This window comes from Hordeum vulgare, chromosome 3H (assembly GCF_904849725.1).
Source record: "Hordeum vulgare subsp. vulgare chromosome 3H, MorexV3_pseudomolecules_assembly, whole genome shotgun sequence".
Taxonomy (NCBI): domain Eukaryota; kingdom Viridiplantae; phylum Streptophyta; class Magnoliopsida; order Poales; family Poaceae; genus Hordeum; species Hordeum vulgare.
Genome location: NC_058520.1, coordinates 367,231,349 through 367,303,437, shown reverse-complemented (window position 1 = coordinate 367,303,437; position 72,089 = coordinate 367,231,349). Strand labels below are relative to the sequence as shown.

The following is a 72,089-nucleotide window of genomic DNA, read 5'->3' as shown; positions in this document are numbered from 1 at the left end:
AATATTAGAAACGCCACAGAGCTCCCACTCACTTTCTTGTAAATACAAGATTCTCCAACCACTTGTATAAACCCAAATGCTTTGATCACCTCATCAAAGTGTTTGTTCCAACTCCGAGATGCTTGCACCAGTCCATAAATGGATCGCTGGAGCTTGCACACCTCGTTAGCATTCTTAGGATCGACAAAACCTTCGGGTTGTATCATATACAACTCTTCCTTAAGGAAACCGTTAAGGAACGCCGTTTTGACATCCATCTGCCAGATTTCATAATCGAAAAATGCAGCTATTGCTAACATGATTCTGACGGACTTAAGCATCGCTACGGGTGAGATTGTCTCATCGTAGTCAACTCCTTGAACTTGTGAAAAACCCTTTGCCACAAGTCGAGCTTTATAAACGGTCACATTGCCGTCAGCGTCCGTCTTCCTCTTAAAGATCCATTTGTTCTGAATAGCCTTGCGGCCCTCAGGTAGTACCTCCAAATTCCACACTTTGTTCTCATACATGGATCCTATCTTGGACTTCATGGCTTCTAGCCATTTGTTGGAATCTGGGCGCACCATTGCTTCTTCATAATTTGCAGGTTCATTGTTGTCTAACAACATGATTGATAAGACGGGATTACCGTACCACTCTGGAGCAGCACGTGGTCTCGTCGACCTGCGTGGTTCGACAGAAACTTGAACTGGAGTTTCATGATCATCATCATTAACTTCCTCCTCAACCGGCGTTGCAACGACAGAGGTTTCCCCTTGCCCTGCGCCACCATCCAGAGGGATGAGAGGTTCGACAACCTCGTCAAGTTCTATCTTCCTCCCACTCAATTCTCTCGAGAGAAACTCCTTCTCGAGAAAAGCTCCGTTTTTAGCAACAAACACTTTGCCCTCGGATTTGAGATAGAAGGTGTACCCAACTGTCTCTTTTGGGTAACCTATGAAGACGCACTTTTCCGCTTTGGGTTCCAGCTTTTCAGGCTGAAGCTTTTTGACATAAGCATCACATCCCCAAACTTTAAGAAAGGACAACTTTGGCCTTTTGCCATACCACAGTTCGTATGGTGTCGTCTCAACGGATTTTGATGGTGCCCTATTTAAAGTGAATACAGTTGTTTCTAATGCATAACCCCAAAACGATAACGGCAAATCAGTAAGAGACATCATAGATCGCACCATCTCTAATAGAGTACGATTACGACGTTCGGACACACCATTACGCTGTGGTGTTCCAGGCGGTGTTAACTGTGAAACAATTCCACATTGTCTTAAGTGAGTACCAAACTCGAAACTCAGATATTCACCCCCACAATCAGACCGTAGGAACTTGATCTTCTTGTTATGATGGTTTTCCACTTCACTCTGAAATTGTTTGAACTTTTCAAATGTTTCGGACTTGTGTTTCATCAAGTAGACATAACCATATCTGATCAAATCGTCAGTGAAGGTGAGAAAATAATGATACCCGCCGCGTGCCTCCACGCTCATCGGACCACACACATCGGTATGTATGATTTCCAACAAGTCACTTGCACGCTCCATTTTTCCGGAGAACGGAGTCTTAGTCATCTTGCCCATGAGGCATGGTTCGCACGTGTCAAGTGAATCAAAGTCAAGTGGCTCCAAAAGTCCATCAGCATGGAGTTTCTTCATGCGCTTTACACCAATATGACCTAAGCAGCAGTGCCACAAAAATATGGCACTATCATTGTTAACTCTAACTCTTTTGGTCTCAATGTTATATATATGCGTATCGCTATCAAGATTCAATATGAACAATTCTCTCACATTAGGTGCATGACCATAAAAGATGTTACTCATAGAAATAGAACAACCATTATTCTCTGACTTAAAAGAGTAACCGTCTCGCAATAAACAAGATCCAGATATAATGTTCATGCTCAACGCAGGCACTAAATAACAATTATTCAAGTTCATAATTAATCCTGATGGTAACTGAAGTGAAACTGTGCCGACGGCGATTGCATCAACCTTGGAACCATTTCCTACGCGCATCGTCACTTCATCTTTCGCCAGCCTTCGTCTATTCCGCAGTTCCTGTTTCGAGTTGCAAATATGAGCAACAGAACAGGTATCGAATACCCAGGCACTACTACGAGAGCCGGTTAAGTACACATCAATAACATGTATATCAAATATACCTGATTTTTCTTTGGCCGCCTTCTTATCTGCCAGATACTTGGGGCAGTTGCGCTTCCAATGACCCATACCCTTGCAATAGTAACACTCCGTTTCAGGCTTAGGTCCAGCTTTGGGTTTCTTCGTCGGATTGGCAACAGGCTTGCCGCTCTTCTTTGAATTACCCTTCTTGCCTTTGTCGTTTCTCTTGAAACTAGTGGTCTTATTCACCATCAACACTTGATGCTCTAGACGGAGTTCAGACTCTGCGACTTTCAGCATCGCAAATAACTCGCCGGGAGACTTGTGCATCCCTTGCATGTTGTAGTTCAACACAAAGCCTTTATAGCTTGGCAGCAGTGATTGAAGGATTCTGTCAGTGATAGCTTCTTGCGGGAGTTCAATCCCCAGCTCAGCTAGACGGTTTGAGTACCCAGACATTTTGAGCACATGTTCACTGACAGACGAGTTTTCCTCCATCTTGCAAGCATAGAATTTATCGGAGGTCTCATACCTCTCGATCCGGGCGTTCTTCTAAAAGATAAACTTCAACTCCTGGAACATCTCAAATGCTCCATGACGCTCAAAGCGACATTGAAGTCCCGGTTCTAAGCCATACAAGACTGCACATTGAACTATTGAGTAGTCCTCCTTACATGCTAACCAAGCGTTCTTAACATCCTGATCAGCCGTAGCGGGGGGTTCATCTCCTAGCATAGCATTAAGGACATAATCCTTCTTCCCAGTTTGTAAGATTAGCTTAAGATTACGAGCCTAGTCTACAAAGTTGCTTCCATCATCTTTCAACTTAGCTTTCTCTAGGAACGTATTAAAATTCAGGATGACTGTAGCGTGAGCCATGATCTACAACACAAATATATTCAAAGTGGACTTAGACTATGTTCAAGATAATTAGAGTTTAACTTAATCAAATTATTCGCTAAACTCCCACTCAAAAAGTACATCTCTCTAGTCATTTGAGTGGTTCATGATCCACTTACACTAGCTCAAGTCCGATCATCACGTGAGTTGAGTATAGTTTCAGTGGTAAGCATCCCTATGCTAATCATATCATCTATATGATTCATGATCGACCTTTCGGTCTCATGTGTTCAGAGGCCATGTCTGCACATGCTAGGCTCGTCAAGCTTAACCCGAGTGTTCCGCGTGCGCAACTGTTTTGCACCCGTTGTATGTGAACGTTGAGTCTATCACACCCGATCATCACGTGGTGTCTCGAAACGACGAACTGTAGCAACGGTGCACAGTCGGGGAGAACACAATTTCGTCTTGAAATTTTAGTGAGAGATCACCTCATAATGCTACCGTCGTTCTAAGAAAAATAAGGTGCATAAAAGGATTAACATCACATGCAATTCATAAGTGACATGATATGGCCATCATCACGTGCTTCTTGATCTCCATCACCAAAGCACCGGCACGATCTTCTTGTCACCGGCGCCACACCATGATCTCCATCAACGTGTTGCCATCGGGGTTGTCGTGCTACTCATGCTATTACTACTAAAGCTACATCCTAGCAAAATAGTAAACGCATCTGCAAGCACAAACGTTAGTATAAAGACAACCCTATGGCTCCTGCCGGTTGTCGTACCATCGACGTGCAAGTCGATATTTACTATTACAACATGATCATCTCATACATCCAATATATCACATCACATCGTTGGCCATATCACATCACAAGCATACCCTGCAAAAACAAGTTAGACGCCCTCTAATTTGTTGTTGCATGTTTTACGTGGTGACCATGGGTATCTAGTAGGATCGCATCTTACTTACGCAAACACCACAACGGAGATATATGAGTTGCTATTTAACCTCATCCAAGGACCTCCTCGGTCAAATCCGATTCAACTAAAGTTGGAGAAACTGGCACTTGCCAGTCATCTTTGAGCAACGGGGTTACTCGTAACGATGAAACCAGTCTCTCGTAAGCGTACGAGTAATGTCGGTCCAAGCCGCTTCAATCCAACAATACCGCGGAATCAAGAAAAGACTAAGGAGGGCAGCAAAACGCACATCACCGCCCACAAAAACTTTTGTGTTCTACTCGAGAAGACATCTACGCATGAACCTAGCTCATGATGCCACTGTTGCGGAACGTCGCATGGGAAACAAAAAATTTCCTACGCGCACGAAGACCTATCATGGTGATGTCCATCTATGAGAGGGGATGAGTGATCTACGTACCCTTGTAGATCGTACAGCAGAAGCGTTAGTGAACGCGGTTGATGTAGTGGAACGTCCTCACGTCCCTCGATCCGCCCCGCGAACAATCCCGCGATCAGTCCCACGATCTAGTACCGAACGGACGGCACCTCCGCGTTCAGCACACGTACAGCTCGACGATGATCTCGGCCTTATTGATCCAGCAAGAGAGACGGAGAGGTAGAAGAGTTCTCTGGCAGCGTGACGGCGCTCCGGAGGTTGGTGATGACCTTGTCTCAGCAGGGCTCCGCCCGAGCTCCGCAGAAACGCGATCTAGAGGAAAAACCGTGGAGGTATGTGGTCGGGCTGCCGTGGAAAAGTCGTCTCAAATCAGCCCTAAAACCTCCGTATATATAGGTGGGAGGGAGGGGACCTTGCCTTGGGGCTCAAGGATCCCCAAGGGAGTCGGCCGAGTCCAAGGGGGAAGACTCCCCCCCCCCAAACCGAGTTGGACTTGGTTTGGTAGGTGGGAGTCCTTCCTTCCCTTCCCACCTCCTCTCTTTTTCTTTTCTCTTTGATTTTCTTTCCTAGGCGCATAGGGCCCTTTTGGGCTGTCCCACCAGCCCACTAAGGGCTGGTGTGCCACCCTCAAGGCCTATGGGCTTCCCCGGGGTGGGTTGCCCCCCCCCCCCCGGTGAACTCCCGGAACCCATTCGTCATTCCCGGTAACTCGGAAAACCTTCCGGTAATCAAATGAGGTCATCCAATATATCAATCTTCGTTTCCGGACCATTCCGGAAACCCTCGTGACGTCCGTGATCTCATCCTGGACTCCGAACAACATTCGGTAACCAACCATATAACTCAAATACGCATAAAACAACGTCAAACCTTAAGTGTGCAGAACCTGCGGGTTCGAGAACTATGTAGACATGACCCGAGAGACTCCTCGGTCAATATCCAATAGCGGGACCTGGATGCCCATATTGCATCCTACATATTCTACGAAGATCTTATCGTTTGAATCTCACTGCCAAGGATTCATATAATCCCGTATGTCATTCCCTTTGTCCTTCGGTATGTTACTTGCCCGAGATTCGATCGTCAGTATCCGCATACCTATTTCAATCTCGTTTACCGGCAAGTCTCTTTACTCGTTCCGTAATACAAGATCCCGCAACTTACACTAAGTCACATTGCTTGCAAGGCTTGTGTGTGATGTTGTATTACCGAGTGGGCCCCGAGATACCTCTCCGTCACACGGAGTGACAAATCCCAGTCTTGATCCATACTAACTCAACTAACACCTTCGGAGATACCTGTAGAGCATCTTTATAGTCACCCAGTTACGTTGCGACCTTTGGTACACACAAAGCATTCCTCCGGTGTTAGTGAGTTATATGATCTCATGGTCATAGGAATAAATACTTGACACGCTGAAAACAGTAGCAACAAAATGACACGATCAACATGCTACGTCTATTAGTTTGGGTCTAGTCCAGCACGTGATTCTCCTAATGACGTGATCCAGTTATCAAGCAACAACACTTTGTTCATAATCAGAAGACACTGACTATCTTTGATCAACTGGCTAGCCAACTAGAGGCTTGCTAGGGACGGTGTTTTGTCTATGTATCCACACATGTAAGTGAGTCTTCATTCAATACAATTATAGCATGGATAATAAACGATTATCTTGATACAGGAATTATAATAATAACTATATGTATTATTGCCTCTAGGGCATAATTCCAACACCAAGTTCCTCAAATGGTCTCAGACTGCGATCACCTTTGACCAGTCGGATCATCCAGCACATGTACCCACCCCAGGAAGACAACCGCTGGTCGTCGACCCGGTGGTAGAAGGGGTCCGACTGCGCAAAGTCCTCATGGACGGCGGCAGGGGTTTGAACATCATGTACGCCGACACTCTCAAGGGGATGGGCATTCCGATGTCCAAACTCAGCGAGAGCAGCATGCAGTTCCATGGAGTCGTCCCTGGACGGAAGGCCAAGTCACTCGGCCAGATCGCGTTGCACGTCGTTTTCGGCTCCGACAAGAACTTTCGCAAGGAAAAGCTCACGTTTGAGGTGGTGGATTTCCAGAGCGCTTACCACGCAATTCTGGGCCGCCCAGCGTATATGAGTTTCATGGCCCGCCCATGTTATGTATACTTGAAGCTGAAGATGCCAGGCCCGAAAGGCGTGATCACCATCACGGGCAATCGACAGCGAGCCGAAGAGTGCCTGCAGCAGGGATCAAGAATCGCCGACCAGCAGATGGCCGTCCTCGAGCTCGACGAGTACAAGAAAACAGTCGACCCCGCTGACCTGATGCGCTCAAAGAAGCCAGCTTTTGAACCCGCATTCCAGTCGGCGGGAGAGACGAAGAAAGTCAGCATTCACCCGACGGACGACAATGCTGCCCCGACGAACATCTCCACCACCCTCGATCCTAAATAGGAAGCCGAGCTCACCCAATTCCTCCGTGAGAACTGGGATATCTTCGCATGGAAACCCTCTGACATGCCAGGTGTACCCAGGGAGTTGGCTGAGCACCGACTGCATGTGGACCCCGTCGCTCGGCCCGTCCGAGAGCGCTTGCGCCGGTCCGCCGAACACAAGAGGAAAGCAATCGGGGAGGAGGTGGCAAAGCTGCTAGCAGCCAACTTCATTCGCGAGGTTCACCACTCCGAGTGGCTCGCCAATGTTGTCATGGTGCCCAAGAAGGAGAAGTCGCTCCGAATGTGCATCGACTTCAAGCATCTCAATAAGGTTTGCCCGAAGGACCATTTTCCGCTCCCCCGCATAGATCAAATTGTTGATTCGACTGCGGGGTGTCAGCGTTTGTCATTTCTTGATGCCTACTCGGGCTATCATCAGATCCGTCTTTATGGCCCCGATGAATTAAATACAGCCTTTATCACCCTATTTGGGTGCTTCTGCTACATCACTATGCCATTTGGTTTGAAGAATGCAGGAGCTACCTTTATGCGCATAATCCAAAAATGCCTTCTCGACCAGATTGGTCGGAATGTGGAGGCATATATGGATGATATCGTAGTCAAGTCACGCAAAGGTTCCGACCTGCTGACTGACTTGGCAGAAACATTCGCCAACCTTCGTAGGTACGATATCAAGCTCAACCCCGCCAAATGTTCATTCGGCGTTCCCAGCGGAAAGTTACTCGGTTTCTTCGTTTTCGAACGAGGGATCGATGTCAACCCCGAAAAGATCGGGACCATCGTTCGAATGGAGAGGCCGGTCAGAATACACGATGTTCAACGGCTCACAGGTTGCCTAGCGGCTTTGAGCAGGTTCATCAGTCGACTCGGCGAGAAAGCACTTCCTCTGTACCGACTCATGAAGAAATCAGATACTTTCGAGTGGACAGACGAAGCCCAAGTCACATTCGACGACCTCAAAGTCCTACTTTCCACCCAGCCGGTTCTTACTGCTCCGCTCACTAAAGAGCCCCTTCTTCTGTATATCGCGGCTACAAATCAAGTCGTCAGTACTGTTCTTACAGTCGAACGAGAAGAAGAAGGCAAAGCATACAAAGTTCAGCGGCCAGTGTACTACGTCTCCGAGGTCCTGACTCCTTCCAAGCAGAGGTATCCCCACTATCAAAAACTTATCTACGGGATTTACATGACTGCGAAGAAGGTGGCTCATTATTTCCAAGACCATTCGATGTCTGTCGTTTCTGATGCTCCGTTGTCGGAAATTCTCCACAATCGAGACGCGTCAGGCCGAGTGGCGAAGTGGGCAATGGAGATGCTGTACTGCGATATCAAGTTTGAGGCCAAGAAAGCTATTAAGTCTCAAGCTCTGGCTGACTTCATAGAAGAATGGGTAGAACAACAACAACAGACCCACATCTACTCGGCCCATTGGACAATGTTCTTTGATGGGTCCAAGATGTTGAATGGCTCCGGCGCTGGCGTTGTGATCATATCGCCAAAGGGCGACAAACTCAAGTACGTGCTGCAGATACACTTCGATTCCTCCAACAACGAGGCAGAGTATGAAGCTCTCCTCTACGGATTGCGCATGGCCATCTCACTCGGCGTCCGTCGCCTGATGGTCTACGGCGATTCAGATTTGGTGGTCAATCAAGTGATGAAAGAGTGGGATGTCAGGAACCCCACCATGACCACATATTGCAATGCAGTGAGGAAGCTTGAGAAGAAGTTCAAAGGTCTAGAACTTCATCACATTCCGAGACTGAAGAACCAAGCACCTGATGAGTTGGCAAAACTCGGATCCACTCGGAGACCAGTCTCGAGTGACGGCTGCCTCGAGCACCTTCACCTCCCTTCAGTCAAAGAAGATCCTTTTACAGAAGAACCAGTACAACCAAAGAGTTCAATAGATCCGACTGAAGTCGATGTACCTGCCGTGGTTGATCTGGTCATGGAGATTCTTGCTGTCATCCCCGATTGGACTGTGTCGATCATTGCATATATCCTGAGACAGGAACTACCAGAAGACGAAGTCCAGGCCACGCAGATAGTCCGTAGGTCGAAGTCATTCACTGTCATTGATGGCCAATTGTACAAGGAGAGCGTTTCAGGCGTTCTCCAACGATGCATCTCCCCACAAGAGGGGCAGCTGATCCTGGAAGATATTCACTCGGGGACCTGCGGTCATCACGCCTCTTCGAGAGCAATCGTCGCCAAGGCATTCAGGGCTGGTTTTTTCTGGTTGCAGGCAAACGAGATGGCTAAAGATATGGTCGACCGATGTGAGGGCTGTCAGTTCTACTCCAACAAGTCCCACAAGCCGACATCTGCGTTGAAGACAATCCCTCTTGTGTGGCCGTTTGCAGTTTGGGGATTAGATACAGTCGGACCATTCAAGACAGGCCAAGGGGGATACACACATCTGTTGGTGGCAGTCGACAAGTTCACGAAATGGTCGAAGCCAAGCCCATCAAGAAACTCGACGCCTCAACAGCCGTCAAGTTTATCAGGGACATCATCTCCAGATTCGGTGTACCTCACAGCATAATCACGAACAACGGGACAAACTTTGACTCGGACAGATTCAAAGGTTTCTGTGCAAGCCAAGGTATCCGAGTGGATTTCGCTTCCGTAGCACATCCTCAATCCAATGGACAAGCAGAGCGGGCGACTGGGCTTATTCTTCAAGGTTTGAAGCCCCGACTCCTGCGAGAGGTGGGACACGCCGCTGGCGCATGGGTCACGGAGTTACCTTCAGTACTTTGGGGTCTCCGCACAACCCCGAACAGATCTACAGGGCGATCACCGTTCTTCCTCGTTTATGGAGCAGAAGCGGTCCTTCCGAGTGACTTGCTTCACAATGTGCCACGAGTCGAACTCTTCTCCGAAGCTGAATCAAAACAAGCAAGGCAAGATGGAGTGCACCTTTTGGAGGAGGAGCGCGAGATGGCACTGACTCGCTCAACCATTTATCAACAAAATCTGCGGCGTTTTCATGCACGCCACGTCAGGAGTCGCACGTTCCAAGCAGGCGACCTGGTGCTCCGAGTGGATCAGCAAAGACCTCACAAGTTGGCTCCGGCCTGGGAAGGACCTTTCATCATCTGCAAGGTGCTGAATAACGGAGCATACAGACTCTACAACATCGAGAGGGAGACAGACGAGCCGCGTGCACGGAACAGAGACCTCCTGAAGCGCTTCTACACGTGATCGTCGACTGAAGCAGTGTAAAGAACAAGTAGTGATGAAATAATATAAAGCAGATTCAGTTTTTGCAGATTCAGAATTCTTCCGCGGTCGCAGACTCCGGTCACAAAAAAAAAACTTAGTTGCGATCCAGAATCGCCTAAGTTCTAACTTCCTCCGAGTGTGCACTAAACGTCGCACTCGGGGACTTAGCTGTGATCAAGAATCACCTAAGTAATACATTTCTCCGAGTGTGCACTAAACGTCGCACTCGGGGACTTAGCTGCGATCCAGAATCTCCTAAGTTCTAACTTCCTCCGACTGTGCACTAAACGTCGCACTCGGAGACTTAGCTGTGATCAAGAATCACCTAAGTAATACATTTCTCCGAGTGTGCACTAAACGTCGCACTCGGGGACTTAGCTGTGATCAAGAATCAACTAAGTAATAAATTTCTCCGAGTACGCACTAAATGTCGCACTCGGGGACTTAGCTGTGATTAAGAATCACCTAAGTAATACATTTCTCCGAGTGTGCACTAAACGACGCACTCGGGGACTTAGCTGTGATCAAGAATCACCTAAGTAATAACTTTCTCCGAGTGTGCACCAAACGTCGCACTCGGAGACTTAGCTGTGATCAAGAATCACCTAAGTAATAAATTTCTCCGAGTACGCACTAAACGTCGCACTCGGGGATTTAGCTGTGATCAAGAATCACCTAAGTAATACATTTCTCCGAGTGTGCACTAAACGACGCACTCGGGGACTTAGCTGTGATCAAGAATCACCTAAGTAATAACTTTCTCCGAGTGTGCACCAAACGTCGCACTCGGAGACTTAGCTGTGATCAAGAATCACCTAAGTAATAAATTTCTCCGAGTATGCACTAAACGTCGCACTCGGGGACTTAGCTGTGATCAAGAATCACCTAAGTATTAACTTTCTCCGAGTGTGCACTTAACGTCACACTCGGGGGCTTAGTTGCGATCCAGAATCGCCTAAGTATTAACTTTCTCCGAGTGTGCACTTAACGTCACACTCGGAGACTTAGCTGTGATCAAGAATCACCTAAGTAATAACTTTCTCCGAATGTGCACTAAACGTCACACTTGGGGACTTAGCTGTGATCAAGAATCACCTAAGTAATAAATTTCTCCGAATGTGCACTAACCGTCACACTCGGGGACTTAGCTGTGATCAAGAATCACCTAAATAATAACCTTCTACGAGTGTGCACTAAACGTCGCACTCGGAGACTTAGCTGCGATCGATAATCGCCTAAGTATTAACTTTCTCCGAGTGTGCACTTAACGTCACACTCGGGGGCTTAGCTGCGATCCTGAATCGCCTAAGTATTAACTTTCTCCGAGTGTGCACTTAACGTCATACTCGGGGACTTAGATGCGATCCCGAATCGCCTAAGTATTAACTTTCTCCGAGTGTGCGCTTAACGTCACACTCGGGGACTTAGCTGCGATCACGAATTGCCTAAGTATTAACTTTCTTCGAGTGTGCACTTAACGCCACACTCGTGGACTTAGATGCGATGCAAAATCACCTAAGCACCCACATGCCTTCGACGATCCTACCGATCCACTCGGTGATCATACAGATCCAATCGGCAATTCTACGGACCCTCAGTGAGGCTCATGCAGATTTCAAGACAACTGACATGTTCCGAATGTTTGCCTTTGGCTTCACCAAGAAATGTCAAACAAAAACTCGAGTCAAAATTGCAACACAAGAGCAAAGGATTCGATTCAAGGTTCAAACAATGATAGTGGCTCGGTGTGGATCAAGCTTACCCACACCGAAACAAGAATGTGACGGCCAACAGCAGTGGCCAAAGTTTCTTACAAGTCAACACTCGGCATACCGAGGATAAAGTTTTCTTACGCGTCGTCTGGATTGGTGCCAGGACTGGAGGGCTCCACGAAGGTGTCCAGGTCGATTCCGTCGGCGATGCGGGTGGCACTTTCAAGGAAGGTTTCCATGAAGTCTTCGAATCGAAGTTTCTTCGTGTTGGCCACCTTCAATGTCTTCAGCTTCTCCTCGCGCACCTCCTTGCAATGGACTCGGACCAGGGACAGAGCAACATCTGCACCACAACGAGCTGCAGATTTCTTCCACGACTGCACTCGGTTCAGAATATCCTCCAGTCGAGCCATCAGGTTCTCCATCTCCTGCCGCGACTCATCTTCTGGCCAAAGCTCCTTATCGATTCGGCCGACGACTTCTCTCAGTCGACCGATGAAAGGGCCAACTTTGCCCACGCGGATGTGCGCCTGGAGCAGATCCCGATTGGCGTCCTCGCCGAGTGGCACGTTATCGCGAATCGACCGCTCCACGTCAGTTGCTTCAACTTCAGCATCAATGCAAAAATCTGCAACAGAAGGAGAAGCAAACAATAAACGCCGAGTGTGACGCACATAGGACAAGCACTCGGCAAAACACAGGACTTACCAGCCAGACGCGTCATCATCTGCCGAGCCCAATCGTTGACGTATTTCTCCTGAGTTATGCATCGTTTGTTCAGCACGTCCATCTGCCCCATCAGAGCACTCCTCTGTTTCCCCATCTTCTCAACTTCCTCAGTCAGCATTTTGTTCGCTTCACGAGCCTGCTCCAGCGACTTCTCTCTTTCCGCCAGAACCTCCTTCATACCAACCATTGCAAGCAGGGCCGCATCCAGCGCACCAGCAAATTGCACCTTTTCTGCCATGAGAGTCTCATATGCTGTCCCCATCTCGCAAGTTTTCTGCCAGTCAGCGCCAAGCGACGATCAGAAAATTCAACAATAAAAGTATAAGTTCTTCAGACCCCTGCCGACGCAAGCAGTCGACAGCGGTCTCGGGGACTACACCCAGTGGGTTCACTAAGAGTGACCCCACTGGCATGCAACTCAAGCAGGCCCGCCCTATTGAGATGCATGTTACCACCTACGCCTACGAGGCCAATACTACCCGACCTGAGTACAAATTACTCTCGGGGACTCTTACAGTAAGTGCACTCCGAGTGCCACAACTGCTCGCAGTCGGTCATATTATTTACAAGACCTGACCAAAGCAAAGACAATATGTATAAAGACAACTGCCGGTGCAAGCACTCGACAGAAGTCTCGGGGACTACACCCACTGGGTTCACTCAGAGTGAGCCCATTGCAAACAACAGATGCTATCCAAAAACACCCAGTGGGTTACAAGAGCAAAGTAAATACTTACTAGCCCACTTACTCGGATCTCATCCCGCAGCTCCAAGCTCCGCTGGTACAAGGATGCGACGGAGTCGTAGGCCCTCTTGGCTTCTCCAGCCATCAGCTTCGCCTGCACCATGGCTCCCTTGGCCGCTCCCACCTGCTCCTCCGGGAGACGCTGGATGTTGAACTCGACATTCGACGAGCCTGGCATCGTCGGAAGTTCCTGAGGCATCCCAAGGTCCGCTCTAGTCGGCTCTTCAACCACCAGCACCGGTTCAGTCGGCGGCAGCGCCTCAGTCGGCGGCACGTCGGCGGCGAGAGCAGCAACAGGCGGAGCAGCCTCAAGAACAGGCTCCGCAGCTTGTTCAGCTCTCCCCTGATCACCCTCGTCCACGCAAATCGCCCCTGATAGACCGAATGACGCAAGATCTCAGAAAAAGAAAGAGGCAGGACCTATGATAGAATTCGAGACGCGATAGTATAAAACACTCGGAGTCACTACAGCGCACCTGGATGGGACGAGACGACGTTGTCCGTGTCCATGGGGTCATCCTCCTGGCGCGCCGGAGAGGTGGCAGAAGTAGCGACTCTGTCGAGTGAAATCCATTCGACCAATAAACAGGAGTCCACTCGGATATCAGAAGAAATTAGAAGATCGATACACTTACGTGGAGGTGACGGGGACAGCAACCCTCATCCGCGACAGATCCTTCCGTGGCTTGGGCCCACTCGGTTTGGCCGCCTTGGAAGACTGGCCCGCAGGCTCAGCGGCAGCATCCCTGGCCCTCTTGGTGCTCCGAGCACTCGGGACCACCGGGGCAGTGGGCGGAGCACTCGAAGATGCTGGAGGGACCGAGGGAACGACAGGCTCGTGTCGGCGCTTGGTCCGATGCTCTAATTGCGGAGGCGGCGAGTCCTGCTCTTCGTCTTCCTCCTCTTCCTCGCTAGTCTCTTCCTCCGATTCCCCGCTGTCGGAGACATACTCAGCGCTCTCCACGCTGCCTTCCTGGCTGCCTTCCTCCTCCTCCTCGGCCGGGTTCCCGTTCGAGACGGGAGAAAACCAGTTGGTCCACTTCTGCGTGAAATACAGTCGGCGACATCAAGCGACAAGCAGAGATTCAAGAAAGCGATAAAACTAAAACAGATACGTGCACTCGACACATGGTACTCACCTGATTCGGAGGAGGATTGTCCGCACTGAAAGCCCTCACTCGCCGAGACCCTCTGGGGTTCTCGCAGGCGCGTGTGATCTGGAGCACCCACGACGCCACCTTCTCCTCGATCACGCTCAAGACGTTAGTCCGAGTGGAGTCCTCGGTCCCCGAGTAGTGCCACATGGCGTGGTCGCGAGCCTGCAGTGGTTGTATGCGCCAACCAAGGAAAGTCTCCAGCAAATCCATGCCGGTGACTCCCCTCCTGACGACGTCTATGAGTGCGTCGACCAAGGGCTGGATGTCGAGCTTCTCCGCCTTCGTGAGCGCGAGCTGCTTAGGTGGAGCGGGACGATCAAGGCTAAAAGGGGGCAACCCTGAAGAGGCGTTCGTACAGGCAACGTCTTGGCAGTAGAACCACATCGACTGCCAGTTCCTGACCAACTCGCTCAGCTGAAGAGCAGGATAACTACTCCGACTCTTTTTCTGGAAACCTAAACCTCCGCAGAGTTGGAGAAGATGCGTTTTATCATCTGACTGGCTGAGTCGTTTGATAGTCTGAGATCTAGCAGAGAATATATGTTTGAACAACCCCCAATGGGGGGGGCAGCCGATGAAACACTCGCACATAACGATGAAAGCAGAGAGATGGGCAATAGCATTCGGAGGAAAGTGGTGAAGCTGTGCCCCGAAGTGGTTCATGATGCCCTTAAAGAAAGGATGCGGGGGCAGGGAGCAACCTCGGTAGACATGGCTGAGCAGCAAGACGCGCTCCCCCTCCCGGGGTGCCGGCTCGACCTCGTTCTCAGCCGGCAGCCTCCAAGACTTGTAGACGATCATACCGTCCTCCACCAGCTGCAGCAGATTCCCCTCCGTCACCGTAGAGGGGAGGAAGTCGCCTTGAATCCACCCCGCCGGCAACGGCCACTGCCGCTGCTGAGCAGGAGCCGCCGCCTTCCCCTTCTTCTTCCTCGCCTCCATCTTGCTGGTTTGACCCTTGGTCATGGCGGAAGTTGCGAGTTCGCGGAGAGAGAGGAGGAGTGGGGAGGTAGGGTGCGCTGGAGGAGGCGAGGAGGACGAAGCAACGACAAAAGATCCGGCGGGCGTAACGAAAAACCCTTGCCGCCGGGATTTAAGTAAGGTTCCGACTGGGTCACTGGCAGGTGGCCCCGAAACCTTATCGAGGCGTCAGACGCTAATCGAGCATGCTGGCGTCATCCCCGCTGAGCGCGCGGAAACCGAAATTTGAAGATCCCGGAAAATCCGCTGCTGTCAGTTGACGGGTCGCGTCAAGAGATACCCTGAATACACTCGGTTTCCGACAGTTTGTTCCACGGAGATTTCCACTCGGATTGTTGGTCAGAAAAGATAAAATGGATCGAGGCAAGCAACACCCAAGCCAAGTCCGCTCCAGTCGGATCCAAACTTCAAACATCGCTTCGTCGTTCCAACCCCAATCCATTCGGGGACTAATGATGGGGTTATAGTCCTAGGGTAGGGTCATAAGCCTGCCCTGTAGGTCCTACCCAAGGACTACACCTCACAAAGGACAAGGCCCTTAGTCAGCTCCGACTGAATTAAGGAGTCCCCATCATCTAGTCGGTAACAGGTCCTCGATCATCCATTCGGAGACTAGCATTCGGAGGATATCAGGCTAACCGACTGGATACCACTCGGTACATCGTAACCCCCGTGGAGGGAAACGGTCGTACATTTCCAGGTGCATTTATTAGCATTTAGGGCGTACGTTACCTGTAACGTACGCATTCAATCGCCACTACTCCACCCCTGTACCGGAACCGTTGTGGAGGGCAGCACACTCTATATAAGCCACCCTCCCCCGCTGGTAGAGGGGTTAGCAACTCATTGTATTCCATATTTCCACTCGACAACAAGCTCCCTGAGCACTGAGACGTAGGGCTATTACCTCCACCGTAGAGGGGCCTGAACTCATACAACCTCGTCGTAGCTAAGGCTCTGCCCATCCTTTTCGTACCCTACACATCTACTGTCAGGCTTATACCCACGACAACGGTTATTGGTTTGAATCCATGATAGCGTAATGATTTTACTAATAACACATCATTTTCTCAATTTTAAATTCATATTGCTATCACTTACACGTTACTGGACAAGTCGTTCAGACTTCTGACTCGACTGGACTCTGCGGCTTCCTTCCAGCCCATAGTCCATCCTAACATAGCCAGTGAAAGAGCTATTTGTTTCATACATAATGTCCATAGCTGGTGTCACCTCAGCCTGAACAACCCAACCGAGCCAAAAGAAATCTGAGACGGACTCTTCTTCATGCTTGAGGAAGTATTTCTGGAAAAAATCATGTTCTTCTCTTCAGTAGAAGATGTTTCAAGTTTCTGTTGTACAAAACGACTCCTGAATTGATCCGAAATTCAGAAAGAGAACCATATCAGTATCCAACATAAACACATCAATTACACTCTAAATTCAGGAAGTAATAATACTTGAACTCGACCACATGACATCCAGCAGCTCAAAAGATCAGGTCTTATTGGTCTTGAAACAAACATGGTTACCCCGCACATTGGTGTTCTCCTCGTGCATTTTTCATGAAGGGGACAAGGGATCATGAGAGTAATTAATTCTCACTGTTATTAGGATTTCAGATGGTACCGAGCAGAGTTACCTCCAAATCCTGACTATCAACGTCGTCGACACACTGGCATGTGCTGACTATGCCATGGCAATTCAGAACCTGGCCTAATGGCTTAAAATCTCTATTGTTCTTCAATATGTACATCTCAAATCAACTCCGGATCAACAAAACCATGGAAACATCAATAAGTTCTAAACTATGTTAGTGTGGAAATAACTAAGGAAAATTAATGGCCTAATTCAGATCTTTCTAAATTACAATACAACTATCTGATGTATGAACACAGATTCTAAGAAAATAAAGCACTAATTCTAGGCACACGCATGATACCTTTGCATGCTCAGATAGACTGGTTGCACTGGGGATAATTAAGCTCTCAATGCTAGAAAGTGATGCTTATATATTGCTGGAGTGATGCTCTGTTTCAAGTTAGTTGTGTTGTGGTCTTGAGATGAACAAGCAGTTTGAACAGTACACAGGCCAACATCTTCGAATACATCAAGCATTTCGATCTCATCCAATTCTGCAAGCCAATCACTCTCATCCAGACCATTTTGAAAAGATCCACTATAATGTTCTACTTCCTCAAGAAAACATTATCTCCGAGCTTCCTTTACACGCAGAGCAGCTTCAAGGGCAGATGCAGTCAACTTATCAGGCTGGCAATCATCAAGTATCATTTCTGCGATAACCATAGCCTCAGAGGCAGCAATAGATAGCTCAACCGCATCATTAGCATCTGCCTTACGGAGCTTCTGAACATCAGATTTTCCACCCGATGGTTGATGTTTTCTTGCACCAAGTGGTTTAGTGACATCCTTGCTAGCCACTCTACAGACTACTTGTTGTGTATCATCCTTAAGGCCTTTAGCCTCCTGCACAGCTTCGATCTCTTGTGCTTGACCATCAACACAAGAGTCCTTTAATGGTCCTTTGCATGTACCAGAATTTAGAATATGTTGTCTAACATTGTCTTGAACTGAGGAGATATCCTTGCTAGCCACTCTACCGACTTCTAGTTGCTTATCATCCTTAATGCTTTTAGCGTCTTGTACAGCTTTGATCTCTTGTACTTGACCATTAACATAAGAGCCCTTCAACGGTCCTTTGCATGCACCAGAGTTTAGAATCTGGGGTCTAACATTGGCTTGAACTGAGGAGAGTTGTGCTGCACTTTCTGAAGAAAGGTGCAGAGAGAAAGGCAGCACCTGGAGGGAAAAAATTGAACCCATGTTATAACAGCACACGACAAGAAGAAGATTTATGTTTGTGCAGCAGAGGAAAGAGCCAATTATTTTGACTGTTACAAGCCTATGTTTGCTACTATACTAACTTGTTCACTTATAATGCAATCCATCAAGGTGATTGAAAATTAAAACACATGCACAAAGTTTAGAACCCCATTAAAACCACAAGCACATTTGACATGAAGAAGCACACAATAGGCAAGATGAAAATGGCATGCTGAACCTACAATTTTATTCTTTCCCCATTCAATGAAAGATTACAAACAAATGGAACAAAAGTAAGTACATTGTACAAGTGTTCATCCCTGGAACAAACAATGTAACTCAGGGCAAAGAAGAAATCCACAGAATCATCATAATTGTTATGCAGGACTGAATCATTAAAGGATACAGGTACATGTGCTGCCATCTTCTGATTTATTTGACCCAAGAGGGTCACAATAGCCTAAGTTGTGACCAAGCTTCAGTGATAAGCATCAAGAATCTTAGCCTACCTCTCTGTATGTCGGGGTACTTGCAGCAGGCATATCCTCGTCTCCTGACAAATGCAGACGGAACCCGCTGTAACCACCAGCGTTTACGGTGGCATTCCGACAACTCTGTTGCTCCTCTGCAGGGTCCAGAATGAACACACAGTCCTGCAGTTGAGTGAAGAGAGCACAAGCACATCAGATCAGGAACAGATTGGTACACACATGCACATCAGATGCATTCAGACCCAGTTCAATCTTATGCTATTTCCTACCAATGACCAATCACTGTTTTGGGTCATTGTCAAATGTCAATAAGATGGGCTTGCTATCCGCAAAATAATCAAACCAGGGTTTCCCCCCTTCCTGTAACGTGCTCAGCGGAAACAGAAAGGCTATCGCAAGTGCTGACAAACCAAAGGGGCGAATATTTCGTTCAAAAAACCCAAAGGGGCGAATAAAATGATAAACCCAGAGCCTGCGTACAAGGTTAGCACCAATCGACGCGCAAATCAGGCAAGGAAAGCGCACCTCACAAGGCGGCGACGACACGCCGGCGCTGTCTATTCGGTGCTCGCCGGCCGTCGGCTGCCGATGCGGCTGAAGCCATTGCGGGAGCCACGCATTATCCTGAAGAAGTCGAAGGAACACAAGAGGGCGTCAGAAGAGGGCGCATCCCCACAGTTCACATCTCCCCCCTCCCGCCCAACCGAGAGAGAGAGAGAGAAGAGAGAGATAGAGAGAGAGAGAACGGCGGTTACCTCGGAGAAGTGCGGGGCCGACGGCGTGCTGCGAGGTCTCGAGCATGGAGCGGCTGGCCGCCATGGAGGAGCTCTGCTACGTCTCCGACGACGGCGACTCCATGCTCTGCTTCGACACCCTCTCCGAGACGGTCGAGCCCATCGCCTCCTCGCCCGCCGCCGGCGAGAAGCCCACTCCTGAAGACCGCAATGGATAAGCCGGGGAACGGAACGAAAGGCTTTTTTTTCTAACTTAAAAATGTACTGTGGATTAATTATCAAAAAAGCGAGGGGTGTTTTTGCAAAATTACCGCGACGTACAGCAGAAGCGCTGCGCGCTTTATTATTAGGGGAGATAGTTTTAACATCATAGAATTTTCTCTTTGTGCATTTGGGTCGGTCATACAAAAGCAATAATTTACCCTCGCTCACTTTGCGCGATCATAATTTGGCTTGATCTTCCATGTGATCTCCTCCTTGTTTTGTTGTTAGCGAATAACACTTGGTCTCCAACTCATCCTAGCGAGAGACACGCCATCATCGTGAGCAGCTCATTCTGAGTGCGATAGTGATCGTTATGTGTTCTAAGAATATCGATGTAAATTATTTTATTATGTTTGAGTGCTTGGTACTTCCAATGAACTTTTATAATAGATCGGTATTATTTTCCCGAAACAAAATCATTGTAAATGCCTTTGTATCTAAAAACATTTGACTTTTTAGGGGTATAACATTCAATTTTTTTAAGGGCCCCATTTTCTAATCTTGCCTTGGACCCACAAAATTTCAGGACCGGACCTGTACATCGACTACTACTCACAAGTGACCAGACGTCCTCAAAATGGGATGGGAGTGGTAACTCATATAAGGTCAATTGCTTCATCTTGTCAACATTTGCATATTCTTCTTGTGTTTGCATTCTTATGCTCATACATATGTTCTCGTGTGCATACATATGTTGTTTGCTAGATGGCAGTGGCGGCCACTTTGTATCACGAAGCAAAGAATAAATCATTTGTTTTTAGCCATTGTTGGATCATATTGAATATATTGCCAAAGTGGAAACAACTTGTGGCCGATCTCAAGGCCGGCAAGAAGAGGAATGATGGCTCAAGCTCCCATCGATCAATTGGGTTGGACGATGAAGAGGATGATATTGTCGCCGAGAATGAAAGAGCCACCGTGCCAAAGGATAACCGATAATTCATGGAAAACAAGTGGGAGAAGGCAAGGGCCTCCCGTGATGCCGTGATGTCGCGGCTACAAAAATGTTCTCCACACGGATGAGCATTTTTCTGGTGAGGGAGAACACAAAAGAGAAGAAGTACACGCTCATGTTGAATGCGCTAAAGGAGGATGGATTACGACCAAAAGAGGACGGAGAAGAAGCTGAAAATTAAGAGAGAGAATATCAAGTTGAAGAAGGAAGAGGCGGCGATCAAATGGAAGCTTGAGAAGGCTAAGGCATTTGGAGAGATGGAGCTTGAAAAGGAAAGGTTGCAACTCGCACGAGACTCGAAGGATGCCAAGATCATGTTGGCAGACGACACCCTCTCGGATGGGCATGCAAAGAAACGAATTGCGGAGAAAAAGAGGAAAATCAACGGTCATAGGGAGTATAAGGCGACAGTAGAACATGCGGCAACGATGCAGGCCTCAGAGCAAGCGGAATGTATGGCGTCCGGTAAACAAGCGAGACATCCTATATGCTCGGACATTGATTTCATTTTAACATGTCCAGAATATTAAACTATGATTTGTTTTTGCTTTGTTTCGAACTATTGAATTGTCTGATTTGTTTTGCTTTGTTTTGAACTGTTGAATTCAGACAATTTTTAACGTATGATTTGAACGCGTATAAGAGGTCGGATTTGCTAAGTCGGCCTATAAACGTTCCAAGTTGTTCACCCAAAAACACACGCAGACATCCAAACAACACACAGTAAAGTGACCAGCCATCGATGCGCTGCATGCTACCAATCAAGAAAGTTTGTTTCTACTCATCCAGTCACAGATGCAGAAGGCCCCAAATTGATGCAGTGGGGACGCAAAGCAGCAACAAGCACGCAACACCAAAGAATCTATCTGTACTATTAAAAGTACGAGAGGACAGATCCAACTAGCAATCTCAGCCGTCTAATCACATGATCAATGGTCTAAGTATCTTGTTAACAAAATTGCCTTCGTTAATTGCCTTCGTTAACGAAACACACGTCGTCGCCGCGCAACTGCTCCCGCACCAGCCTCTCATTCCCCACTAGCACCCGCACTCCCCATCTCACTAGCACCCGCCGCCCCACCCGTTGTTCCAACGTTGCCCAGCATCGCCGCCAGCCAGACCAGCCGCCGGCCCCTGCGCCCGCCCCGCGCATCCATCCCCGACGTCGCCGGCCCCTGCGCTCGCCCCGCGCATCCATCCCCGCCGCCGCTGGGCCCTGCGCCCGCCTCGCGCATCCATCCCCGCCGCCGCCGGCCCCTGCGCCCGCCCCGCGCGTCCATCCCCGCCACCGCGCTTGCTTGCACTATTTTCCTCTCTATGTCGTGCGACGCACGCCGCCAGCGCAACCTCCATCACCGCTCACTCTCGAACCTCGCTTGTCCGCCTATCCTGTGAAGCACGACGCTCGTCGCCGGCCCGCTCGTCCGCCTCCCTCGCGCGACAATATTGGCGGCCGCCCGACAGTCTCTCATCTAGCGCTCGGCGCCTGTCCCTGGCCCGTCCCCCACACAGACGGGGGTGACTCCTCCGTCCTCCACAGGGTCAGAAACAAAGAATCCACCAGGCCGTGACAACGTAGAAGCTCCTCCCTTAGCAGATGTGTTCTTCCTCTACACCACCTGTGGAACAGTTCATGCACCCCGTTGCCATCGATTCGATGGTCTACAGGTAAGTATTGCTTCCTTAAGTCACTTTCGGTCCGTCATACAACGAGGTTCTTGTTTCCTCTAATTAGCATGTGTGGGCACTACTACTGCTACTTGTGCAGATCCACAATGTTGAGTTTGCAAAACTTGCAGATGTTTGATGTAAGATGCCCGACCGTACTAGATGGAAGAAAGCTCAATGAAATGAAAAGGGGGCAAAGGAATAACCAAGGAGGCGAGGGGGTCACAAGCTTGAAGCCAACGGGAGGTTATGGCGTCACCTTAAATTTGTAACTCCAGTAACTAAGTGCATTTCCTTTTTTAGGTCGAACATGTGATCCTTCTTATTACTGAAACCAAGTATCCACTAAGACTGATTGTTCTCTTATTGTGGTCTGACAAGACTTAAATATTGGTATGCCCCGAAGAGTGTCTTATCTCATGAGTTTTTATATCTGCAGAGTGTGCACATGAGTTTCTTCCCTTTCTTTACTTATTAATAAAAATGAAGTACAATGCATGTTATCGTTAATAAATTAATAACACTAAGAAGGAATTCAGAATAATGACATACTAATAACAACAAGTTGGAATTCTGAATAAAAATAGTGCATGAGAAATATAGCATGCACCTTAACATAGAAATATCCTTTTCAATTGCTCAGATGTTAATACTGCAAATGTTGTTTTTCTGTTCTCTTAAGAATGGCTTTAGATAGAGAGCTGCGCCCATGTTGTATGCCAAGATTAGTCCTTCGATTTGTCATTTTTGACTCAGCACATGTTCTCTATAGAATATTTTTAAAGGTCTATAGAATTTGATCTGCAAGCTTTCGATCCTAATTGATACATCGTTATAAGAGCTATTTCTTGTTTGTAAGATGAATATTGTCTATATCGAGAGAAGCAAGGGTGGATAATAGTGGCAGTTGTTAGATCTGTAACTAGTTAGTTCTTCAACACAGGTAATTACTTGAACCGAATATGGTGGACGGTTTCTTACAAATATTGACCTTTTAAATCTGTAACCAGTTGTCAAGTGACCACTTATTTCAAGTTTCTGTTATGTCTCCATTTTTAGGATTCCTTGAAGTTCTACTGTTAAATGGTTATTTTGAGTGTCCGCTATCATTTCAATGAAGTAACACGAGAAGTCAAAAATTATTGCATGTTTTATCCATATATGAAAAGAAATGATTCTTAAGTAAATTTCGAAATTGTTATGCATAAACAAATAATCTGTCACTATAAAAAAAATAGTGTTATGCTTCATGAATCTCTGAAAAGACAGTTTTGAGTTATAGATTTCTATTTGACGATCCCTTTGCCTTCTTTTAGTAAAAACAATAGGCCCCGCAGTCGCTGCTCACCCCCCGCGGAGGATGAGCGTGGACCGCAGAGGCGACGAGGTGGCCGAGATATCCGTGGCGCCGTCATCATTCATCCGGACTCGGCAGGAGAAGGTCCACCCATCTGTGGCGCCGTTGCTGTGGTCCCAAACTAATTCCGATATCTGAAGGTCATCGCTGCATTCAGATTTGAGAGAAGTTGGGCTTGAATCATCAAATATAATTCTTGGCATTGTGACGTAAGATACGTTCTTCTACCCACGGTCTTTATTTTTTCGACTGAAATGCCAGGGTCTTTATCGTTTGACTGAATTAATATTCTGCTAAATTTGTATGTAGGCATTCCTTTCAAAAGGGCCATCCATCCGCTCCTCAAGCATTCCATAACTTGCAGGATACTGAGGGTTGAGTTGACTACCTGGCTCATCATGGATGATCTTTGCATTACCTATACACACCCTCAGATATTGAGGTTGTAGAAATTAGTGATGCAGATAATTGTCATCAATTAGGAAAAACAGGTCCCAGTCGTATTATGCCCAAAGCTATCGAGAATGCCAATTTTAGAAATATATTATGCACCTTTATTGAATTTTTTTTACAGGCAGCTATATTCAGAGTTGTAGCAATCCGAGTAATTCATATTGGAAATATTAATATTGCCAAGGAAACATAAGATGATTCATCTATTGGACTTTGTGATGGGAGGCCGTGATTAAGAATGATAACTTCAGGTTTCACCTTAAGTCTGCGGAAAGAGCTATTGGACTGAGTACATTTTCGTCAGCATCATGCTTCTAATTTTATGTATGTCCACAAATCAAAATGCCAACTACTATAGTTTCTCTTGTAGTTGTGTGACTGGAATAATAGTTCAGACTTCAGAGAAGGGTTGAGCCTAACTTGCTGAGATGGCATGTCCTGCGAAGATATACACATGCAGCCATATGAGGATGATGATGTTGAATTGGCTTGCTTAGCTTATGTTATCAGGACCACATCTTCTACAATACCGTTTCATCATATATCTGCCAAGCAAAAAGTGACACCATCAGACAACCAAGGGAGATGTGCAATTTTCATGCAGATGTAAGGTATAAATTTATCTTGTACTTCCTCCGTCTCAAAATTCTTGTCTTATGTTTGTCTAGAAATGAATGTATCTAAATACTGAAACTTGACTGGATACATTCAGTTTTAGGCAAATTTAAGACAAGAATTTTAGGACCGTCTGGCAATTTACATGCAGATGTAAGCTAAAAATTTTATCTTGTAAGATTGTTTAGATCATTACTTTAATGTTCTAAACGCTCATATATTTCTTTTGAGGGAGTATATAACAGTCTGGTACCATATGATAATTAACTAATTTACAACATAGATGTAAAAATCATTTGTTGCTGCTTCTCATAAAACATAGGGCTTCAAACTTCCAAATAGATAATCAGATGCATATCTCTACTGTTTTTCTTTCACACAACATGCAACACATTTTTTGTGATTTTAGTTGCTCGACTGGGCAGCAATGGAGGACCTAACCGTGCCATCTAAAATGTACAATCCGGACGCACCGCCGAAGATGAACAGAACTGGCGCCACCGACAACCAAGAGCTAACGCTGCCGCCGCCGGAGACCAAAAAATCACGCGTCAGCCGCCTACTACGAAGAATGGGTGTACTTGCCATTTCTTTTGGCGGGCAAATGACCTTTATGTACAGGCAAGAGTTCAGGTTGTTGCTGGCCATAGGTAGTACGAAAATGTACAGTAGCATGCTTTATAATTTTCTTGTATTAGACAATGTATTGTTCCCTGCAGTATTGAGTTCTTAGTGATGGAGTGATATCAACAGACTAAGATATGTGGTGATTTTATCTATCTGCACTGCAGCTATCAATAGATTTATGTTTTTTGTCTTGCTCTAAGAAGATGCATGATACTATGGTATTTTCCTAAACGAGGTACATTTGCTAATTCTTCCATAAGATATTTTCTAAGTGGTACTGTCAGTGTCAGCATTCATGACTTGATTTGGCACATTGTACATGTAAATTATAATCTCGATAGTTCTTGAAATTTCAAGAAGGGGTGATGGATGTTGTGGTATTGTGCTGTAAGGATGTGGTGTAGAAGGATTCAGGCTTCATGAATTAAATATGCATTAGATTGGCAATAAAGAGGCAAAAGTTGTGTCTATTTTTTATACGACTTGTACTTCCGAGAGCATTTTCAGTCGTTAAGCCCCCCAAGGGCGTAAAATAGCGCCGTCTGGGGACACGCCGTTGGGGGCTCAGGTTCTCACTCACGTCCTCAAAAGTCGCCCCAAATGTTTTTTGAAAAAAATAAACTCGACCAAAACCGAGTCGTCGCCCGTCGCTACCGTCCTACATCGCCGCCTTCTACATGCCGAGGAGCTTGTAGAAGTTGGTGTAGCCGTTGCCGACCGCTCCACCGCCGTCCTTGCTGCACCTCTGTCCTGGGTTGCCCTGACAAATGGGGTTGGACGGCCCCGGCGCCTCTTCGTCGCTCTCGTCGAGAATGATGACATCGCCCTGCTTGCGGCCGCGGTGACGACCGACGATCTCCTCCAGGGTGCGGCGCTGGCGCTCCATTTCCTCGCAGACGTAGTCGTCCCGCGCCCATTTCAGGGCGGTCTCGTCGTCTGCGGCCATGGCGAGGTGCTCCTGCTTGACGGGTAGGAGCCTCGGCTCCGTCTTCGGCCTGACGAGGCGGGAGGAAGAGCCGGGCTCATTGATGACGATGACGGTGTTGCATGTACGCCACCCCAGTAGCGTCTCCTATGGCTCCGGCTTGACGGCGAGCAAGGCCGACGATCCGGAGGAGTGGGAGCGGGAGCCGCCAGACGACGAGTACGTCACCGTCTCCATCCTCCTCGGCGTCGAGGAGCTGCCGCGACGGCGGGAGAAGTTTGGTGGCGGTTGATAGTCGTACCTGGGCGTGTTGCCGCCCTCGATGTGCTCGAGTACGGCCTCCAAAGGTGGGGTCGGGAATGCCTCACCATTGGCACCGTCCCTCCGAGTTATGGCGGCCGCGGGGGCTCGACCCCGTTCGTGGCGGCGAGCTGGTCGTCATGATGGCGTTCAAAGTACGCCGTCCACAACGCGTTGTTGTCGTGGGCATACCGCGGGAGGTTGCGCGAGCTCTCCCGCGGGCCGGAGAGGATGCGCGCGATCTCCGCACGCCGGTCAGCTTCGGTGGGCGGTGGTGGCACCGGGACGCCGCCGATGCTCAACCTCCAGGACCCGACACCCTCATGTTCGGCGCCGCCGGGTAGTCCACCTCGTAGAGGAGGCGGGCCTCGTCCTCGCGGAGGTGCCGGCGGCCGCAGCGTCGCCACAGTAGCGTTCAACCATCTTTTTGGGGGGAGGAGAGGGAGAGAAGGGGCCGGTGGCAAAGAAGAAGAGGAGAGAGCGTCGGTGGGAGAGGTGTGTAGCCATTGACGAGGGGAGGTCGCCTTATATAACCACGGGCGGGTGGGCACGCGGAGCGGCGGTGTGTGAACGCGTGGCAGAAACCGACGATACATGCGTCGTTGGGACGCGTGTCACCGCGCGCCTTCACAGCACCGCCCGTGAGGAATCAATGGAAGGCTGACCGGTGGCGCAGCCTTCGCATTGATTCCCGTGGGAAACAGGGCGACGAGAACGACGACCGCGCGCCTAGTCGCTGACTCGGTGGGCCCACTTTTTGTCGTGCCAAAAACGTTTCCGTCGACGCCCCTGGGCGCCCCCAGCGCTCTGGGTTTGGGTTGGGACCGTCGGGGTCAATTTTGATCCGGGCCGACGAAAAATGGGCTCGTGGGGGCGCGACTGGGCCCTTTTTCGCCCGCCGACTGGAAAATGGTCCTAGGAGGCTGTTGGAGACGCGGCTGGAGATGCTCTTATATCTCCCTTGCATTTAGTTTGTTACATTCGGTACCGAGCTACCCACCGGGTAATGCATAAATCTAGGCATCTCGGTTTACGGCTTTGGCTATAATATTTAAAAGGTTGTTTCATTTATATAACGAAGTTGAATGTCTTTAATCAAGAAGCTGACGTATGCTTTGCTACCCGCGTTTTTCTTTGTCACGTTAAACAATTCCTTTCTCTTTATCATGTGTTGTTGTACTAAGCAACATCATCATAATCTTTGGGATGTTTGTCTCCTACCGAAAAGCAGTGTCGTGACCCTTGGCATTCTCATATTCAGCATAAAATGATATTCATAGCTTTTTCAAAAGTATGTGAACATGTTTTCTCAGTGTGCACAAATGGTTAATTACCTATTGGATAAAAAAAATCTGAGTATTTCAACAAATCGACATGTGCGAATTTTTATGAATATAACCATAAAGTGAAAATTAGTTTATTTTGTTGAAGTATGTACATCTCCTAATTTGAATGGACACTAATTTTTTATGTTAAGATTATAACGTGTGTTACACGTGTAAATTTACTAGTATTTCTAAACACGCACTTGATAGCCGAGCGTTTACCGGGTTTTTTCGTCTCCCACCAACGATTGACTTTTTTCAGTCTCTCCTCCCACCACCCTCTAACCCCTCGCACGTAACGCACTGGAAAACAGACCATATCACCTAGCGACCATGCAAAAAAACCCGGACAAAACCGGTAGCGATGCCCCCTCGGACGAAAAAAACGAACAAATCAGAGCAAGGCCCCCTCACACTAACGCCAACACCGGTGAGCGAGGCCCCTCGCCTCGCCTGTGCCCCCTCCTTCTCCATCTTTTCCTCCCGAGCCCGACCCTGGGCTAGGGTTCCATACGCCGCCTCCGGTGTCTCGGCCCAACCACGAATGCCAGACACCTCGATCCATTCTTGTGCGTTCATAAGGGGCGTGTTTGGTTGCTTGGGTAGCTCTACCCTGCATCGCATGGATGATACTGGCTGAGCTTGGCCTGGTGAAGCGGATGCAAGGATGAACCGAGATGTATGTTTGGTGGACTGTAGGGAATGTGTGCATGGGAGACGCTGTATGCGACCTACGATGTTTGGTAGGCTGGCTTAGAGCTGCTGCTTCTTCGTGGATTAGACCTGCTGCTCTTCGTGGATTACACAAGTTGCATGCCAAGAGCTCATGTGTTGGACGTCAGCGTTGTCGTCGTGGCCATGAGGGAGCGGCAAAAGATTGCATCTTGCCGGGTGAGCGTCATCTGCGTGATCTCCAGCACCCGGCTCCTGTTGAGCGCATGTCCGACCGAGAAGGCAACGGCTCGTCCAGCGGTGGGGTCGTGGGGATTGAGCGCGGACGAGTGGTCGGCAGGAGGGGTCGCTGAGAGGGCCAGGTCCAGTGCCCAAAGAAGGAACTCGAATGGCGGCAGCGGCGATGTGTGGATGTGCTTGATCCGATCTGGTTCGGTGGTGAAGGTGAAGAAAGACTGGATACGGGAAGGTGCGGTGGCAATTGTGAAGTAATTTCGTTCGGTGGTGAAGATGAAGAAAGACCGGATACGGGAAGGTGCGGTGGCAATTGTGAAGTAATTTCGATAAATATCCGGGGCAATCAAGTGTACCGTTTCGTTTTAAGTGTGTACGCGGGTGCAGGCATGGGGCTGGCTCAGGGAAACGCCCGATTCATGCGTTTCTCCTCAGCCTGGCTGGGAGCTCTATTTTGCGTGGGTCGGGTCAGACCCAGTTAAACGTGCAGTCTACCAAACATCTGAGAGTGCAGTCTACCAAACATCTGAGAATTTGCACGCGGGGTGCAAGCCAGGTGCGAGTCGAGCAACCAAACACGCTCAAGGTGACTGGTGGTGGAGGATCAGGTGGGGACTGCGGCGACGTGTTCTCCCCTTCCCTGTCCGCGAGAACAGTTCATTCCCATCGTGAGACTAGATCAACTCATCCTACAAGGCTGCAGCAACATCCAATCTTGCCATCCATAGGAAGACAGCGGTAGCTCAATGACCCAGCGTCTGCAGCATCAACAACGCAACTGCCCAGTGAGCTATTCCTCCTATTCGTCCTCCTCTCTTCAGTATTATATGATTCTTGTTACTTTGTGCACGTGTCTACATTTTCGTGCCATTAAGTGTTCTTGTCTATCTTGATATTGGGATATAGCTGCAGCAAATCACAGGTTTGGAAGGCAAAAAGAACAAGGCATAGTTATAGATCACAGCTGACATATGGGCCTCGCACAGTGACACTGAAGCTCTCTGTTCCCTTGGGTCAATCACCATGATTTTTACAGATGATGTTTCTTCTTTTCAACAGGGGAAAATAACCATATTTAGGGACGAGGCTGAATCAAATCCATCCCATCTATCTCTCCAAACCAAACACAAAAAGGAAACCATTACGTTTCACTCTACTGACTCCAACCACACAGATGAATGAATGGAAAAATTCCATTACGCTGTAACGAAACCATGGTATTCAGTAGCTGGGCATTCCTCGCAATCGAAGAACCTTGCGGTTGGTGGGAATGGCTCCACTCCTCAAGTTGAGTTGAACACGTGTTTCTGTACAATTTCTCTGAAATTCTCACCGAAGTGCTAGGCCGAGAGGAGCCCCCGAACATTAGCTGGCAAACCAAACCAGCAACCATCATCGATCAGTTAGTATGAGCCTGCAGATTCCTGAATGTGGACTTGGGAGTATGTGATGCAAATGAAAGCACGGGAGATGAAACAAGAACAAGGCAGAATGGAGAATTCACAGCATTGAGTGTTGTTCTTCCAAAGTGAACTGAAATGGAGAGCAGCAAAACATCTATACTGAAAAGGGGAGTATGCTGATATGCATAAGGTTCACTCATCAGGGCAAGCAAATCCTCATGTGTGACGTAAATTCAACTAGCAATATAGGAATGCACTTCATCGTCTAAAATGCCCTGGCATTCAGTAGTCAGCAGCGAGGCACCACATCCAAAAACTATGTATGCGATAAACCAGACCAACACCGTTCTCTTGTAACCTCAGAATTTACTTATTAAACGATTCATCAAACAAGTACAAAATGGTCACCTCCAGATGTTGCCGCGAATGGTCATACCGCCGCCGCCGTCTTCTCTGGCTGCTGCTGCTCGTCCTCCTCCACTTCCTCCTCTTCGTTGCTGGCACCCGGTGTGAGGCCGGCATCCTTCTCAAGCTCCTTCCATGGACCGTCGAACTGGTCAGGGAACTTCTTGCGTAGCCCGACCACCACCCGTCTCGCCGCCCGACCCTTGCCAGCCTCCTTGAGAGCCACTACCAGCTTACGCACTGTGCCCAGATCTGCCACCTTCTTGCGCTTTACCCCCTCGTAGAACACGTCCTCCGCCTCTGACAACCTCCCCTCGCTGCACAGCGCCCCCACCATGCATGCGTATGTTGCGCACTCCGGTGCCGACTTCGCCTCAGAGTTCCCCTCCGCCCCCTTCTCCTGCAAGCTCCTGTATACCTCCATGGCCTCGTCCACCCTCTTGTGCCGCCCCAACACCCGGATCAGCCCATTGTAGGAGACGACATCCGGCCGCAGCCCCGACTCCTCGCCCATGGCTCGGATAAGCTCCTCCACCTCTTCCACCGTGCCGGTTGCCGACTTGTAGGTGATCCTGACGTTGTAAGCGGCAGCGTCGGGCGCGATGCCGCGTTCTTCAACCATCTCGCGCCACATCTCCTCGGCGCGGTGGGGCTTCTTTTGCTTGTAGTAGGAGTCGATGATGGCCGTGTAGAGGTGGAGGGAAGGTGGCTCCTCCCCGTGGAGGAGGTACACCGCGTGGTCAGCACCTTTGGTGATGCAGAGGGACTTGGCGAGGATGGACCACGTAAAGGCGTCGCGCGGCGCGGAGGGGTGTGCGTCCAGCAGAGCAGGCACGAGCTCGGCGAGGCGGCGGCGGCGGAGGAGCGGGCCCAGGAGGGCGTTGAGATGCTCGGCGGTGGGCGACGGGATGGTGGAGAGGATGGACGAGGCCCGGTCGGAGAGGCCGACCACGGAGAGGGCGGAGATCACGGCTTTCGTGTTGGTCGCTACGAGCGGCGCGACGGCGGCGTCGATGTCGGCGAGGCGGCCCGCGCGGGCGAGGCTGCGGATGCGGGCCATCGGGACGGGGAACTCGGCAGAAGCAGCGGCGTTTGAGAGCAGGCGGCGGCCGGAGGCAGAGAAGATGGCGGCCATTGCTGCGGCGGAGCTGTGTCTGATCGATCCGAGGTTTCGGGGTTAGGGTTTAGGACGAGTGGGGGAAAGTTTCACTCGGCGGATTGTGTCATTTGGGAAATGGATGGAAGTTGGGACAGTGGGTGGCGGGCCCGTGTTGGAATCCCGGGCCAGTCCCCGGCCCAATACTTACCCTTCACCCCGCCGCTGCTGAGTTGGAGCCATGGAGTTTGTTATTAGGGCTAAAGTGGCCATGGCCCCTAGCCGAATTTATCTACTTATGTCAACCTCTCAAAAAAACAAAAATCTACATATATCAACTTCTGACGTTTAAGACTTACTACCCAATATCTCTGTGCCCCTAAAACAAATGCATGTTCGTTGCAATAAGTAAACATTTCTTTCATATATCTAGTTTATGTATCTTGATTATTCCATGCATTTTAAAATCAAACAAAAAATTAGCCGTACCAAACTAATTTTACGTCTTTTATGGTTTATGATTTCGGTATGATATGAACTCTCTGTACCGTTTTAAACTTTGGTTTTATGGTATATACCGAAAACTGAATGGTTAATTGAACAAATTGAAGTGAAAAATATTTTTATATTATTTAAGAAGAAGAACCATTCAAATAGTCATCCTACAATTTTAATGTTATCCACGTTAGCATGGTGCCATATCAGCGTTCATTTTGTTAGAAAGAACCGACCGCTCGGACTCCCCTACAGTCTAACCTTACACCTATGGAGAACGAAGGAATTTTTATTATACAAGGAGCCAAATTTCTGAGCATGTCCATTTTTTTTGTAATGTATCATTTTTCTCTTAAAAACATGCTAAACTCTTCCATAACTATCAACGCACGAATCCATGCATGCATATATAATATACTTAGTATATGGTTTGTATAAAAATGTGTTTTGGGCAATAAATTTGTAAATTATTATTATGTCATTTTCAGATTTTGCGTCAACTTTGGTTATCACGGTATATATCAAAATCATACCGAAATAATTTTATATATATCAAGACTGAGTTGTATCTTAATTTCGTACTATGTTATGAAAGTATTAAACAGTACAACTCAGAAGATCGTATAAACGGAATGCACATAGCTAGCAATAGAAAAAACGCTTGATTTAGCGGTACATGTATTCTTTGTCTAGTTGAACACAATATATTGTAAGGGGTATCGACAAATAGAGCTACAATAATCAATCAAGTTTAATGATGTGGTCTTGCACGAGATTCACTAAATTCAATTACGGAACTTAAACTCATATAGAAACAGATCATAAATTGTAATATATCCAGTTAGCGATTATTATACCAGTAATAGTGGGGGAAACAAATGAGTCTATACCATAGAAATTTTTGCACAATTATGATCTTTGAGTTTTACTATTCAAGATTCACATTGACACATTATTCCTAGTTCTTTTGCGAGTTGATAATCTTGGCGAGATGATTATTCAAAAGTAGACACTACAGTATCAATTGTCCACACGTGCATAATATTAGCCTGCCTTTATGCAGACTCTGGATCTTACATTTTTAAGAAGTTCATCCCCGCTACAAGGCTTTCTCTCAACACACACATTGCCCAGCTCAACATTGCCATGTCACCGTTTTTTAAGGATTGCCATGACACCATTCACCTATAAATAACAACTCATGACATCCCCCCCTCCCTCCCCCCCCTCTCTCTCTCTCTCCCTCTCCCTCTCTTAAGTGGATTCTATGCGAGTACATGAATGCTTCCAAGCCATTAATTGATATTTTAACCAACATACAAATTGTGTTGCAACTTGTAAGTGCATCTAGTGTCCCCTTAGTGGTTTTGGAGTGTTGAAGACAAATGGGTTAAGGGACTGATGTGTTTGTGAGTGTACATATGTATTATAGTCCCTAAAGAGTTTCGTTTAATCGACGAAAGACGACCCCTAAAAATGTTTTTCTTCAAGTGAAGACTTTGGTGCTGTTCGTGAAGAAATTGACGTGAAGAATTTGGTTTGACCTCTCAAGAAAGACGTGAAGAATTTAGTTTGACATGTGAAGAAACTGACGTGAGGACTTTGAAGCTTGAAGACCTCGATTTCATAGTTTCTTTTTCCCCTCTTATTGAGTCATAGGAAACACCATACTGTTAAATGGGGTCGAGGTAATACATAAACAAAATTCTAAGTGATGCTCTTCTGCAAACCTACACCTACCTATTTCTTTGAGTGAAGACTTTGGAAATATCTTACAGTGTAGTCGAGTTCTTCACTGACAACGACGAAGTTCTTCTTGTCGCTGAGGAAATTCGTCTAAGTGAGGAGTTAGGATTTCGCTAGTGCGAATTTCCTAGCATGAGGAAATTGATAGCCTCGAGGAATTTGTGAGTTCAAATTTCCGATCGTTGTTGCATTGTGTGCCAGCTGTCGAGTGCATCCTTATCCTAACAACGGTCATGTCTAGAGGGGCATTTATGTCACATCATGTCGGGTTGCCCCTCGCTATAAATAGCCACCCCCACAAAAACTAGTTTGTTGACTGCTCCGAGAGAGAGAGAGAGAGATTAACAAGTGTCATCTAGTGTAACCCTTCGTCTGACGATTTTGAGAGAATCCAAAGTGAGGAAAAAACCATACACCCAGAGCCTCAAAGTAATTGAGCATTACTGGCGAAATTGTCATGTGTGGAAACGATGTTTGTTACCTTTTTAGATCGTGTATCTTCCAGATGGTTAGGCTTCATGGTCTAGAGCATCCAAGAGTAATTGTGGATTATCAGGTGACCAAGTCTATGAAGATTTGGAGTCTACCTTGAAGAGTTACCACGAGTGATTGGACAGAGTCTATGTGACTTTAGCTCAAGGAGAATTCGATGAGGATTGTGTGTCCTCTGGTTTGAATTCCATGCCGCTCCAACCAGGCGTACAACTGCCATAAGAGTTGGAACTGGCGGAACAAATTCTTGTCTTCACCGAGCAACTGGTTCTATTTCTTCAACCCTTCCATTTCCTCATTTATATGTTAGTGAAATTGATCCATGTTGCTTGAAGACTTTGAGAGAAGACTTTCTCAATTTCCTCAATCCAAATTCTTTAGTCACTTTACCTTTTGCCTGCTTATCCTGACTACATGCTACTTGTACCTCGTGCATGCCCTATTTCATCATGACGACTTTGATGTTACCATGTTTTGCATGCATATGATTACTTTATTTGTAGTGTAGTAATTCATCCCTCCGTATTTCTTCATATAATAATTCCTCAGTGAAGAATTTGGAAAAATTGCCCAATCACCCCCCCTTTGGTCGATCTAACGCACTTTAAATGGGTATCAGAGTAAGGTACTCCCTTGTTCTGTGTGATTTTGGTTTAACCACCCAAAGTTTTAGTTATGTGCACTACAGGTATGATTTAGATATTGGTTGGGTGTCCTACCTTATATGGGACTGACTACCCCTACTGGAAGAACAAGATGTGTATGCATCTTGAGGCAATTGACAATGATCTATGGTATATTGTGGAAAATGGCATTCCACCCATGGGACCAAGCGTCAACGCTGCCGATGTGAAGAGATTCAAGCAGCTCGACTCTCAGGCGAATAATATCATATGTGGTCACCTGAGCAAATGTCAGTACAACAGAGTGAGTTCTTTGGAAACTTCAAAGCTTACCTGGGACATGTTGTCCAAAGTCAACGAGGGGGGTTCAACTCAATGTGACTCCCGAGTTGATGTTGTTCGCAATATCTTCAACCGATTCAGAAGACTCAACAACAGAAATGTTAGGCAAACCTTTGGTCGCCTCACTAATATCTTCAATGAGCTTCAAGCTATTGGTGTTGCTGACATCATCGACCATGAGGTGGTGAAGAAACTGTTGAGATCTCTTGATTCCTCATTTGACACACTAGCTTTGATGATTCAATAGCATGGAGATTACAAGTCATTGGATCCCATTGACATTCTTGAGAGTCTCAATACTCGTGAATTTCAGCAATCTAACAAGAGATATCTCCATGGACCAAGCTATGGAAGATCTCATGCATCGAAGGCACACACAATTTCCTCATATGAAGAATTTGACAACATTTTTGGTGATCCTGATGAAATTGGTCACGCGCTAGCAATGCTCATCAGGAAATTCCCATAATTTCTAAAGAAGAGTTTGGTTTGGAAAATCGTCAAGGAATGATGTGAACAAATCAGAATCTTCATCACGAGACTACAAGAAGAGAACTTGCCACAAATGCAGGAAGTCTGTCCACTACATTGCTGATTGCCCTCTCTTAGAAAAGGAATCAACAAAGAAGAAGTACAAGGATGATAGTTCTGATGACAATAAGAAGAATAGATCTTTAAGGTCCTCTTCAAAGTCTTCATCTTACATGAAGAGAAGCTCGAGAAGAGTTCGTGCACTCATTGGCAAGGAAATGGACTCTACCGAGGAATCTGATGATGCTAAATCCGAGGAGGAATCTGAGGAGGAGACATACTCGAGTGTGGCGAGCCTTGCTCTCGCTACCGCTTTCGTTAGTAAGTCCATCTTCAACCTTGAAGAATATGACAACGTCAACAACACTGATGATTACGACGACAATTTTGCTCCCACCTATTGCTTCATAGGAAAGGTGCCAAGGCACTCAAACGTCCTTCCTCCTCTAAATCAATTGTAGATGAATCTGATGAAAATTTAAAACCCATCTATTCTAAACTTGCTAAATATTGCCACTAAGCAGCAAAATGCTATGGAAAGGATTCATAAATTGTTACACTAAAGCGATGACCTATTGAACGAGGAAATGGATCAAACTCAAACTCTCATGGATGACCTACAAAGTCTTCAATCTAAGTATGATGACCTTCAAAGTCATCATGAAATACTCTTAGTTTATCATGAGAAGCTTTCCTATGAATTTCTTCAAAGAAAGAAAGATCGTGAGGAACTAAGGGCGTCTCGTGATGATCTTCGAAGGGAAAACGATTATTTTCTTGCACAACAGATCAGTTTCATTGAGGAAGAATCTATCCCACCTTGATTGAAATGCATCGAACATGAAACTGCTCATTCTTCACCCCGAATGTTCAAATGCTTCTGAAACTGCAATTCCTTCAACTATTTATGTGGTCAGAAATTCCTCATTCGAGGAAGCCACATGTTTCACTAACAATAATGCAGGGTTGAAGGAATTGTATGTGACATCATATAAAAAAGCCTCAAAGGGAATCAAACCCTTTGTGTTGTGCTCAAGAAGCGGAATTTGAATAGGAACCCTAGGAAAGAGGGTATCACATTCTATAGGAAATTGAATGTCGGTGGATCATACTTGAAACCTGAGAAGTATCCTAAGATCACATGGGTTTATACAAAAGGACCTCGTGTGGATCCATCTACTATATCAGGCTACAACTATGATACTTCAAATTCCTCTCATGAGTCATTTGACTCCAACTATAAAATGTTCAAAAATTAGAATGTTGAAGTATTTGCTAGATACATTGGAACTAACTACAGGAATGATTCCTCTTTAAGGAAATCTGGGTCCCAAAAGTTGTGTTGAAAATCTTCACGTGTATGTCATCATGAGACCACCTATGAAGAAGAAGAACCCGAGATCAAATTCTTCATATGGACCAAAGTCTTCATATGGAACAAATTCCTCATATGGTCACAAATCTACTTGCGCTCGTGTTAATGCTTCTGTTTTGCACGGAAAATCTAGAGGTCGCATTATTCTTCAACCATTATGTTCACAAATCTACGAAGAATTTCTCTGCTTACTCATTTGATTTCTCTAACCCCCTATTGTGAAACGAAGTGCATTAGCTTCAATGCCTCAATTCTCATATACAACTCATAAAATGATGAATTATTTGCCACCCATTAAAATTTGGGTGGTGAAAAAAACTAATCACTTCTGCAGGGTTGGGTTTCCAGACAAACTTGAACGTTTGCAAAATTGGCTGGAGACCTGTAGAATTCTTGATAGAATGCAAGCTAATCATGAAGAAATGAATCACTCATTTTCTCACGCCCCGATGTTACTAATCTCACTATGATGAAATTGATTATCATATTCTTCATTCTAAAGTATAAGAGGTCATAAGTTGTGCCGGTGAATACTCACAACATATGCCATAGGTAGGCTAAAGTCGGTGAGAACCGAAGGGACAAAGGTGGGCGCTGGGAACGAGGTTGGTACACGCATGGGACGCACGATGTACCCAGGTTCAGGGATCTCCGTAGAGATAATACCCCTAATCCTGCTGGTGTGTTTGATGTATGGGAACAGAGTACAATGTCGCTCCTGGAGCTGTGTTGGGAGGAGGAAGAGGGGAGCAGCCGGCTCATCTCTACCTCTCTCTCCGTGGGTTGGTGAGTGTGTAGTGTTGAATGACTGGTGAGTGATCGGCCCTTTGCATGGGGGGCGGCCGGGGGGTTTTATAGACGAACCCGCTGGCCTACAATATGGATAAAGGGTACAAGCGTGGGACCCGGCTGGCTGCTTCGCCGGCTGGCCAGGGGCCCACAAGGGTCTTGTCTTGTCGATGAGGGGCCCGCCGGCTGCATGGTCTCGATTGCCTGTGGGACTCGCCGGCTGGCCAATGAGGTTCTCGCGTAAGGGTGACGCTAAGCACGCGCTGTACGTCAAGCGTCGCCCCGCGAGATTCTTCATGGGCAGGCAGTACGACCGCCTCCACTGTTCCGCACGCCGAGTGCAGTAATGGAGTGGGAGTGTGATGGTCCGACACTATGCTAGGTGATGGATCAGAGCCGGGGTAGGTCAGCGGCGTGGCCGCCGACGCTCGTACGTACCGGGCGCCCTGATCCTGTACCTTTGCTGACGCGTAGCTACCTTTAATCAAGAGGTCTCTTCTTGACCTACGATCTGATGTGACTTGTGATCATCGGCCGGCTAGCGTGCTTGGTCAGCCGGCTTGAGTGCGGCCGGCTCCTCCTCAGTCCGGCTGGTGGGACCAGGCCGGCTCTGAAGGGGAGGCCGCCTGGATTCTTGCCGGCACGGGTTGCCTGGCCGGCCAGAAAGGTGGCCGCCTCGTCTTCCAGCCGGCAGGTGATGCCTAGCCGGTCAGAAGACTTGGGCCTTGGGAATCTTCATATGTTCATGTCCATTGGGCCAGAAATGAAGGAACATGCTTGACGAGCCTACCCCGGGGTTATCCCCCCGACAGTAGTCCCCGAAGCTGGCGAGGTCTGTCGTCTGCGGGCGGGCGACCTCACCAGCTTGTTGATTTATCTTGATATTTTGGCTGTTGCTCGCGGCGAAGGACGCCAGCTTCGGAACCGGGTAGCTTCGAAGCGACACCTCGGTCCAGTCGTAACTGGCCCGGAGAACGCCACGTGCCAGGCCCCGCCTGGCGTAATGATGGCGATTACTACTGACGGGACCGGGCCTGGGCCCTGGGTCCCGCCACGACGGCCCCTCGGCCTCCGCGCGGGAGATCCTCTGCAGATTTACTCCGCAACGGTTGGGCTTAGGGGAGCGTTACCTCCCGTAATACATGGAATTAATGGGGCCCGGCGTGCACCGGATCCCCTCCCCACGACGCTTCGTGGGGGTTTAAATGGGACGCGAGGGTTTCGAGGAGGCCATTCGCCCCCTCTTCTCGCCCTGCTCCGTGCTCTCTTCCTCCTTGCGTCCTGAGAAGAAGAGCTCGCGCCCTTTGTCTTCTTCATCTTTGCCGTCGAGACCTTCGTCGACCGCTTCGAGCTCTCGCCACTCGCAGCCATGGCCGGCGGATCTTCCTCGAAGAAGTTGTCGGCGCAGCAGGCGTCCTCGTAGGGGGCCTGGCTGGGTAGCAACATCGACGAGGGGCACATCGATGCGCTTCATCACCATCCACTGTTGCCCCCAGCCTCCCAAGTGCCGGTGCGCCTTCCTAGCTCCGAGACCGCTCCCGCACCCGCCGCGGGAGAGGTTCTGGTCTTCGTCGAGCACTTCTACCGGGGCTTCGGGCTCCCGGCTAGATCCTTCTTCGCCAAATGGCTCTAGTTCTTCGGCCTGCAGCCGCATCATCTGGCGCCGAACGCCATACTGCAGCCGTCCGCCTTCGTGGTCCTGTGCGAGGGCTTCGTGGGGTTCGAGCCTCGCGTCAATCTGTGGCGTAGCCTATTCTTCTTCAAGCAGCAATCCATCTCCATGGAGAAATACGAGGTGGAGAAGCTCAAGGGGCCGCGCCCCATGACGCCGTGAAGGACCGCGTTGGTGCATCACCGCCTGAAGTCCGGCTTCCCCCAGATGCCTCTGCAAGACTCCATCAAGCATTGGCAGAAGGGTTTCTTCTACGTGAAGAGCGCCGACCCGGCCCAGGACGCCCTCAACTTGCCCCCGTTCGCCATCGCTCCTCCGACACGGCGGAACTGGGATGCGAAGACTCCCAGGCCGCATCCAGAGGTGGTGCTTATCTGCGCCCACCTCGACATCTTGGGGAAGAGCGGCCTCCTCGGCCGCGACCTTCTCGCCACCATGGTGGTCCTCCGAATCCTGCCTCTGCAGAGGCGGCCGCATCTGGTCTGCTAGATGAGCGGCCGGCTAGATCCATCCCGGCTATCCACCAAGAGGTTCACCCCGGGCGCTGTAGCACGACGGGGTGAACCTGATCTCCACCGCCCACATGGATGAGGGCGGGGAATGGACATGGGGGATGCCCCCATTCAACCGGGCTCACCCGCCTCCGATGGTAGCCTTACTCCATTCTTCTCTATGGTTTTGTCTTGGAGCCGGTAGCGTCGCTGAGCCTGGTTGAATTCCTTTTTTGTAGATGTTCAAGACCCTGCAGGGGTCCCTCCGTCAGCCTACTCCTGACGTGGAGGTGTCCGACGCCTCCGAGATGGAGGACGAGGGTGCGATGGAGCCCCGCTCAGACTCCTCCGTCGGCTCGGAAGATCCCTTGGAGTCGGAAGGGACCGAGCCGTCTGGTGAGTACCCGCGGCACGCCGTACCAGACTGGACGGACGATGATGAAGAAGCCTCATTCTGTTCTGATGCAGCCTTCGAAGAAGACTCCAATGAGGTGGAGGAGGTCACCAGCCCACTACTGACGCGTGCCCAGCGTCAAGGTGGTGGAGGGACCGCTGCTGACGAGGCCGCCAGGAAGAAGGGCAAGGGTGCCACAACTTCTCGGCCGGCCTCTAAGCGACCGGCGCCGGGTCCTCCAGCCGGGCAGCGAGCAGACGACGCCAAGAGGCGCCGTGGCGGTGGCCAGAGGCAGGTCCCGGTAGTTGCAGGGTATGGTTTCCTGCTCTTTTCCCTTCCCCATCTTGAGATGAGCTTTGTTCCTGAGAAGCTTGGCTTGACAGGGAGGCGGAGGATGCGGATGAAGAAACCGCCTCCGCAGCCAAGCGGGCCGGCTGGGCAGCAACTGATGCTGCCAAGAGGGAGATCGAGATAGAGTCCAAGCACCGGTGGGACACGGCTGCGGGGAAGGCCGTCGTGGGTCAGCCTCACCCCAGCCGGGTCGAGAGGCCAGCGGAGAAGCGTGCGAAGGCTAGACAGGATCCCTCCGCACATGCCCGTGTGGAGGAGCCAGCTAGCGAGGCCGCCTCCAGGCCGGCCCCAAGGACCGAAGGGGCCCAGCTGTCTGAACCAGCAACCTCGGAGCAGGTGGACCTGGAGACGATCCCTGTTTCTCCCAGGGCCGAAGCGGCTCCTGATGCGCCTGTGCTGGACCTGATAGCACCGGACGCGACCCCTGATGCCCCAGAGGCGACCATGGATGCGCCGGACGTGGCTCATCGGCCTCCTGCGGGGGAGGTAGTGCCGGTCGGGGCGTCGGCCGAGCCGGCTGTCGAGCCGGCACCAGGAGCCGGCGCCATCGTCGTTCCCCAGCACGGCCCTATTGCGCCAAGGGCCGGGGGCTGGGCTGGGAGCCGGCCCATGAAGACATGGCGGGCGGCAAACTTGGCCCGCCTGCGACTGCCCGCCGGCACCGTTCTTTCCGGCGTACCGGAGCTGGTGACGCTGTTTTCCAGCGGCCGTCGAAGGTGGAGCAGGCGGCCCGCGTGGTATGCGGCGACATGGAGCGCCTGGAAGCCCGCACCCAGGTAGGCCTTGCCTTTTTTGGTTTTTCTTTGTACCTTTTTCTCTTCTCTTGGTGTCAGTGGGGGCGTGACAGCGCACCCACTGGGTGTAGCCCCCGAGAATCGGGCGGGTTGATTGCCAACCGGTCCGAATCTCTTGGATGCCTTTTTCCCTGCACAGTTCTCTTCAGTGGGGGCGCGCAAGCGCACCCACTGGGTGTAGCCCCCGAGAATCGGGCTGGTTAGGCTTTTAACCAGGTCGAATCTTAATCCTGCTCCCTTTCTCTCCCCTTTAGCAGGCGCTTTACGATGCTCAGGTACAGGCGTACAACGAGCTACAGGACCAGCACCTGGGGGCTGATAGCCGGATTGCCAAGCTTGAAGCCCGGCTGGGCGAGGTTGACGCGGAGCGTGATGCCCTACGCGACGCTGGCGGCCGTCTCCAAGAGCAGCTGGACCTTCTTCAGGCGGAGAAGAAGGAGCTCGAGGCGGCTGGCCGGGTCGAGTTGGAGCGGCTGCGGGCCACGCTGCAGGAGAAGGAGGCCTCCTACTCTGTCGACGTGGACCGACTCGCGTCGCTTCACCTCAAGGAGGTGGACCTCAAGGACGCCGCCTTGAGGGAGAAGGATGAGGCCCTTGCCCAGAAGCAGACACAGCTGGCCAAGGCTCTGGAGTCTGTCACGACCCTCCAGGAGGAAATCGCCCGCCTTACTCATGCGAGTACGATGCGGGAGCGCGAGATCCTCGAGGTCTCTCATGAGACCGACGGCGCCTTCTAGCGTGGGTCTCTTTTCCTTGTTTTGTGTTTGGTCTTTTTGCCGTCTCCTCCTCTTGCTGTATTCTTACGTCCTGGTTGTCGTTACTCCAGATCTCTTCCCCGAGACCCAGATCGCAGCCGACACCGCCGTTGAGGTGTGCCGTGAGGAGCGCCGCACGGCCGGGTAGGAGGTAGACATTACCTCCGGCTGGAGCGTGGAGGAGATCGGGGTGGGCCTTTGGGCCCGCCTGCACGCCCTGGGCGAGTCTGTGGCTCAGCTCCAGGTTGCAGGTTCATCGATGGTGGCGGCCCTATGGCCGAAGGGCGTGGAGCCGGCATCCATGAGCCGGCTTGCCCGCTGGCTCGCAGTGGGTGGAGAGCGCCTGGACGCCTGGCGTGCCTCCGCAGCGCGGTCTGGGGCTTATATGGCCTTACGCTTGGCCAAGTCATGGTATCGGAACCTGAACTTGGGCAAGCTGGCTGCCCAGCACGACGGCTCAGAAGCGGAGCTGCAAGGCATGGAGGAGGAGCTCCATGTGAGAGCCAGCGCCGTTGCCGAATACGCAGCCTGGGATGACTTCGCCTTGGAGAGGGGTGAAGATGGCGGTGTGATCGCTGAAGATCTGCACGGCCTTCAGCCCTACAACGCCGACGACAGCTCCGACGAAGCGGTCCGGGCTGCGGAATCTGCTGCCGCCTCCAGCGGTGCGGCGTATGCTGACTCCGGGATTGGCGGAGCCGGGGGCCTCAGCGGGGGAGACGGCGCAACCACCTCGGGAGGAGCCGGAGGCGGTGATGCTACCACATCAGGAGCAGCGTCCGAGACGACCACTGAGGCCGTTGTCCCGTAACCGGTGTCCTTCTGTGTTTTTGGTTCTACCCCCGGAGGGATGTAACAAACGTGGGCCATGGGCCAATGCTTTTATGAATGTATATATTCAGCATTATATTCGTCACCAAGCGTGTTGTCTTATGATCCCGTCTTTTGATTCCTGGTTGACTTCTCTTATGCGAAGCCATCAAGACATAAAGAACATGACATAAGCCAATCAGAGGCCGGCTTGAATGAGCCAACTCGAGCCGGTCGTCCCAAGTATAGCCGGACTTTGCATGTATTCGACCTGACCTGGCGTCACTTCGCAAGCCAGGCGACCGGAGCCAGCCCGCAAGCTCGTACGAAGGACCAGGAGTCAGCCGGTACACTATGTGTCCGACTACAAGGGTGGACCGTCCGAGCGACTGGCGAGCCCCCGAGCTTGTTTAAAGCTAGCAAGGGGTCGCGCTGCGTAGCCTCCGAGCTTCAATAAGCCAGCAAGAGGTGGTACGCGGTGTAGCCCGTACACTGAGTGGAAACTCTTTAAGAAGAAGAGACATGGAGCATGCTCTTTTTATCGTATTTGTTGTTCCCGGCAGTCAGAGACCGTCTTGAGTCTTGAATGAGATCGTATATACGATCGAGCCAGCCCGAGCCGGTCGTCCCAAGTATAGCTGGACTTTGCATGTATTCGACCTGACCTGGCGTCACCTTGCGAACCGAGTGACCGGAGCCAGCCCGTAGGCTCGAGCGAGGGACCAGGAGTCAGCCGGTACACTATGTGTCCGTCTATAAGGGTGGACCGTCCAGGCGGCTGGCGAGCCCCCGAGCTTGTTTGAAGCTAGCAAGGGGCCGCGCAGCGTAGCCTCCAAGCTTGATTAAGCTGGCAAGAGGTGGTACGCTGTGTAGCCCGTACACTGAGTGAAAACTCTCAATAAAAAGAAACATGGAGTATGCTCTTTTTATTGCCTTCGTTGTTCCCTGAAGAGGGAGGAAGATACATGTGCATGCTCTTTCCCTTGCTTGACTTCTGCCTTTCAGCAATAGAACGGGCGAAGCAACGCCGCATTCCATGGGCGTTCCGTTTCTTGGCTGGAGTCGCCCCTCTTGCGCTTCCTTGGCTTCTGGGCATCGATCAGGTAGTAAGCGTTGTTGTGCAGCGCCCTACTGATGATGAAGGGTCCCTCCTAGGGGGGTGAGAGCTTGTGCTGGCTGGCAGTGCGCTGGATTCTTGTGAGGACCAAGTCTCCCTCCCTGAAAGAGAGAGGCCTGATCTTTTGCTGTGGTAGTATCTCAGCTTCTGTTGGTAGATGGCCGTCTGACTCAAAGCCAAGTCCCTTGCTTCTTCGAGGAGATCCACACCATCTTCTCTGGCCTCCTTCGCCTCCATCTTTGTGTATAGGGTGACCCGAGGTGAGTCAAACTCGACATCCGTGGGGATAATAGCCTCGGACCCGTATACCAGAAAGAATGGAGTGAAGCCGGTCAACCGGTTGGGCGTGGTGCGGAGGCTCCATAGCACAGCCGGCAGTTCTTCAATCCAGCAGCCGACTGACCTGACCAGTGGTGCCACTAGCCTTGGCTTGATGCCGGCTAGGATCAGGCCGTTGGCCCTCTCTGCTTGGCCGTTTGACTGAGGGTGTGCCACTGAGGCCAAGTCGAGCCGGATGCCTACCTTGGAACAGTAGAGCGCTAGGGCGCCCTTGGCGAAGTTGGTGCCATTGTCGGTGATGATGCTGTGGGGAACGCCATATCGGACAGAGATGTCCGTGATGAACCTGACAGCAGTGGGGCCGTCAAGCTTCTTGATAGGTCTGGCTTCGATCCACTTGGTGAACTTCTCGACAGCTACCAAAAGATGTGTCATCCCTCCGCGAGCCATATTGAAGGGCCCAACCATGTCCAGTCCCCAGACGGCGAATGGCTATGATAAGGGAATGGTTTTCAGCGCTGAAGGCGGCATGTGGCTTTGTGCACCGAAGCATTGGCAGCCTTCGCATTTGTCCACCAGATCCATGGCCTCCTCGAGGGCCGTGGGCCAATAGAATCCATGGCGGAATGCTTTGGCCACCAGGGATCTGGAGGCGACATGATGCCCACACTCCCCCTGGTGGATGTCTCTGAGGATCTCCTGCCCTTTTTCTGATTCGACGCAGCGTTGGAACACGCCGGTCGTGCTGCGTCGTACCAGTTCGCGATTGATGATGGCGTAGGCGGCGGACCTGCGCTGGGTCTGTCTTGCCTCCGCCTCGTTCTGAGGAAGTTCACCGCGAAGAAGGAAGGCCAGAATGGCCTGATCCCATGATGGAGCCGACACAAGGGTCGCCTCTGCTTTGTTTTGACTGTTGGAGGCTTCTGCAACCCCCAAACTTGATGATGTTATTACTACAGCCGGCTCACCGTCTATCTCCATGACGTCCACCCACTGGGAGGATTCGAGCCCGGATAGAGCCGGGGTTGTCGTTGTAGCTAGTGCCGCTATTGGAGTCGGTTGGACCGATGGAGCCGGAATAGGATCCGAAACCGGCGTAGTTGGTGGAGCCGACGACGCTTGCACCGTAGACTCAGTGGGTGTCGCATTTGGAGCTGGTGCCGTCAGTGCAGCCGGCGTGGGGTCCACAGTCGGCGGCGCTTGTATCATTGAGTCGGCTGGTACGAAGATTGATGCCGACTCGGGAGACGACTTGATAGACGGCTTGTGGAGTTGCTCGAGGGAGACGCCGACCGGGATGGCCTGTCTTGTGGAGCCGATTTTCGCCAGTGTATCGGCCGCTTCATTTTCCGCTCTGGGAACATGGTGGAACTCACAACCCTCGAAGGGGCCGCTGAGGTGCTGGATGAGGAAGCAGTAGCTCGCCATGTTGGCGTCCCTGGCGTCCCATTCGCCAGAGACCTGCTGCACCACCAAGTCTGAGTCGCCGAAGCATATGAGCCACCGGATCCCGATCTCCTTGGCAAGCCGGAGGCCATGAGCCAGTGCTTCGTACTCAGCGACGTTGTTGGAGGCGGCGAAATGGATCTGGAGAGCGTACTTGAGTTGGTCCCCTTTCGGAGACGTCAAGATGATGCCGGCTCCCAGTCCTGTCTGCATCTTCGAGCCATCGACGTGCATCCGCCAATGCGTGGAGTCTGGAGGCGGTGGCTCGAATTGGGTCTCAGCCCAGTCGACTAAGAAGTCGGCCACCACCTGTGATTTGATGGCGGTGCGAGGCTCGTACAGGATATCATGGTCCGCCATGGCGATGGACCATTTGGCAATTCTGCCCGTGGCATCACGGTTACCCATGATCTCTAAAAGCGGAGCAGTGCTCACCACAGTGATGGCATGCTCTTGGAAGTATTGTTTCATTTCTTTGCAGCAAGGTAAACACCATAACACATTTTCTAATAATGAGGGTAGTTCTGCTTAGAGGCGGACAAGACCTCGCTAAGGTAGTAGACAGGGCGCTGCACTGGCAGGGCCTTGCCTTCCTCTTTGCGCTGAACTACCAACACTATGTTGACCACGCGAGTGGTCGCCACGATGTATATGAGTATGGGTTCCCTTTCAGATGGGGCTGCCAAGATTGGCAGGCTCGAGATTACCCGCTTGAGGTCGCGGAAGGCTTCATCCGCCTGGTCGTTCCACTCGAACTTCGTCGTCTTCTTCATGAGCTGTTAGAGTGAAAGGGCCTTCTCGCCAAGCCGGCTGACGAACCGGCTGAGGGATGCTAAGTAGCCGGCGAACTTCTGGACGTCGAGGATCCGAGCCGGCCGCACCATCCGCTCGATGGTGCTGATCTTCTCAGGGTTTGCTTCGATGCCATGGGCGGATACGAAGAACCCCAAGAGTTTGTCACTTGGGACCCCGAAGACACACTTCTCAGGGTTGAGCCGGATCTTGTATTTGCGCAGATTGGCGAATGTCTCCCGCAGGTCGTCGAGGAGGCTGAAGTGCTGCTTCGTCTTGACGACAATGTCATCCACATAGACGTGGATGTTTTTGCCAATCTGTGGCAGTAGGCACTGCTGCATGCAGCGTTGGAATGTCGCACCTGCGTTCTTCACACCGAACGTTATGGTGGTGTAGCAGTAGGCCCCGAAGGGCGTGATGAAGGAGGTCTTCAGGCGATCAGCTGGATCCAGCTTGATTTGATGGTAGCCCGAATAAGCATCCAGAAACGACAGCAGTTCGCAGCCTGCGGTGGAGTCGATCACTTGATCTATCCTAGGCAACGCGAAAGGGTCTTTCAGACATGCCTTATTCAGGCTAGTATAGTCGATACACATTCGCCATGTGTTGTTCTTCTTCAGCACCAGGACTGGGTTCGCCAGCCAGTCCGGGTGGAAAACCTCCATGATGAAGCCGGCTGCAAGGAGCCAGGTGATCTCTTCTCCGATTGTGCGCCGCTTCCCCTCGGCGAAGCGGTGCAAAGGTTGTTTCACCAGCTTTGCATCCGGTCGCACGTGAAGTTTGTGCTCGGCGTACTTCCTCGGAACACCTAGCATGTCCTTGGGGGACCATGCAAAGATGTCCCAATTCTCACGGAGGAAGTCGACGAGCTCGCCTTCCTATTTGGGGCTGAGGCCAGCCCCGATGGTGATGCACTGCTTCGGGTTGGCAGGGTCGAGTGGGACCTGCTTGGTCTCTTTAGCCGGCTTGAAAGAGCCCTCGCAGGCCGATTGGGACGGAGGAGGAGGAATCTCCGGCTGCTCGGTAGCCTGGGCCACGAGCCGGTCGATCTGCCGCTTCTCCTCAGCAATCACCAAGGCGTCGGCGAGGTGGCTGCTATCTTGGGCACACTCGAGCGACTTCTTGTAGTCGCCAACAACAGTGATGATGCCATTGGGACCCGGCATCTTCATTTTCAGGTAGGCATAGTGCGGAATAGCCATGAACTTGGCCAGAGCCGGTCTTCCCAGCAGCGCGTGATACGGGCTACTGAGGTTCACTACCTCGAACCATATGGACTCTCGGCGGAAGTGGGCCTTTTCGCCGAAGAGGACGTCCAGCTGGATCTTGCCGATGGGCGAGCATGACTGCCCAGGCACGATGCCATGGAAAACAGTGCTGGTTGGCAGGACGTCCGTCTCCTTGAGCCCGAGCTTGAGGAGAGTGTCGAGGTAGAGGATGTTGATGCTGCTGCCGCCATCGACCAACACTCGGGAGAATCGGCAGGTGAGCCTTTTGGAGGCGAAGGTGGGGTCGAGGACGAGTGTGTATGACCCCGGGTTGGGCATCATCGCAGGGTGGTCCACCCGGCTCCATGTGATTGGTTTGTCAGACCAATGCATGTACTGGGGAACCAGGGGGACAGTGGCGTTTACCTCGCGCCTTCTTTGGCGTAGGCTGTGTTTGTCGTCGCCTTCGCTGGTGAAGACGACGAACGCTCCGTCTTGATGAGGATAGTCGTCAGGGTGAGGACCGTCATCACGAGGCGGTGGCGGCGGAAGCGGGGCGTGATTGGGAGCCGGTGCACGGGGAGCCGCCTGCGCACCCGGAGGAGCCGGCAGGCCATCCCCTTGCGACAACCGGTGTGCGACGCTGCACTGTCGAAGGGTATGGGTAGACGGCGTCGCCCCAGAATGTATCTTTGCAGGGAGCGTCAAGCAGCTGCTCGAGGGACTGCCTGGGCAGCCAGTTGGGATTGCCCCGATTGTGACGCTTTCGTGGAGGGCCAGCTTGAGAAGCCAACGCCTCGCCCTCCACATTGGCCACTAGCTTGTTGTTGGAGCGGGGATCCATCTGACCCGCCTTGCGCTTGTAGTTGTTCTGGCCGCCTCGGTTGTCCCCAGCCGGCTTGGGAGTAGCCGGCGCGGGAACAACCTTGTCCAAGGCGGTCACCTTGATGCGCATTGCAGAGTCGGCCGTGGCGTACTTGTCCGCCTTGGCCATGAGCACCGCCAGAGAGGTGGGCTCGGCGCACATGAGCTTGTGCTTGAGGAGGGTTCCGTCTCGGCATCCGTCGATGAAGTACTGGATGGCTTGTACCTCATGCACCCCTCGCAGGAGTTGTGGAGCTCAGTCCACCGGGTGACGTAGTCGCGAAGGGGTTCATCGGCCTTCTGGACGCACATGGCCAGCTCGCGGGGCCGGCCAGGGCGCTTGTATGTGCTAGTGAAGTTGCGGACGAACGCCTCCTCAAAGTCCACCCAGGAGTTGACGCTGCCGGCTGGGAGGCTGTTAAGCCAAGTCCGGGCCGAGCCGGCCAGCATGAGTGGCACGTAGCGAACCGCTACGCGCTTGTTGCCCCTGGCGATGCCTCCGGCCGTGGTGTAATCGATCAGCCAGTCTTCTGGCTTGGCCGTGCCGTTGTATTTCGGCGTATCCCGAGGCAGGGTGAAGCCTCGGGGGAACGGCTCCCCTCGGATCCTGGGGCCGAAGCATGCCGGACCGACGGGTCCGTCTTCCTCTAAGAGGGTCGCATGGGCTAGGGCGACGATACGCCGACGGGCGTCCCGCTCGTCCTGGGTGACGGGGGCGCCGGCCCCGGTGGCGAGAGGGGAGGCGCCTCGGGAGCCGGAGGCGTGAGTTCTTCGCGGAGGAAGATCCTCGTACCCGAATCGCCCTCGTCGCCTCCGCGACGCAAGCCCGAAGTGTGCTCGCTTTGGTGCTGAGAGCGCCGGTCTTGGCTTCCCTCGCCCCTCCAGCCGGAAGGGCGATGCAAGTAAGATCCTTCTGCGTGGTGCTGGCCGCTAGGATGGCGGCGTGCCCCTGAGTTCGGTCCCGGGGACTCAATTTGAGCCTGACCGGGGTCAAACCGAGCGTGCTGCTGGTTAGCGGCGTCAAGGAGATCCTTGACACGCTTTTCCTGGAAGGCGCGCTCCTCGCCTTCCAGGCTCGCCATCTCCTTCATGGTCGCCTGTGCCGCCCGCATGTTGGCCGCAGGAGTCTCGTAGGTGGGCAGGTCCCCGCCTAGAACCTCGGTGATGAACCGGCCACGGCTGCGGACCGATCCAAGCCGGCTGGGGCCTCGGAAATCGGAGTGAGACCGTACGCAGAGTTATACTCGTGACGCGGAGCCTCCAACCGACATTTTGCCGAGGCCACGGCGATGCCCTCCTCCAATATATGCTTGCGAGCCTCCTCCAGCGAGGCCCGAGCGTCTGCAGGGTCGGCGGAAGTGGTGACCGGTGTCTTCAGGCCGGCGATGGCGTCCCGAAGAGTATCAGCGGCGGCCGCAGCAGGCTCGCCGGCGCCTGCGGAGGCCTTGCCGGGAGCCGTGCTGGTGCCAGCGCCGATAACCATCACCTCCACGGTGTTGGAGACGGCAACAACGTGGTATGGGGTGAAGAATCCCACCGACGGCGGAGGGCCATCGAAGATGAGGACGTTACTGGGGTAAACATTGTGGGCAGGCATCGCAGCGATAGAGAGCCTGCTAAAGCTGGCGCAGAGCACCTCAACGTCGTAGTCCTCGCCAAAGTAGCGCAGGCCGTTGTTAAGGCGAAGGTCGTTGAGGTTCTCCATAGTAGCGACGACGACGCTAGGGAGCGCCTCGTCATCAGAATCTTCGTCCGAATCCGCATGGCGGACGGGGACGTCGTTCATCATGGGTGTCGCCTCGTCGAAGGCGGGCTCCACGGGCATGCAAACTGATCCAGACGCGATGCATCCGGTGGTGTAGGTGCGGGGCCCCGCCAAGCGCGTAAAGCCAGCCGATGCCGCGATCGGCCCCACGGTGGGCGCCAAATGTCGGTGAATACTCACAACACATGCCATAGGTAGGCTAAAGTCAGTGGGAACCGAAGGGACAAAGGTGGGCGCTGGTAAGGAGGTTGGTACACGCATGGGACACACGATGTACCCAGGTTGAGGGCTCTCCGTAGAGATAATACCCCTAATCCTACGGGTGTGTTTGATGTATGGGAACAGAGTACAATGTCGCTCCTGGAGCTGTGTTGGGAGGAGGAAGAGGGGAGCAGCCGGCTCGTCTCTACCTCTCTCTCTGTGGGTTGGTGAGTGTGTAGTGTTGAATGACTGGTGAGTGATCGACCCTTTGCATGGGGGGCGGCCGTGGGGTTTTATAGACAAACCTGCCGGCCTACAATATGGATAAAGGGTACAAGCGTGGGACCCGGCTGGCTGCTTCGCCGGCTGGCCAGGGGCCCAAAAGGGTCTTGTCTTGTCAATGAGGGGCCCGTCGGCTGCATGGTCTCGATTGCCTGTGGGACCCACCTGCTGGCCAATGTGGTTCTCGCGTAAGGCTGACGCTCAGCACGCGCTGTACATCAAGCGTCGCCCCGCGAGATTCTTCATGGGCAGGCAGTACGACCGCCTCCACTGTTCCCCACGCCGAGTGCAGTAATGGAGTGGGAGTGTGACGGTCTGACACTATGCTAGGTGATGGATCAGAGCTGGGGTAGGTCAGCGGCGTGGCCGCCGATGCTCGTACCTGCCGGGCGCCCTGATCCTGTACCTTTGCTGACGCGTAGCTACCTTTGATCTAGAGGTCTCTTCCTGACCTACGATCTGATATGACTTGTGATCCTAGGCCGGCTAGTCTGCTTGGTCAGCCGGCTTGAGTGCGGCTAGCTCCTCCTCAATCCGGCTGGCGGGACCAGGTCGGCTCTGAAGGGGAGGCCGCCTGGATTCTAGCCGGCAGGGGTTGCCTGGCCGGCCAGAAAGGTGGCCGCCTCGTCTTCTAGCCGGCAGGTGATGCCTAGCCGGTCAGAAGACTTGGGCCTTGGGAATCTTCATACGTTCATGTTCATTGGGCCGGAATTGAAGGAACAGGCTTGATGAGCCTACCCCGGGGTTATCCCCCCGACAAGTTGGACTAATATTTCTATAGGAAGAAACATCTAAGGCTACCGAGTGAGTCCTCGACAGTGGATGCACCAATCACGTGACTGGTGACAAGAATTTATTGATGGATTCAGTGCTTGATCCATCCCCTCTTAAGTATATCACATACGCTAACAAAGGAAAAATGCAAGGTATTGGTCTAGGTAGGGTTGCAATCTCAAAGGATTGATACATGGATAAAGTGATGCTTGCTGAATCCCTTGGATTCAACCTCATGTCAGTCTTAATGCTTTTGTGACCTTGTTATGATAGTCATCTTTGGGAAATATCGTTGCATTGTGGTTATGAAATTTGACAAATCCAAAGTCTTCAAAGACTTTTGAAGAGGGGATTTGTGTGTGGGGCTTGTGAGTCTAGAAATATGACCAAATCCAAGCATCCCTCAAAAACTATCATGACTACCTCTTGTCCTTTTGAATTGCTTCACATGTACCTTTTTGGCCCTACTCATTATGCCACACTAACGAATGTTGCATCTTTATATGGCTTCATCATAGTTTACGACTTCTCTCGTTACACGTGGGTGCATAATATTATGTACAAAACTGAAGTGTGGGAAGTCTTCACACGATTTTCTTTAAGGGCCTCGACGAATTTCGGCGTCAAGATCAAACACATCAGGAGCGACAATGTGACCGAGTTCAAGAACATAAGACTCAAAGATTATCTTGATGGACTCAGAATTACTCATGAGTTATCTGACCCCTACACTCCTCAACAGAATAGTGTCGTCGAGCGCAAGAACATGACACTCATTGAGATGGCTTGCACCATGCTTGATGAATACAAGACTCGACATTGTTTGTCCTGAAGCAATTGGTATTGCTTGACACATCATCAATCGGGTATATCTTCACAAATTCCTCAACAAGACTTCATATGAGCTACTCACTCACGAGAGACGCAATGTGAGTCATTTCTAAGTCTTCGGTGGTAATTGCTCGATTAGAGATCCTCGTCATAAAAGTTACACAAAGGACTCGACTGGCAAAGAGAGCACATGCCTTCTGTGCTAGATGAAATGCATCCTGAGGAATCTATCAAATTCAAGGACAATGGTGAAATTATTCCCGTTCGGGAAAATGATGATGAATAAGTGATCATCACAAATCACGAAGACATTCCTCACCATGAAGAACATGATGCTGAGGAAAATGGTGGTGAAGAAAATGCTCAGCCCCAACAAAGTCATCAACCTGCTGACCCAAGAGAGGCAAATGAAGTGCAAGTTGACAAAATCCTCGATGACATAAATGCACCAAGTACTCCCAATCGCTCAAAAGCTTCGCATTTTTCTAACTTTTGTGGGCACTTTTCTTTTTCTCTCTCATGAATCCCACCAAAGTTGTTGAAGCATTTATGGAGCCTGAGTGGAGTCACACTATGCAAGAGGAATTGCATCAATTCAAGATCAACAATGTGTGTGAGTTTATCAAGTGGTATGATCCTCGCAAGCATAACACGGTAAGCACAAAATGGATCTACCGCAACTAACAGGACAAAAATGGACAAGTGGTGAGTATTTAGGGTCGTCTTGTAGCTCAGGGCTACACATAGATTGAGGGAATTGACTTCGATGAAACTTTTGCACTTGTTGCTAGACTTGAATCTATTTGTATAGTGCTTGCTTATGCTAACCATCGTAACATCATATTACATCAAATGGATGTGAAAAGTGCATTCATGAATGGTAAGCTTGAGGAAGAAGTATATGTTGCTCAAACCCCAGGTTTTGAACATCCAAAGCATCCTGACAAAGTCTTCAGACTCAACAAGGCTCTCTATGGCCTCAAGCAGGCTCCAAGTTCCTAGTATGATACTGTGAAGGCATTCCTCAAGAAGAATGGCTTCAAACCTGGTTCACTTGACCCAACTATTTTCATAAAATATTATGATGATGAATTATTCATATGCCAAATATACATGGAGGATATTATTTTTGGTTTTACTAACAGACATTAGAGTGACGAATTTGGCTACATGATGAGTGAAGAGTATTAAATATCCATCAGGAGGGAGCTGAAATTCTTCCCAGGCCTTCAAATTTGGCAACAACACAATGGCATCTTCATCTCTCAAGAGAAATACTTCAAATATTGCATGAGGAAATTTGACATGCAAGATTGCGATGGCCTAAAAATTCGGATGCCGACAAATGTCCATCCGTGCACTAACAAATATGGTAACAATTTTGATCAAAATGTATATTGCTATATGATTGGATCTTTATTGTCCCTATGTGCATCTAGGCCAGATATTATGCTTAGTGTTTGCATGCGTGCCCAACTCCAAGCAACATCAAAGGAATCACACCATAAGGTTGGGAAGCATATTTTTCGATATTTATCTCACACACCAACGCTTGGATTTTGGTATGCCAACGGCTCGGATTTTTCATCTTGTTGGACATTCCGACTCTAACTATGCTAGAGACCGCGTGGATCACAAGTCAACAACAGGCACTAATACGTCTCCGACGTATTGACAATTTTTAGTGTTCCATGCTATTATATTATCAATCTTGGATACTTTATATGAATAATATGCTATTTTAAATAATTTTTGGGAACTGAACTATTAAACCAGTGCCTAGTGCGAGTTGTTGTTTTCTGCTTGCTTTTGGTTTTCCAGGATATCAGTACCAAAAGAAGTCCAAACGTACGAAACTTCTTGATGATTTTTTTCTGGACAAAGTAGAACCTTGTAGATTCAGCATGATACAAGACAACAGATGAGGAGACATCAAGGCAACAAGGCGCGTCTAGGGGGGTGGGTGCGGCCTGATGCCTTGTGGGCCCGTCATGGCTCCGTCTGACCTAATTCCACCTTCATAAATTCTATAAAATCAGGAAACCAACACAAAACCACAAGAAACACTTATTTCGTCGTCGCAAGTCTTTGTTCCGCCATGATCCTATCTGAAGACCTTTTCCCGTGCCCTGTCGTAGGGGAATCGATCATGGAGGTCATCTACATCAACCTTGCGACCTCCATGATGATGTGTGAGTACTACACCATAGACTTACTGACCCATAGATAGGTAACTTCTTCTCTCTCTCTAATCTTCAATACAAAGTTCACCGCAATTCCCGCGGTGATCTATCTGATGTAATCCTCTTTTGCGGTGTGTTTGTTGGTATCCAATGAATTGTGGGTTTATGATCATATTATTCATGAATATTAGTTGTTTTTTCTTTGAATCCTTTTATGCCTGATTGTTATAGCTTCGTATTTCTCTCTGATCAATTGGTTTGGTTTGGCTAACTAGATTGATTTATCTTCACTTGGAGTGGTGCGTTGTAATGGGTTGAATCTTGTGGTGCTCAATCACAGTTCCATAAAGGGACGTGATACCTATTTGCATTGTTGCTATTAAGGATAAAATGATGGGCTGTGAACATATTGCTTGTCTTACTTTGTCTACATCAAACCTTGCTCCAAGCATTACTCTATTTTACACTTAATACTTAAGATGTGTGCTCGATAGCGGTCGACGAGTGGAGTAATAGTAGTAAATGTAGGCAAGAGCCGGTCTGCTGGTTTATGGACGTGATGCCTATATACATGATGATTGACATGAATAACATGTCATAACTATGCACTATTCTGTCAATTGTCCAAGAGTAACTTGTTTACCCACCGTATGCTATGTTCAGGAGAGAAGCCTCTAGCGAAAACTATGGCCCCCGGGTGTACTTAAATATATTTACAAAAACCCTAAAAATACTTTGCTGCAATTTATTTACCGTTTTTACTTTTTATATTTATAGTATCTATCTATCACTATTTAATCCTCGCAAGTAACAAGTTCAAGGGGCTTGACAACCCTCTTACCCATGTTGGATGCAAGTGTTTGATTCTTTGTGTGCACACGCTACAAAAAGGGATTTGTGTGAGTCTCCTGTTGGTGCGATAATGTTGGTTTTCACTGAGGGAAATACTTATCTCTATTGTAGTACATCTCCCCTCCTCTTTGTCAAAAACCCCAACACAATTTACAAGTAGGAGGAAGAATTTCTAGCGCCGATGCACAGAGACATCATCAAATTCTTAGCAGGAATCTACATACACATAATCATGCATCCACTTGTCCTAGTTTTTTACTTGCCTAGTTATGTTATCTTTATATTTGTCACACCAAAATAGGAATTAAAGCAAAAGTTTAAGATAAATGGTTCCTCATCCACTTGCTAATATTTTTAAACTTGCTGCTTATTGTAAACCAATAACTAGTAATGAAGTGGTAAATGGAAATGCTACTGGGGTACATTTATTGAATGAAAATAATGACTGCAATGTTGCTATAAATTCTATGAATATCAATTGTGTTAATGGTCTTGATTGGGGTGATAATCATGATGTTTCTTCCGATCTTGAGAATTTATTTGAGCTTCATGATGAATCTATTATTTATAATGGTATTTGGAATACTACTAAAAGTGGGTTTCGAAGAGCGTCGAGTTTAGGTAATAATGATCCCACTATTTTGGAGAATGATCAATCTCATGGAATTATTAATAAATGTGGGTTTGGAGAAGTCGTGACTTTAGTTGATGTTGATCCCACTACCTTGGAATACTATAAAACTTGTATGCATATGGATCATAAAGAGAACGTTTTACCTGATAGTTATATTGTTGAGTTTGATTATGATCCTACATGTAATTATTATTAGAGAGGCAAATATGATTGTGGTAATTTGCATGTTACTCAATTTCCTCTCTTTGTGTTGAAATTATTAATGCTTCACTCTTCCTATTTGCATATGCTAGATATCACTTGTCTTGATAATTTGTTTTCCTATAAAATGCCTATGCATAGGAAGTATGTTAGACATAGATGTTTTTCACATGCTTTATGATGCTCTCTTTGTGCTTCAATTCGTGTATATTATGTGAGCATCATCATTATCCCAGGCCTATCTTCATGGCTATAAAGAAATAACTTCTTGGGAGACAACCCAATACTTTCTGTTTTGGTGTGTTGACATGATTATTTCTACCGTAATGACTATGTTTTTATGTTTTAATTGGTTTTTGTGCCAAGTAAAGCCTTTGCGATGATTTGGATAATAGTAGAATTGATCATGTGCAAAATAGAAACTTTTAAGTCAAGTGCAAAATTTCTTTGATTCTAGTGGAACTGTTGGAAATATGCCCTAGAGGCAACAATAAATTAGTTATTATTATATTTCTTTGTTCATGATAATTGTTTATTATCCATGCTATAATTGTATTGATTGGAAACACAATACTTGTGTGTATACATAGACAAAACACTGTCCCTAGTAAGCCTCTGGTTGATTAGCTCGTTGATCAAAGATGGTCAAGGTTTCCTGGCCATAGGCAAGTGTTGTCACTTGATAATGGGATCACATCATTAGGAGAATCATGTGATGGCCTAGACCCAAACTAATGAACATAACATGTTGATCGTGTCATTTTGTTGCTACTGTTTTTCTACGTGTCAAGTATTTATTCCTATGACCATGAGATCATATAACTCATTGGCACCGGAGTAATGCCTTATGTGTATCAAACGTCACAACGTAACTGGGTGACTATAAAGATGCTCTACAGGTTTCTCCGAAGGTGCCCGTTGAGTTAGTATGGATCAAGACTGGGATTTGTCACTCCGTGTGACGGAGAGGTATCTCGGGGCCCACTCGGTAATACAACATCACACACAAGCCTTGCAAGCAATGTTACTTAGTTTATGTCACGGGATCTTGTATTACGGAACGAGTAAAGAGACTTGTCGGTAAACGAGATTGAAATAGGTATGCGGATACCTACGATCGAATCTCGGGCAAGTAACATACCGAAGGACAAAGGGAATGACATACGAGATTATATGAATCCTTGGCACCGAGGTTCAAACGATAAGATCTTCGGAGAATATGTAGGATCCAATATGGGCATTCAGGTCCCGCTATTGGATATTGACTGAGGAGTACCTCGGGGCATGTCTATATAGTTCTCGAACCCGCAGGGTCTGCACACTTAAGGTTCGATGATGTTTTAGTATAGTTCAGTTATATGTGTGGTTACCGAATGTTGTTCGGAGTCCCAGATGAGATCACGGACTTCAAGAGGGTTTCCGGAATGGTCCAGAGACGTTTATTGATATATAGGATGAGTTCATTTGGTTACCGGAAGGTTTTCGGGCATTACCGGAAAAGTTTCGGGCTCATCGGTAGTGTATCGGGAGTGCCGGGAGGGGTGCCAGGGACCATCACGAGGGGTGTCACGCCCCAAGGGGTCTCATGGGCTATGGGAAGAGATAAACCAGCCCCTAGTGGGCTGGAATAAGTTCCCACTAAGGCCCATAAGGTTTGAGAAGGAAAAATACAAGGTGGAAAGAGTTTCCAAGTGGGAAGGTGGAATCCTACTCCAAATAGGATTGGAGTAGGACTCCTCCACCTCCAATTTCGGCCAAACTTTGAGGTTTTGAGGCTGCCTCCTCCCCTCCCTCCCTCCTATATATAGTGGAGTTTTAGGGCTGATTTGAGACAAATTTTGCCACGGCAGCCCAACCACAAACACCACGGTTTTTCCTCTAGATCGTATTTCTGCGGAGCTCGGGCGGAGCCCTGCAGGAGTAGATCCTTCACCACCACGGGAGCGCCGTCACGCTGCCGGAGAACTCATCTGCTTATCCGTCTTGCTTGCTGGATCAAGAAGGCCGAGATCATCGTCGAGCTGTACGTGTGCTGAACGCGGAGGTGCCGTCCGTTCGACACTAGATCGGAGCGGATCGTGGGACGGTTCGTGGGACGGTTCACGGGGCGGATCGAGGGACGTGAGGACATTCCACTACATCAACCACGTTTCTTAACGCTTCCTGCTGTGCGATCTACAAGAGTACGTAGATTCAAATCTCCTCTCGTAGATGGACATCACCATGATAGGTGTTCGTGCGCGTAGGAATTTTTTTGTTTCCCATGCGACATTCCCAGCAGTGGCATCATGAGCTAGGTTCATGCGTAGATGTCATATCGAGTAGAACACAAACGTTTTTGTGGGTGGTGATGTGCGATTTGCTGACCTCCTTAGTGTTTTCTTGATTCCACGGTATTGTCGGATCGAAGCGGCTCGGGCCGGCATTACTCGTACGCTTACGAGAGATTGGTTTCATCGCTACGAGCAACCCCGTTGCTCAAAGATGACTGGCGAGTGTCGGTTTATCCAACTTTAGTTGAATCGCATTTGACCGAGGAGGTCCTTGGAGAGAGGTTAAATAGCAATTCATACATCTCCGTTGTGGTGTTTGCGTAAGTAAGATGCTACTAGATACCCATGGCAACCACGTAAAACATGCAAGAACAATTAGAGGACGTCTAACTTGTTTTTTTGCAGGGTACGCTTGTGATGTGATATGGCCAACGAGGTGATGGGATATATTGGATGTATGAGATGATCATGTTGTATTAGTTAATATCGACTTGCACATCGATGGGACAGCAACCGGCAGGAGCCATAGGGTTGTCTTTAAACTAACGTTTGTGTTTGCAGATGCGTTTACTATATTGCTAGGACGTAGCTTTAGTAGTAATAGCATAGCATACATGACAACCTCGATGGCGGAACGATGATGGAGATCATGATGATGGGGATCATGGTGTGGCGCCGGTGACAAGAAGATCATACCGATGCTTTGGTGATGGAGATCAAGGAGCACTTGATGATGGCCATATCATGTCACTTATGAATTGCATGTGATGTTAATCCTTTATGCACCTTATCTTACTTAGAACGACGGTAGCATTATGAGGTGATCTCTCACTAAAATTTCAAGACGAAATTGTGTTCTCCCTGACTGTGCACCGTTGCGACAGTTCATCGTTTCGAGACACCATGTGATGATCGGGTGTGATAGACTCAACGTTCACATACAACGGGTGCAAAACAGTTGGACACGCAGAACACTCGGGTTAAACTTGACGAGCCTAGCATGTGCAGACCTGGCCTCGGAACACAAGATACCGAAAGGTCGAGCATGAATCGTATAGTTGATATGATTAGCATAGAGATGCTTACCACTAAAACTATTCTCGACTCACGTGATGATCGGACTTGAGATAGTGGATTTGGATCATGTACCACTCAAATGACTAGAGAGATGTACTTTTTGAGTGGGAGTTCTTAAGTAATATGATTAATTGAACTAATTATCATGAACATAGTCTAATGGTCTTTGCGAATTACGATGTAGCTTGCGCTATAGCTCTACAGTTTTTATATGTTCCTAGAGAAAATTTAGTTGAAAGTTGATAGTAGCAACTTTGCGGGCTAAGTCTGTAAAACTGAGGTTTGTCCTCGTTGCTGCGCAGAAGGCTTATGTCATTAATGCACCACTTGGTGTGCTGCACCTCGAGCATCGTCTGTGGATGTTGTGAACATCCGACATACACGTTTCTGATGACTACGCGATAGTTCAGTGCAAAATACTTAAATGGCTTAGAAGCAAGGCGCATAAGACGTTTTGAAACGTCACGGAACATAAGAGATGTTCTAAAGAGATGAAATTGTGATTTCATGCTCGTGCCCTTGTTAAGAGGTATGAGACCTCCGACAAGATTCTTTGTCCACGAAGTAAAAGGAGAAAAGCTTAATCGTTGAGCGTGTGCTCAGATTGTGTGAGTACGACAATCGCTTGAATCAAGTGGGAGTTAATCTTGCAGATGAGATAGTGATGGTTCTCCAAAATCACTGCCACCAAGCTGTGAGAACTTCGTGATGAACTATAACATATCAAAGGATAGATACAATGATCCTTGAGAGATTCGCAATGTTTGACACTGCAAAGTAGAAATCAAGAAGGAGCATCAATGGTTGATGGTTAGTAAAACCACTAAGTTTCAAGAAAGGCAAGGGCTAGAAGGGATACTTCGTGAAACGGCAAAACAGTTGCTGCACTAATCAAGAGACCCAAGATTAAACCGAAACTCGAGACTAAGTGCTTTTGTTATGAGGGGAACGGTCACTGATGCAGAGCTACCCTAGATGCTTGGTAGATAAGAAGGCTGGCAAAGCCGACAGAAGTATATTTGATATACATAATGTTGATGTGTACTTTACTAGTACTCCTAGTAGCGTGAGGGTATTGGATACCGGTTCGGTTGCTGAGTGATTAGTAACACAAAATGAAAGCTACGGAATAAACGGAGACTAGCTAAAGGCGAGGTGACGATACGTGTTGGAAGTATTCCCAAGGTTGATATGATCAAACGTCGCACGCTTCCTCTACCATCGGGATTGGTGCTAAACCTAAATAATTCTTATTTGGTGCTTGCATTAAGCATGAACATGATTGGATCATGTTTATTGCAATACGATTATTCATTTCAAGAGAATAATGGTTACTCTATTTGCTTGAATAATCACCTTCAATGGTTTATTGAATCTCGATCGTAGTGTTACACATGTTCATGATATTGGTGCCAAAAGATACAAAGTAATAATGATAGTACCACTTGGTTGTGGCACTGCCGCTTGAGTCATGTTGGTATAAAATGCATGAAGAAGCTCCATACTGATGGATCTTTGTACTCACTCATTTTTTGAAAAGTTTGAGACACGCAAACCATACGTGATGGTAGAGATGCATGAAGAAACTCCATAAAGATGGATCGTTTGGACTCACTTGATTTTGAATCACTTGAGACATGCAAAACATGCCACATGAAACAAGTAGAGTAACTTGTTGGGAGTAATGCATTTTTGATGTGTGTATTCCAATAAGTGCTAAAGCAGGCGGTGGATATCGTTATGCTCTTACTTCACTGATGATTTGAGTAGATACAGGAGTATTTACTTGATGAATCACAAGTCTGAAATATTGAATAGTTCAAAGCAATTTCAGAGTGAAGATCGTCGTGACAAGAGGATAGACTGTCTATGATATGATCATAGAGATGAATATCGGAGTTACGAGTGTTTGGTACGCAGTTAAGACAATGTGGAAATTGTTTCGCAGTTCATACCACATGGAACACCATAGTGTGATGATGTGTCCAAACGTCATAGCCGCGCCCTATTGGATATAGCGCATAATATGATGTCTCTTATCGAATTACCACTATTGTTTATGGGTTATGCATTAGAGACAACCGCATTCACTTTAAATAGGGCACCGCGTATTTCCGTTGAGATGACACAGTATAGACTGAGGATTAGAGAAATCTAAGCTGTCGTTTCTTGAAAGTTTGGGGCTGCGATGCTTATGTGAAAAAATTTCAGTCTGATAAGCTCGAAGCCAAAGCGGATAAAAGCATATTCATAGGATATCCAAAACAGTTGGATACATCTCCTATATCTGATCCAGAAGCAAAGTGTTTGTTTCTAGAAACGGATCCTTTCTCGAGGAAAGGTTTCTGTCGAAAGAATTGAGTGGGAGAGTGGTGGAACTTGATGAGGTTATTGAACCGTCACTTCAACTAGTGTGTAGCAGGGCACAGGAAGTTGTTCCTATGGCGCCTACACCAATTGGAGTGGAAGCTGATGATGGTGATCATTAAGCATTGGATCAAGTTACTACAAACCTCGTAGGTCGACAAGGTCGCATACTACTACAGAGTGGTTCGGTAACCCTGTCTTGGAGGTCATGTTGTTGAACAACAATGAACCTACGAGTTATGGAGAAGCAATGGTGGGCCCGGATTCCGACAAATTGCTGGAGGCCATGAAATCCGAGAGAGGATCCATGTATAAAACAAAGTGTAGACTTTGGAAGAACTACTTGATGGTAGTAAGACTATTAAGTAAAGATGGATCTTTAAAAGGAAGACACACGATGATGGTGATAAGTCACTATTAAGAAAAGCTCGACTTGTGGCAAAGATGTTTCTGACAAGATCAAAGAGTTGACTATGATGAGATTTTCTCATTCGCAGTGATGCTGAAAGTCTGTTGGAATTTTGTTAGTAGTTGCTGTATTATTTATGAAATATTGCACACAGGATGTCAAAACATTGTTTCCTCGACGGTTTCCTTGAGGAAAGGTTGTATGTGATACAACCAGAAGGGTTTTTCGATCATAAGGATACTAACAAAGTATGCAAGCTCCAGCGATCCTTCGATGGACTGGTGCAAGCATCTCAGAGTTGGAATATACACTTTGATGAAGATTATTAAAGCTTTTGGGTTTATACAAGGTTTATGAGAAACTTGTATTTCCAAAGAAGTGAGTGGGAGCACTATAGAATTTCTGATAAGTATATGTGGTTGACATATTGTTGATCAGAAGTAATGTAGAATTTCTGTGAAGCATAAAGAGTTGTTTGAAAGGAGTTTTTCAAAGGAAAACCTGGATTGAGCTACTTGAACGTTGAGCATCAAGATCGATGGAGATAGATCGAAACGCTTAATAGAAGTTTCAACAAGATGCATGCCTTGACAATGTTTTGAAGGAGTTCAAAATAGATCAGCAAGGAAGGAGTTCTTGACTATGTTGTAAGGTGTGAATTTGAGTAAGACTCAAAACCCGACCACGGCAGAATAAAGAGAATAGACGAAGGTCGTCTTCTGTGCCTTAGCCGTAGACTCTAAAGTATGCCATGCGGAGTACCGCACCTGAAGTGTGCCTTGCAGCAAGTCTGTTAAGAGGTATAGAGAGTGATTCAGGATTGAATCACTGATCAACGGTCAAAGTTATCCTTGGTAACTAAATGGACTAAGGAATTTTTCTTGATTGTGGAGGTGGTTAAAGAGTTCTTCGTAAAGGGTTACGTCGATGCAAGCTTTGACACTAATCCGAATAACTATGAGTAGTGAAATGGATTCGTATAGTAGAGTAGATATTTGGAGTATTTCTGAATAGCACGTAGTAGCAGCATTTATAAGATGACATAAAGATTTGTAAAGAACACACGGATCTAAAAGTTTCAGAACCGTTGACTAAAACCTCTCTCACGAGCAAGACGTGATCACACCCCAGAACTATATGGGTGTTGGATTCGTTGAAATCACATGGTGATGTGAACTAGATTATTGACTCTAGTGCAAGTGGTAGACTGTTGGAAATATGCCCTAGAGGCAACAATAAATTAGTTATTATTATATTTCTTTGTTCATGATAATCGTTTATTATCCATGCTATAATTGTATTGATTGGAAACACAATACTTGTGTGTATACATAGACAAAACACTGTCCCTAGTAAGCCTCTAGTTGACTAGCTCATTGATCAAAGATGGTCAAGGTTTCCTGGCCATAGGCAAGTGTTGTCACTTGATAACGGGATCACATCATTAGGAGAATCATGTGATGGACTAGACCCAAACTAATGAACATAGCATGTTGATCATGTCATTTTGTTGCTACTGTTTTTCTGCGTGTCAAGTATTTATTCCTATGACCATGAGATCATATAACTCACTGGCACCGGAGGAATGCCTTGTGTGTATCAAACGTCACAACGTAACTGGGTGACTATAAAGATGCTCTACAGGTATCTCCGAAGGTGCCCGTAGAGTTAGTATGGATCAAGCCTGGGATTTGTCACTCCGTGTGACGGAGAGGTATGTCGGGGCCCACTCGGTAATACAACATCACACACAAGCCTTGCAAGCAATGTGACTTAGTGTATGTCACGGGATCTTGTATTACGGAACGAGTAAAGAGACTTGCCGGTAAACGAGATTGAAATAGGTATGCGGATACCAACGATCGAATCTTGGGCAAGTAACATACCGAAGGACAAAGGGAATGACATACGGGATTATATGAATCCTTGGCACTGAGGTTCAAACGATAAGATCTTCGGAGAATATGTAGGATCCAATATGGGCATCCAGGTCCCGCTATTGGATATTGACCGAGGAGTTCCTCGGGGCATGTCTGCATAGTTCTCGAACCCGCTGGGTCTGCACACTTAAGGTTCGACGATGTTTTAGTATAGTTGAGTTATATGTTGGTTACCGAATGTTGTTCGGAGTCCCAGATGAGATCACAGACGTCACGAGGGTTTCCGGAATGGTGCGGAGACGTTGACTGATATATATGATGACTTCATTTGGTTACCGGAAGGTTTTCGGGCATTACCGGAAAAATTTCGGGCTCATCGATAGTGTACCGGGAGTGCCGGGAGGGGTGCCGGGGACCATCACGAGGGTTGTCACGCCCCAAGGGGTCTTATGGGCTATGGGAAGAGATAAACCAGCCCCAAGTGGGCTGGAATAAGTTCCCACTAAGGCCCATAAGGTTTGAGAAGGAAAAAACACAAGGTGGAAAGAGTTTCCAAGTGGGAAGGTGGAATCCTACTCCAAGTAGGATTGGAGTAGGACTGCTCCACCTCCAATTTGGGCCAAACCTTGAGGTTTTGAGGCTGCCTCCTCCCCTCCCTCCCTCCTATATATAGTGGAGTTTTAGGGCTTATTTGAGATAACTTTTGCCACGGCAGCCCGACCACAAACACCACAGTTTTTCCTCTAGATCGTATTTCTGCGGAGCTCGGGCGGAGCCCTACAGGAGTAGATCCTTCACCACCACCGGAGCGCCGTCACGCTGTTGGAGAACTCATCTACTTCTCCGTCTTGCTTGCTGGATCAACAAGGCCGAGATCATCATCAAGCTGTACGTGTGCTGAACGCGGAGGTGTCGTTTGTTCGGCACTAGATCGAAGCGGATCGTGGGACGGATCGCGGGACGGTTCGTGGGACGGTTCGCGGGGCGGATTGAGGGACGTGAGGACGTTCCACTACATCAACCGCGTTTCTTAACGCTTCCTGTTGTGCGATCTACAAGGGTACGTAGATCCAAATCTCCTCTCGTAGATGGACATCACCATGATAGGTCTTCGTGCGCGTAGGAAATTTTTTGTTTCCCATGCGACGTTCCCCAGCAGGAACGTCTTCTTGGTCTGATTTTTTACATGGTATTGGTATACAAATTGCTAGAATTTTCGGAGTTATAGATGTATGGTTTTAGTACTGATCATTAATATAGACTGTTATGTTTTAGACAGATTCTATTTCTGCTAGCATAGTTTGCTTGTTTAGATCGGGGGGGGGGGGATAATTCATGGAAAACTTATAATACTATACCTTATGCAATAATTAAATATGAATCAATTTACAACAATACCTGAAGTTTATGATTTACCTTTTATACTAACAGATCTCACGATGTTTTTGTTGAGTTTTGTGTGCTGAAGTTTTCAAGTTTTGGGTGAGACAACGATGGATGAAGCAATAAGGAGCGGCAAGACCCTAATCTTGAGGATTCCCAAGGAACCCCAAGGTTATATTCAAGGATGACCCAAGCATCTAAGCTTGGTGATGCCCCAAAAAGGCACCCCCTCTTACTTCTCCATTCTATCGACATGTCACTTGGAGCTATATTTTTATTCGTCACATGATATGAGTTTTGCTTGGAGCGTCATGTATTATAGTTTGCTTTTATTTTAATTTTCCAGAAACATTGTTTTCTGGACACACATATTTGGAGAGACACATGTTCATCGTAATTTGTTAGAATACTCTATATGCTTCACTTATATCTTTTGAGCTAAGCAATTGCTCTAGTGCTTCACTTATATCCTTTAGAGCACAATGGTATTCAAATTTTTGAGAAATATTTGCATTCTCATGCTTCACTTAATATTTTTGAGAGTCTAAGAAACAGTAATGTTAATATGCACATGTTATAATACTAGTACCAAAAGGATCGGTATTCAGCAAGGATATAATAAAAACTTTCATGTAGCTCATCATAAAAGAGAAGTGTGGATTAATTACATTGGCATAGTAATACAAAAGGGCATGCGTACATGATAATTTTTTAGTAGAAATATCTGTATTAAATCTTTTATTTTTTTATTCATCTAAATATTGGTTATGGCATGGTGATGATGTGTGAGTGTTCTTATATCTCATTGAAATCCTATCGTGTTGTTTGGGTCGGAGGCGCACAATGGTTAACTCCTACCAACCACCTCCCTAAGGGCATGCAGTAGTACTTTGCTTTGACAAAGATAATAAGGCTTTACAATAAGTATGTGATTTCTTTATGATATGTGCGCTCTCACCTCTCCATAATTGCCAACCTCTTCGGTAACGTGCATTGTCCATTCTCACCTCGAAGACCCGTGCAGCCTTCGACGGTGCATCAAAACCCTGTGATATGATACGCTCTATCACACATAAGCCACCCTATATCTTCCTCAAAACAGACACCATACCTACCTATCATGGAAATTCCATATCCCTTCCGAGATATATTGCCATGTAACTTCCATCGTTCCGTCACATGACTTGTGTGTTCATCATCATATTGCTTTGGATGATCATGTAGGTGACATAGTATTTGTGGCAAAGCCACTTTTCATCATTACCTACATGTTATGCTAGATAATTGCACATCCTGGTACACTGTGAGAGGCATTCATATAGTCATATTGTATATTTTTCTTATCGAGTTGTAAGTAAATAAGAGTGTGATGATCGACATTATTAGTGCACTATCCCAGTGAGGAAAGGATGATGGAGACTATGATTCCCCCAAAATTCAGGATGAGACTGTGGACAAAAAATAAAATAAAAGAAAAAAGGGAGAAAAAGGGAAAAATAGAAAAAACAAAAGAAGAAATGAAAATGAGAGAAAAGAGAGAAGGGGCAGTGCTACTATCTCTTTTTCCACACCTGTGCCGAGAGGGAGGACCATGTTCTTCATATAGAGAGTCTCTTGAATTGTCATTGGCATATGTTATTGGGATTTTTTCATTATAGTACTTGGCTTGTATGTTTCGATGATGAGCTTCCTCAAATGCACAAGGTCTTCATGAACAAGAAAGTTGGATGCACGCACACTTAGCTTCCGTTGATCTTTCATACACTTATAGCTCTAGTGCATTCGTTGCATGGAAATCTCTACTCCTTGTATTGATATCGATTGATGGGTATCTTCATAGCCATTTATCCGCCTAGTTGATGTGAGAGTTTCTTTCCACTTAGACTCCTTTTGATCTCTATCATCATACTCTGTTCAACCCATATGCTATATCCATGGTTCACGCTAATGTATTGAGTGAAGTTGAAAATGCTGAAGCGTGTTAGAAAATACGATCCAATTGCATGACTTGACACCCATGTGCTCATGATTTATACTTATGAAGTGAAGACGGAGTCATGCCATGCTAATATGATCAAATGAGTAGGGAATAACATTATTTAAGGATTGTATATTTTTAATATATATCATTATGTTGATATCAATTAATTCATCATTTCTCAAAGATCATATCTAAAAGAGATTACATTTTGGGTAGCATGTCGCATAAAAAAATCTATTTTTATCATTTACCTATTCGAGGACAAGCATGAATTAAGCTTGGGGATGCTGTTATGTCTCCAATGTAACGATAATTTTTTATTGTTCTCTGCTATTATATTATAAGTCTTGGATACTTTATATGATATATTATGCTATTTTATATCATTTTGGGAACTATCTTATTAACCCAGTGCCTCATGCAGTTGCTATTTTCTGCTTATTTTTGGTTTTCCAAGACATCAGTACCAAACAAAGTCCAAACCCTGCAAAACTTTTTCACATTTTTTTTCTGGACAATAAGAACGTGGAAGCTTCTAAAGGATACCAGATGACAAACGGGGATACGACAAGGCAATAGGGTGTGCCCAGGGGGGTAGGAGCGTCGTCGTGCCTTGTGGGCCCCTTACGGCTCTGTGTGACCTAATTCCACCTCCATAAATTCTCTACAATCGGGAAACCAACAGAGAGCCATCACAAACACTTTTTTCCCCTGCTGCAAGTCTCTCATCCGTCATGATACCATCTGGAGTCCTTGTTTGGTTCCCTGTTGGAGGGGGAACTGATCATGGAGGTTGTCTACATCAACCTTGATACCTCCATGATGATGTGTGAGTAGTCTACCATAGACCTACGGGTCCAAGCTAGTACCTAGATGGATTCTTCTCTCTCTATGATCTTCAATACAAAGTTCATCAAGATTCCCCTTGAGCAATGTGTTTGTTGGGATCCAATGAATTGTGGGTTTATGATCAGATTGTTCATGATATTTAATTGAGTCTTCTTTGAATTCTTTTATGCATGATTGTTATAGCTTTATATTTCTCTCTGATCTATCGATTTGTTTGGTCAACTAGATTTATTTATGTTCAGTGGGGATGATGCGTTGTAATGGGTTCAATCTTGCGGTGCTTAATCCTAGTGAGACAAAGGGACATGACACGTATTTGTATTGTTCCCATTGAGGATAAAACGACGGGGTCTGAATATATTGCTTGTGTTACTTTGTCTACATCATGTCACCTTGCTCCAAGCATTACTCTGTTTTACACTTAATACTCTAGATGTGTGTCGAATAGCGATCGCTGAGTGGAGTAATAGTAGTAGATGCAGGCAGGAGACGGTGTGCTTGTTTATGGACATGTGTCCTATATACATGATTACCAAGGCAATAGGGCGCGCCCAGTGGGGTAGGCGCGACTTGATACCTCGAGGACCCTGCTCGCTCTCTCTCACCTAATTTTTCCTCCATAATTTCTCTAAAATCGAGAAACCAACACACAACCACCAGAAACACTTTTTCCGCCGCTACAAGTATTTGTTCTGTCGTGATCCCATATGGAGACCTTTTCTGGTGCCCTATCAGAGGGGGAATCTATCTTGGAGGCCATCTACATCAACCTTGCCGCCTCCATGATGATGTGTGAGTACTTCACGATAGACCTACGAGCCCATAGCTAGTACCTAGGTGACTTATTCTCTCTGTGTGATCTTCAATACAAAGTTCACCACGATTCGTGTGATGATCTATCCGATGTAATCCTATTTTTTGGTGTGTTTGTTGGTATACGATGAATTGATCAGATTATTCATGAATATTAGTTGACTTTTCTTTGAATTCTTTTATGCATGATTGTTATAGCTTCGTATTTCTCTCCGACCAATCGGTTTGGTTTGGCCAACTAGATTGATTTATCTTCAATGTGAGTGGTGCGTATTGTAATGGGTTCAATCTCATGGTCCTCAATCATAGTATCTGAAAGGGACTTGACACGTATTTGCATTGTTGCCATTAAGGAGAAAACGATGAGGTCTGAACATATTGCTTGTCTTACTTTGTCTACATCGTGTCACCTTGCTTCAAGCATTACTCCATTTTACACATAATACTCTATATGTGTGCCAGATAGCGGTCGACGAGTGGAGTAATAGTAGTAGATGCAGGCACGAGCCGGTCTTCCTGTTTATGGACGTGATGCCTATATGTAACATCGCAAATTTCATTTTTACATGTTATATATTAGCTATGCATTATCATCATCATTGTCATGCAATTGGAATTTCCCCTGTTCTTGAAATGTTGGTTTTATTGGGTTTTTATCAAAATTATTTTTCCTGTGGAAAAGAATATTTATGAGAAAGGGTAAAATCACTCCTTCCAAAGGAAAAATAGTGGGAAAGTATTTTGGATATATTTTGGTATTTTAAAAAGTATTTAAGAATTGTTTTTATGCATTAAAATGACTCTTTGATTTAAATATTTATTTATATATTATATTTGTGAAAACTAAAATGTGCACTTGGACTTATAGTTGCTAGTTTTTATGTGTCCATTTTCATTTTTTCTAAAAAAAATTATATGCTTTTGAAAGAATTTTGCAGCGTTGTTCTTAGAAAAAAGGGGCAACGCCCGCGCTTGCCTGGCCGGCACCCCAGCCGGCCTAGCCAGCCACGAGAGCTACTTTAGGGACCCCGGCTTACGAGTCGAGATCGCCGAATGAACGTGCTCAGTGATCCCATAGATCAATGCTCACCGAACACACAAAAACTGAATAACAAGAGTCTTACATCTGTACATACCGTTTGATACAATAATTGACCTTTGCGGTCAAGTCTTACATATATATGGCCTGGAAGGCCAACAGACCAAACTTGACCAATAGCGGAAATATTGGTCGGAAGTGTGAACCCATGCCATCAGCCTTAACCTACATGCATTTTGACCGGGAAGTGTCCTAGCTCACAGGAACGTCACCAAGGTGCTCTTCACCATTTCCTGTTCTCTCATACCTGGTCAATGAGATAACCAGTGGCAAGCCAATGAGTACTTTGGATGTACTCGCAAAAATCCCATGATATGGATAGTGCGGTTGGTACGATAATAAAGTGATACGCAACATTTGTGGAAAGCAAGCCTGAATGTAAATAAACAGGCCTCGATGTGTATGCTGAGGGCTGAACACTTCGGGTTCACCCGATATGCCAAGTCACAAAACTTGGTCATATGAACTCTTCAGATAACACCTTGAACACACACACACACTCTTGGTTTATGCATAAAAGACTGTACGTAGTTTAAGCAGGATTACCCAACTGTCCTTGACCATGGACACGACTATTTGAATAGTTTAACACTCTGTAGAGGTTATACGCTGTACCCACGAGATCCGAGAAACTTCCGTGTCATCCACGACTCGTGGTATATAGCATACCCGAGGTAAGTACCCAATCAATGCCTTTCCCTTGACAATACTAGACAAAGAGTTCCAGTCGATTGGTACCCATCCCACATGATGTACGTCTTACAAGCACCAACTCTGGACAGTATGATCCATGCGGGGACCAACGGTGTGCCCGGAACATGTAAAAACGGCATGGTCGACCTACCTGGTATGACCCCGTCACGAGAGTGACCACATATCACTCCCACCACTAATAATGTGGCTCTTTGCTAGCACCGACCAGAGTAATCAACAAAGCCCCGTCCCATAAAGGGGTAACATGGTCGCACATGTAAGGTTGGGATGGTCGTCACATCATAAATCTATTCCTATTTCCGAAACCACTCACACTAAAATATACCTGGTGCACCACTTCTTCATAAGTGGCCGCCTAACTCAACATCACCCTCGGGCATTGGTGGGACCCGATGGGGTTTTCATAAAACTTTTGATATTTACCATCATCATGCTCATGCTTCTATTATGCTTAGC

The 72,089-nt window shown here is 48.0% G+C and overlaps 1 protein-coding gene across 1 annotated transcript; it reads right to left on the bottom strand.

Annotated features, from left to right (window-relative positions):
* Positions 1-29,778: 29,778 nt before the first annotated feature.
* On the bottom strand, positions 29,779-31,823 carry LOC123443883 (pentatricopeptide repeat-containing protein At4g36680, mitochondrial-like). The gene is made up of 2 exons (XM_045120427.1): positions 30,604-31,823; positions 29,779-30,161 (listed from the first exon to the last, which is right to left on the bottom strand). The coding sequence occupies exon 1, from the start codon at positions 31,733-31,735 to the stop codon at positions 30,626-30,628; it is 1,110 nt and encodes a 369-aa protein (XP_044976362.1). The 5' UTR covers positions 31,736-31,823; the 3' UTR covers positions 29,779-30,161; positions 30,604-30,625.
* Positions 31,824-72,089: the final 40,266 nt, after the last annotated feature.

Excerpts from the sequence above, each read along its gene's own strand:
- LOC123443883 (XM_045120427.1), bottom strand. The coding sequence starts at position 31,735 with ATGGCCGCCATCTTCTCTGCCTCCGGCCGCCGCCTGCTCTCAAACGCC.